The sequence below is a fragment of the Peromyscus leucopus genome, chromosome 14, assembly GCF_004664715.2.
Source record: "Peromyscus leucopus breed LL Stock chromosome 14, UCI_PerLeu_2.1, whole genome shotgun sequence".
Classification (NCBI taxonomy): domain Eukaryota; kingdom Metazoa; phylum Chordata; class Mammalia; order Rodentia; family Cricetidae; genus Peromyscus; species Peromyscus leucopus.
In genome coordinates, this window is record NC_051075.1 from 72,544,993 (window position 1) to 72,616,422 (window position 71,430).

A 71,430-nucleotide genomic window follows, 5' to 3' on the forward strand; every position below is an offset into this window, starting at 1 on the left:
AGTTATCTGCTGTCTCCAAGAAACTCACTTAGCTAGCAAATGCACCCCAAATCTAAGCGGGGCTGGTGGAGTGGCTGAGTGAGTCAAAGGCACTTTCCGACAGGCCTGGTGATTGGAACTTGATCCTGAGACCCACATGGTAGCAGAGGGTGACTCACACAGGTAGCCATCTGGCCTCCACAAATGCACCATGGCCCCATGTAGGTGTGCATGCCCCCCCCCCCACGATGAATTAATATAATGGAAAAGATTTTAAAAACAAAACAAAGCAGAGTCAAAAGGTGGAAATCACTCTAGCAAGCCAACAACAACAAGTTGACACAATGATTCAGTTTTGCTGTTGTTCTGTTTTCTCAGCATTTTCTTTTTTTGAGACAGAGTTTCTCTGTGTAGCCTTGGCTGTCCTGGAACTAGCTCTGTAGACCAGGCTAGCCTTGAACTCAGAGATCCGCCTGGCTCTGCCTCCCCAGTGCTGGGATTAAAGGCATGCACCACCACCCAGCTAACACAGTGATTCTTTTATCTCTCTCTCTCTCTCTTTTTTTTTTTTCGAGACAGGGTTTCTCTGTGTAGTTTTGCACCTTTCCTGGAACTCACTCTGTAGCCCAGGCTGGCCTCGAACTCACAGAGATCCGCCTGGCTCTGCCTCCCGAGTGCTGGGATTAAAGGCATGCGCCACCACCGCCGGGCTCTTATATCTCATAAAGCAGACTTTAGACTAAAACTAGTCAGAGGAGATGAAAGGGAACACTATATATAACAGCAGGAACAATTCATCAAGAAGATGTAACAGTCGTAAATCTTTATAAAAATAAACATGAGCCAGGCGGTGGTGGCGCACCCCTTTAATCTCAGCACCTGGGAGGCAGAGGCAGGTGCATCTTTGTGAGTTCAAGGCCAGCCTGGGCTACCAAGTGAGTTCCAGGAAAGGCGCAAAGCTACACAGAGAAACGCTGTCTCAAAAAAAAAAACACACACACACACAAACAAAAAAAAACAAAAAAAAAAACAACCCAAAAAGTCACACAGGTCCTGACACAATAGTAGTGAGGGACTTCAATACCCCAGTCTCATGTTTAGAGAAGTCTTCCAAACAAAAACTCACCAAGAAAACACTGCTAAACTCTATCTCCGCTCAACCAGATTTAACATGTATTTACATAATATTCCATCCAACAGATAGGGAGTACACATTGTCCTCAGCAGCACATCGAACTTTCTCTAAAATTGCCTGCCACACAGCAGGCCTTAACAAATACAAATTTGTTAAGAATGTTCAAAGAATTCCTTGTATCAGAACCACAATGGAGTTCTGATTAGAAAACATAAGGAAGAGAAACCTCAGAAACCACAGACATATGTGGAGACCGCACAACACAATTCTTAATGAACAGCAGGTCATTGAGGAAATCAGGGAAGGAATTAAGAAATGCCTTGGGTCTAAAGAAAAAGTGCAACCTACTTGACCCTCTGGAAGGTCTGGAGCTAGAGGTGCTCATATAAGACAAAAACAAAAGCCCCCCAAACAGACAAGCAAAATGCCAAAACACTGTATAGCCAGGCATGATGGCACACACCTTTAATCCCAGCACTCAGAAGAGCAGATTTCTATAAATTCAAGGCCATCCTGGTTTACACAGTGAGTTCCAGGACAGCTGGGGTTGCACAGTAAGACCATATGTCAATAAACAAACAGACAAAGGCCACAGGTAAATAGCCTAATGACGGACCTCAGCGCGCTATAGAAACAAGGAGCCAAACCAACGGCTGCAGATGGCAAGAAATAAAGATCGGGGTCGAAATGGATGAAATAGTGAAAGAACAGCATCAACATATGGGACTACAAAGCTGGTCCTTTGGAAAGATCAAGATTGACGAACCCTTCAACAAAGAGAAAGGGATAATGAACCAAATTAATAACATTAGAGATAAAAAAAAAAAAAAAAGGAGCTGTAGCCACAGACTTCAGTACAATCTGGACACATGTGAGGCACTATTTTGAAAATATGTATTCTGAACATCTGGAAACCCTAGAATAAATGGATAAATTTCTAAACTCATATGACTTACCAAAATTGGCCTACCAAAATTAAATCCAGAAGCTATAAATAAACAATCCGACCACTAGTGGTATTGAAGCAGTAACTAAAAATCTCCCACAGAAAGAGGTCAGGACCACATGGATTCACTGCTGAAGCCTACTGAACCTTTGAGCGCAAGAGTGTGTGTGTGTGTGTGTGTGTGTGTGTGTTGTGTGTCTGCATGTGTGTGTGTCTGTGTGTGTATCTGTATGTGTGTGTGTGTGCCACCCCGCCGCTAAAAAAAAAGAATCATCGGGCGTGGTGGCGCACGCCTCCCCCCAGCCCAGTCTCTGTGTCGGGCGTGTCGTGTGCAGTGTGTTCGAGTTTTTTTTTTTTTTTTTTTTTTTTTTTTTTGTGTGTGTGGTGTGTTGTTTTGTGTTGACTGTGTGTGTGTGTCTGGGTCCTCTGGGAAAGTAGTTAGTGCTCTTAAGCACTGAGACATCTCTCCAGCCAGCCCCTATGCCTGACTTTTTATGTCAAATGTGGGTGATTTGAACTGTCTTCTTGCTTGTGCACCAAGCACTCTTACCTACAGAGCCATCTTGCCAGCAACCTACTCTACTCGTCAGGAAGACTCCAATACTGCTCAAATTGATCTCAAACACCGAGTGGGAATTCACTCTGTCAATGGCCTTGGGGTAGCTGGCTTGATAGAGGCATGGTTTCTCTGGGAATGTGACTACTTAAAACTGAGGAGAGAGCTTGTGCTCTCTCTCTCTCTCTCTCTGGTGGTGGTTGGAGGTGGAACTGCTGGTTCCATTCACTCCAGGCAGAGATGGGGGACCATGGTGGCTGTTTACTTTGTGCTGTATCCTTGAGTGCATTTTCTCCCCATTTTATAGCTTAATAAATCCTTGATACCCCTCTTAACAGATTCTCATGGCTTCACTTACAAGAAACAGAAAAATGTTTCTTAGCCACCTTTTGAGATATAACCCAAGAGCTAGTGAAATGTTGACTATGGCTATTGCTACTATGACTCACTGTGTGTGACTCCTCTTTGAGGAACCTGTAGGATACTTGGGTATGCCTTATTCCCCCAGATTCCCTTGAGAATCACACACCCACACTTGGGCTTGCCCTTCTTTCCGAACTCTCTGGTTCTCAGTAACTCTCTTGTTTGACCTCTCTTGTTATCTTTGATAAAACCTCCCCAACAACTGGCTAGGCCTGAAATTCTTTTCTGTGTCAAAGCCACAATTCCTGGTTTGGCCTTACTCAAGGTCCCTAAAAGATTAGGGACTGGGGCGGGAGAGGTGGCTGAGCAGTTACGATCACTTGCTATACGGGGTGGAGAGATGGCTCTGGCTGTTCTTCTAGAGGCCCTGGGTTCATTTCCCAGCACCCACATGGCAGCTCACAACTGTCTGTAACTTCAGTTCCAGGGGATTGGACACCTTTACACCAATGCACATAAAATAAAGATAAAAAAAATTACTTGCTGCTCTTCCAGCAACCTCAGGTTTGGGTCCTAGGATCTAGACAGGAAGCTGGTAACCACCCATAACTCCAGCTCCAGGAGATACAGTGCCCTCTTCTGGTCTCTTTGGGTATGTGCACTCACATGGCATATACTCACACAGACATACACATATACATTACTAAAATAAAAATATAACTCTTCTATTAAGGGAACTCCTCCTGCTCCTGAGGATGGCAGTGTGAAAGCTGTGTCTCTGTCTCCTCACTGCTACTACCCCAGACCCTGTATCAAAACACTGGGCACAGCGGCATGTTTGTGTAATCCCAACATTGGGGAGGCAGAGGCGAGAGGGTCTCTGGGCCTTGGTAGTCAGCCAGTCCATCCTAATCGATGAACCCTAGGTCAATGAGATCCTGTCCCCATTTCAAAGTAGGTAGACAGCATTCCTGATGATGACATCTGAGACTATCCTCTGACCAACACATCCACCCTCCACCTCCCCTCCCCACAATTACATACACACGAACATGTGCACATGAGTGGCAGGGGGATGAGGGAGAAGGGTTGGAGAAGAGGATGAACAAAAACAAATATGTTTCAAAATGTCCCAATAAAGGGTTGGAGAGATGGCTCAGTGGTTAAGAGCACTGACTGCTCTTACAGAAGACTGTGGTTCAATTCCCAGCACCCACATGGTGGCTCACAACTGTCTGTAATTCCAAGATCTGACACCCTCACACAGACACACTTACAGGCAAAACACCAAAGCACATAAAAATTAAATAAATTATTTCGAATGCTCTCATGCTCTTGCTTTTCGGACTCTGCATCTCCCCGTGCCCATGTGCTCTATGTCCCCAGAGTAAACGGCTAGAGGAAGTAAAAAGAGAAGAGAGGGAGCTGCTGGAGGCTCAGTCCATCCCCCTGAGAAACTACCTGATGACCTACGTGATGCCCACGCTGATGCAGGGGCTCAATGAGTGTTGCAAGGTGAGACCTGAAGACCCCGTGGACTTCCTGGTAAGATTTCTTTACAGCATTTTTTTTTTAAAGTTGTATCTGTTTTAGGCATATGGTTGTTTTGTCTGCATGTGTCTGTGTACATGACATGTGTGCAGTGCCAAGGCTAGAAGAGGGCACTGGACTCCCTGGAACTGGAGTTTTAGGAGGGGTTATGAGCACCTTTGTGGGTGCTGGGAATCAAACCCAGGTCCTCTGCAAGAGCAGCAAGTGCTCTTAACTGCTGAGACATCTCTCGAGCCTTGAGATTTAATTTTTTAAAATATCAAATTGAAGTATGGCGGAATTCAACAGAAAACTTGCTGAGTTTGAGAAAATGCACATCTCATTTCTTAGGAAAGAGTTTCTAATGCGTTCATGGATTATAGTTAAGATTTCTTCTTTTTCCTCCTTCGAGTATTCTTTTGTAAAAAAAAAAAATCTATATTTAAATATATTCTCTGAGAACTCTGCATACCTGTACAATGTATTCTGATCCTACTTTCTCCTCTTAGCCTCCAGCTCTTCCCAGATCCCACATTCTCCCACACTCCCTTCCAGCTCCATGTCATGTTTGTTTGTTTCTTTTGATAACCCACTGAGTCCGGTTAGTGCTTCCCTAGGGACATGGGCAAACCACCGCGGACTGTCCCTAAGGAAAACTGACTCCCCTCCTTTAGCAGTGACCAACTGTCAGTAGCGTTTCAATTGGGATCACGTGCCGTTCACGTGCCGTTCTTCTGGCCATGCTCTTTTGCCTAATGTTGTAGGAGTTCTTTAATCGTTTATTTGGAAGGAAAGAATGTATGCACTCTGAAACTCTTAAACACTGCTAGCACAAATTCATGGCAATAAATGCTTTGTAAATTGCTAACCTTTGGCTGGGGAGATGGCTTATTGGGTAGAGTACTTGCTACTCAAAGTGTGAGGACTTGAGTTCAAAAGCCCAGAAACTATACAAAGCTGGGTGCTACGGCCTGTCTTTTTAATCCCAATACTCCTATGGTGAGATGGGAGGCAGGGGCAGGAGAGTCCCCAGAAACTCACAGCCCAGATAAGTCGATGCACACAGTAGCCAACAACAGGGGGTCCGTCTGGGGCGAAGGTGTTGAAGGTGGGAACTGACGCCCGAGGTTGGCTTCCGATCGCTACACGCACACCCGTATTTGGCGTGCACACACACGCCCCCCCCCAAGACTTCAAACATGAAAAATCAATTGTTTTCTCTCTATTGTAGGCAGAGTATCTCTTCAGGAACAATCCTGAAATGCAGTAAAGATTCCTCAATGGTGGGTCGTGGAGCTTCACAGAGAGCGCTCAAGTTAAACTTGCGATTTGAAAAACGGCTTTTGAAAATGCTTTTCTAGGGTTTTTTTGGGGGTGGGTGGGTGGGTGGGTGGGTGAGGGGGAATCTTAATAAAGTAGAATCATTAAAAAGCTATATTGCAATGAGCGATCGCTGCTTTATTGAAACAATATTTGAAAATTAAAGGCCAGGCGGTGGTGGCACACGCCTTTAATCCCATCACTCGGGAAGCAGAGCCAGGCGGATCTCTGTGAATTTGAGGCCAGCCTGGGCTACAGAGTGAGTTCCAGGAAAGGCACCAAAGCTACACAGAGAAATCCTGTCTCAAAAAACAAACAAACAAAAAAAAAAAAAAGAAAGAAAGAAAGAAAGAAAGAAAGAAAGAAAGAAAGAAAGAAAAAGAAAAAAAATTAAACAGGTAAGACATAAATGTATAGTCCAGGGATTAATGGGTTTTTGTTTGTTTTTGTTTTTTCAGATAGGGTTTCTCTGTGTAGTTTTGGAGCCTGTCCTGTAACTTACTCTGTAGCCCAGGCTGGCCTCAAATTCACAGCGACCCGCCTGGCTCTGCCTCCCAAGTGCTGGGATTAAAGGCGGGCACCACCATTGCCCAGCCACAAATTAATTAAGTATAGGCACAAACTATGCTTTTCCTCATAAAAAATAAAACTCCTGTAAAATCTTATCTAGTATTATCCTGAAGAAGAAATTGCTTTCTTTTATTCGTTAAGCAGGTTAGTTTTAATGCATATATGCATGTGTATGAGAGAGATCTTTTTAAATATTTAAATAATTTGCCTGGCAGTAGTAGTGCATACCTTTGATCCCAGGAGGTACAGGCAGGTGGATCTCTGTGAGTGCAACAGTGGAAGAAGATCCCACCCCAGAAAGCAGGACTAAGAACCATTGCTAACATCCTAAGGGTAGCTTCAGATCTTGCTCACATGGTAGAGTGCTTGCCTAACACAAAACCCTGGTATTGCAAGCCTTTAGTCCCAGCACTTGAGAGGCACAGGCAGGCGGATCTCTGTGAGTTCAAGGCTAGCCTACTCTACAGAGCGAGTTCCAGGACAGGCTCCAAAGCTACACAGTGAAACTTCTTTTAGAATATGGATTAGCCTATACAAAAATGTCTGCTGTAAATCCAACAGTGAAGGGAATAGGAATCTCATTTACACAACTTAGGTTTCTTCTGTATCCCAGAATCTAATCAATATTTATAGGTATAATTCAGCTATCATTTGGCTTAAAAGGGCTTATGAGGGGCGGGGGGTTGGGATTTAGCTCAGTAGTAGAGCGCTTGCCTAGCAAGCACAAGGCCCTGGGTTTGGTCCTCAGCTCTGAAAAAAAAAAAGGGGGGGGGCTTATTGGGAAATGTTATCATTTATACTATTTTCTATGGAGAAAATATTTTACTGTTTAAAATAACCCTGGACTTTTAAATTAAAATCTGTTTTTATGTTCAGGCTATCTGTGTATTATTTCTCCTGCAGTTGTACATAAAATTGTCTTTACATAAAAAAAAAAAAAAGATTAAAGGCATTCACCACAAAAACAAAACAAACAAACCCTGAGTAACATCCCTAGTGATGGCACCTAGGATCGGGTTAGTTTTCTTGGGCAATTATTAATGAAAAGGCAGGAAAGAAGTGAGTGAATATCTATGGGGAGCCACCATGGGATATCAGGGACACTAGGGGACCTTCTTGGGGTTCTTTGTCTCATTGATAAGAGAATTTAAGAAAAGGCTCAAATGGAAGCTCAAGGATAGAGTTTAAAAAGAAAATCTCCGGAAGAAGGGGAGGAAAAGCCTTGCCATTTGAGATAAGCCTGCATGAAGGTCAGTCAACTGGAAGCAGACAGATATGGTGGTGGTGGGGGAGCCTTAGGGAACGAGTAAGCAAACTCTAAGAACCAGGGACCTCAAAAGCTTCATCCTTAAGCTCTGGCTGAAAAGAGAGACAAGAAGGAGGAATAGTTGAGTTGGGCGTTTCTAATGACGATTCAAAATGGTGACCATATCCTGTCCAACCTCATGTGGCTCACAAGGCATGTGCCAGGGGTGGAGATTTTAGGAAGGAAAAATATGCTTATTTTAAGATGAACCCATCTTACTAGGGATAGTTCCTCCTTCCTAAGGGTGGTCCTGTAATCAGGATCTTGACCTGCCCAACTGGATTAACTTTTTTGTTTGTTTGTTTATTTTGAGACAGGGTTTCTCTGTGTAAGAACCCAGGTTGGCCTTGAACTCACAGGGATCCACCTGCCTCTGCCTCCTGAGTGCTGGGATTAAAGGCATGAGCCACCACCGCTAGTTCTTCTTAAACTGGGAGACAAGGATCTACCCACACCTAGAAGTATAGAAAACCAGTGGTGTTGCTACACACTTACAATCCCAGCACTCAGGAGGTGGAAGCGGGAGGATCTGAGGGCTAGGCAGCTACATGCGACCCTGTCTTATATAAAAAAACAAACAAACAAAAAACCATTAAAAAACAATACAATGATTTAAAAAAATAAACAGACCACCCAAAATCCTAATGGTTACTGCCCACTTAATCTAATTATTTACGTGGTCTAGAATCTCCAAGCCCTGTATATTTGCTCATTTGGCATCAGAAACACATCTCTGGGCAACACAAACACAGAAAGCCATCGTCAGAGAAGGGACCACAGCCACACTTATGGGTCAGGCTCTGTCCTGGGCACTATTGCATATAAGTCCTCGCAACGCTGTGCACTAAGCAATACTCCCACGAATTGGCAAGGCAGCAGCAAAGAACAGCCCACGGTTCCAGGCATCCTCCGCGCCTGGGAGGCACCGCACGTGGCGCCTGCTTGGGCCGCGCCCCCTTCTCATTGCTGTCCCGGCCGTGCCACTCTCATCCGCCACGACAGCGTCGCGGCGCTAAGGAACTATATTGCCTGTCGCTCGGAGCCTCCCGCACCAATCCCACGCACCAGCGCGACAGCGTGAGATCACCGCGGACAGCGCTGAGCCACCTTAAGAACTACATTTCCCGTGAGGCCTTGCGGCGCCGGGCGGCGAGTACGCAGGCGCGCGCTCCGTGTGCGTGGCGGCGTCAGCCGTTCTAGAACGTTGCTGTGGTAGCGCTCGGGCGCCATGTTAGGACGAAGGGGAAGGAGGAGAAGCGCTTAAAGCGGCGGGGCGCGGGTGTGGGACTGGGTTGGCCCTAGGGCTGAGGCAGGCCCCCGTCCCTCCCGCCTCGGTGGATCATGCCCAGGGCGGCAGCGGCGGCGGCGGTCGCGGGGGGGAAGTGACTGGGCGGTGCCGGCGCCGGAGACGATGCCGTTGTAAGTGATTGGCGTGCTGAGTGAGGCGCACGCCGGCCGGGCCCCGGGGGCGGCGGAGGGGGAGGGGAGGCGCACGGGGCGGCCTGGGCCGCGGCTTCCGGCTCCTCGGACGCCGGTCCCCCCCGAAGGCCCAGGAGCAGAACGGCGCCTGGTGCGGACTGGCGGCCCGATTCTTCCCCGGTCCCTTCCTGTCCCGTTTTCACCATGGCGCCGTCCTGCCCCCCGAGTCCCACACTTCCGCTTCCCTCCTTGAAGCGGGCGAGGAGCCGGGAGCGGGGTGCAGGCCGCGCTGGGGGTCTAGGGACTGCTCCCGAGCGCGGGCTGCGGGCGGCGCCTTCGCTGCTTTGTTGTGACCGGGCAACCCAGCTTGGGCGCACTTCCTGATGCCTCCGGCCCTCGGGTCACTCATGTTGTGATTCCGCGTGTCGGCTTTGAGCTAATTCACTTTGGCCTTCTAATCTCACTAGGTCTACTTCCCACACTTTACCTTGGTGATTTTTTTTTTCCTTAATTTTCTTCCTCTCCCCTTTTCTCCTAAGAAAGATATTGCAAGCCCATTGTTGGAATTCAAAAGTAGATAGCTTGTATTCTGCTTACGTACCTTGGTGTATAAAGGCTTAGCTTGTGCGACTACTCTTCTTTCATAACAAGAGAGGCAGTTAATTTGGGCACAGCCTCAATATGAAATCTCTCGGATTGTACTTAATATTTTAAAAATGGATTTTATGGCCTCTTCGTTCTCATATCCTCGCCTGACTCAACCCTGATGTTTTGTTCAGAGAGCTGTCAGATGTATTCTGTAATGATAATAACATTTGTTAGGCGTAACCAACTACAGTATACAGATGTAAAACCTGCAAAGTTCCCGTTGACTCATTCTTCATGGAACCGAGGGTAAAGAAGCACGAGTCTATAAAGTTTGGTGTTTTTCATTGGGAGTCAAACGTGAATGGTTGGAATGTTGTCACGTGGTTACCTTGTATTAACTCGTGTTGACTGCTTTTTCTGATACATCAGTAGTAAGAAAAAAAAGATGGATGCACATCCTAAAGGGAAGACTTCCGGTTAGAATTAATGTTAAGTAACTTATGTCTGGAAGTACAGGTAGGAAGGAGAGTATGCATTTTCATTTCAGCACACTTCCGGAAGTGAAATGGTACGGAGAAGATGAGCATGGGCACTTCAAGGTTATAGAAACTTCCAGTTAGGACTTTAAGTGCTTCAATCTTTGCGATTTACTTCAGATGTATAAAATAAAGGAGTCAAGACAGATTGATATGCAGATGGCCCCATTTTGGTTAGTTTAATAGGGTTTGAACTCTACAGCCAATTTCTTACGAGCTGTCAGATGTATTCCAATCTTAACCCAGAGAGTACTGGGAATCTTTTAACAATACAGGGGAACGAACCAAAGACTACTTGGCTCAGGAGGCCAGGCCTTGCTTCTTATTAATGTGCTTTGGTTGGCCCCTGTAACTGCTGAGCTCACTTCACCATGGAAGGTTTGTCTTGCTTCTTGTTCTGGTGTCACTTGTCATTGATTTGTTGCCTTTGATGTGTTGAGTTGTGATTTCCTAGATATTTTGTATTTGACATCGAGTGTGATTTTTGGTGTGCCTGTTAAATTTGGGTGTGTAAGTTGGGATTGAAGTGTAGACAGCTCAAGAGAATGGTCAGAAAGGATTGAATCATTGTGCTCACAGGTGTATGTTTTGTCTAAACTTTGAACAAAATTACATGCATAACTTGGAAAATGCTGATATGTTTTCCTGTAGTGGTGAAACTTTGAAAAGTTCTGGAGAAAACAAAGAAGCTTTTAAAAAACCCTTGAAAGTTCTGGAAGTCCATTAAGAGAGCTTCTTACCTAAATGCTGTTGACATCTGAGCCACATAATTCCTTTCAGGGAGGTCTTCCTGTCTCCTCTGGGGTCTTCAATAGTACCTCTGACTTCTGCTTAGTAAGATGCCAGAAGCCTTACCCCAGTAACTTCCTGAAGTGGCAACCACGCAGATGTCCAGACTTTTCCACATGTACTTTGGGGTGCAGAGTTTTTTGGTTCAAGAACCACTGCATTCATTTGCCAGGCGGTGATAGCACACACCTTTAATCCTGTGCAGAGGCCAGCCTGGTCTACAGAGCTCCAGGACAGCCAAAGGTACACAGAGAAACCTTGTCTTGAAAAGCCAAAATAATAATAAAATAAGTAATAAAATAAAAAAACCCTGCTGCATTAATGCAAAGTATATATCATTTTATTCTCATCTTGCCTTATGCTAATGGACAAATCATTATTTGTACCAGTATCAGTGTTATCATCCATGCCATACTCTCAGAATGTTGTTGAAGTTGTTGGGAGAACTATTTAGTGAGACTTAAAGACCTTAGTTCTCTTGAGTGTATAAGGATACGTTTTACCAGGAATAGAATGGGAGGGCTTGCTTGGAGTCTAATGTATAGCTGGGTCCTGCTGACGGACACAACGTGGCTTTGGCTTAGTGTGGTCTGGTGGTGCAGGAGGGAAGGTAGTGGGCCATCACTGAGTTCCTTTTAACAGGCTTGAAAGCTTCTGTCGGTTTTGCTCTTGGCATTTGCACTGATGGTGTAAGGCAGTGTGGAAGAATGCTGCTTGAGCCTTAGAAATCCCGTGGTGCAGGCTCTTCTTGAAGTGTACAGGGTGATGAATACCTGTAATTTCTGCACTCGAAGTGAAGGAGAGAGGTTTGAGTCCAGCTTAAGCTACATAAGACCCTGTCTCAAAGACAGCAGACAACATTTTATTATTGGCATATGTTTTAGGGGTTTTTGTTTTTCACAAAATAATGGGTTTCATTGTGATGTTTTCTACACATGTATGATATACTTCTGTCATGTTCACCCCTTAACTATCTCTTATCCCCTTCCTCCTTTATTCCCCCTCTCCCTCCTGCAAAGAGTCTCCTTTCCTGTTAAGTTTTTGTTTTTTTTTCAGACTTTTTTTCTTTCTTTCTCTTACTTGTAGCCACTCCTCGAATCATAAAGATCTTGTTCTGCTTTCTATGCCGCGCACACGTTTTTTTTTTTTTTTTTTTTTAATTGTTTTTTTAGACTTTCTTATTCGCAATTTTTGTTTTTTTTTTTTTTTTTTGCAGTTTTCTGTAGCTTGCCTTTCTGTACTCTGCTCCTCAGAGTTCCTGTTGTGTTTTAAAGCTGTATCATTTTTTCTGGTTAGTATTTTTGTTTGTTTTTCGAGACAGGGTTTCTCTGTGTTGCCCTGACTGTCCTGGAACTTGCTCTATAGACCAGGCTGTGGTATGAGCTCTAACTGTGGTCTAACTGGTGATTTTTTTTTTTTTTTAAAAAACATTGAACAGGCTGGATATAGTATGCAGAACAGTTTTTTTGGGTACACAATGATTAATTTTTCCTTAAGGCTGAAACTTTGGTGTACTGTATTTGAAGTATCTGAGAAAAACACAATTTAAAAACAAGGTAGTAGTACTAAGGAACAAAAAACAAAAGCAGGCTGATAGAAGAAGAGAGGGGCAGGAGGCAGTTTGTTAAAGAAAAGGTATTATGAGGTAATTTTTGGTAAAATAATTTTTTTTTTTTTTTTTTTTTTTTTTTTTTTTTTGGTTTTTCAAGACAGGGTCTCTGTAGCTTTGGAGCCTGTCCTGGACTAGCTCTGTAGACCAGGCTGGTCTCGAACTCACAGAGATCTGCCTGGCTCTGCCTCCTGAGTGCTGGGATTACAGGCGTGTGCCACCACCGCCCGCCTCTGAAAAATAATTTCTAATTAGAGAAGACATGTGGGTGAGGGTGCACACATCTATGCATATTCTTGTAGAGGTCAGAGATTGCCATCAAATGTCCTCCTCTGTTGCTTTACTTTGGCTTTTTTTGAGATGGATCTCTCTGAACCTGGAGTCCACGGTGTCAGCTACTCTGGCTGGCCAAGGAGCTCCAGGGATCCATCTGTGCCTTCTCTGGTCCCCTCAAGGGCTGGAGTTACAGACACTTGGAGCTAGGAATCTGAACTCAGATCTTCATGTGTGGGTGTGGTTGTGTGTCTGTGTGTCTGTCTGTCTGTCTGTCTGTCGGTAGTACTTGACTGAAACATCTTTAAGATTGGAGGTTAATGTTGTTAGAGTATTGTTTGCTCCTCAGTAAATGCTGATTATGGTTTTTGGAGTGCTGTTTTCTATTAAACATGTTTATGAGCATGTTTGATTCCTAGTCCCTGACCACCTTCATCTTTTTACTCAAGGCAAAAATATCTTCTGGCTTGATAACATAATTTTCTTGATTTTTTTTTTTTTTTTTTTTTTTTTGGTTCAGTAGAACATTTTATACTTGGTAAGTCACCTTTATGTTAGCAGTACACTTAAGTTTACCCTTCATTTGAATGTAGGCAAGTTTTTAAAAAAAATCTACTTTCCATGAAAAAAAGACCATTAGAATGCTTAGCTAGTTCTCAACTCTTTGTGCCTTTAATTCTGTGTGTTTGGTGTCCACAACAGCTTTTTTAAACTAATTGTACGATATCAGCTTATAATATTCAAAACAGTGATGTAGGTAATAATTGGTTTCTGTCCTGGTTTTTTTTTCTTTTTGACACAAGCTGAAGTTATCAGGGAAAACAACTCCAATTGAGAAAATGAGTCAGATTGCCTGTAGGCAACTCTGTGGGACATTTTCTTGATTAATAATTGATATGGGAGGGCCCAGCCCACTGGGGGCGGTACAAAATCTGTGCAGGTGGTCCTGAATTGTATAAGAAAGCAGACTGAGGAAGGTGTGGAGAGAACACTGGTAAGCAGTTTCCCTCCATAGCCTCTGCTTCACTTCCTAACTTCAGGATCCTGCTTGAGTTTCTGCCCTGACTTCTTCATGATGGACCCTAAACTGTAAGCAGAAATAAACCCTTTTTCTTTCGGGTTACTTTTGGTCATGGTGTTTTATAACAGCTAAAAGAACCGAAGACAGTTCCCCTTACAGTTGGTTAAACCAATGTTCATAGTAGCGCTTGATAGTTTTTAAAACGTTGTTTGACTCATGTTTATGTGTGTGGATGGATTGACTGTTGTGTGTGTGTGAGTAGCAAGTGTATGTCACTTGTGTGTCCTGGGGATTGAACTTAGATTATCAGGCCTTGGCGATAGGTGCCTTTACCTATTGAACTATCTTGCCAGCCTGATACTTGATAATTTTAAAGGTACGAATTTGTAGATTGGTATATAAACAAGCTCTGGATTCCATACCGTATTCTCATTCTAGTGTTGTTTTCCATCTTGTGTTGGGAGCTGTGTTTGATTTCCTGCTTTGGAGGTGTGGGGTTTGTTGTGCTACAAGTGCAGGCTGGCTACAAACTGGCATTTCTCATCTGTCTTACCTTTCCCTTCTGAGATAGGTAGACACCATTACTCCAAACTTGTCCATGTATTTTAAAAATTAGCTTTTGGGTGGGTGAGCGAGATGGCTCAGCAGATAAAGTGCATCCAAGTTCAATCCCTAGAACCCAAATAAAGGTGGAAGGGGCTCATCAACTCTGTAGGCCAGTTTTCGGCTTCCACATGTGAGCTATGCTCTCTCATATCACGTACATATAAAATAATAAGAATGAATAAGAAAAAGCAAAGCTACACAGAAACCCCGGCTCGAAAACAAACAAAAAAGGCCGGGCAGCGCACGCCTTTAATCCTAGCACTAGGGAGGCAGAGCCAGTGGATCTCTGTGAGTTCAAGGCCAGCTTGGTCTACAGCTCCTGATCCAGGACAGGCACCAAAACCACACAGAGAAACCCAGTCTCCAACAACAACAACAAAATAAAACAAAAAACAAAGAAAAAGCTTAGAACATTTTTAATTTTTGCCCAGTTTTTTGAGACAGGGTTTCTCTCTGTAACCCTGGCTGTCCTAGACCTTGCTTTGTAGATCAGGCTGGCCTAGAACTCAACAGAGGTCCACGTGCCTCTGCCTGAGATTAAAGGCATGTGTCACCACCACCCAGCTAAAACACCTTTTCAAGGACTAGAGATATGGCTCAGTGGAGGAGTACCCACAGCTCTGCAATGGGAAAAATTCAAGTTTGTTTAGTGTGTAGAATATTGACTGTATGTGGAACATGTATTTACTATAATACTCACTGTAATGGACACAATGTAATATATACACTAGAACCTAGGGGCTGTTATTTTTTGTTTTTGAGAAAGGTCTTGGTAGATCTGGGAGGCATGGGGGGGGGAACAATGGTGGATGATTATGGTCAAACTAATTTGTATGGTTGTATTAAGTTCTCAATGAATTGATAAAAAGATTACTATTTCCGAATGTTTTACCGTATAGCCCTTGCTGTCCAAAACAACACCCTTAGGAAGAGAGGGAAAATGACCTAGCCTTTGAACTACTATGTCCTTTTCCTGCACAATCAACCTAAATTGACAGTTTGGCCTTGGGTTTCATCATGCTTTATTCATTCCCCTTGGGTAAAACCGATTAAATCATTTGTTTGGGCCTCTGCTGCTGCTTACTAAATACTGGATGGTCGGACCACCTTTTCATAAACATGGTGTCCGGTGTTTGCAGTTCCAGCACCCAGCAGGCTGAGTCAGGAGGATCGAGTATTCCAGGCATGACTTTAAAGAGGAAAAGTAGCTGTGTGTGACTAACATAGAACAGGTGGTAACTAGTTATCAGCCATCTTTAGAATCCTAGAAGCACCCCTTGTTGCTAAGTTATTGTTTAATGCTAAACTCCTTGTGAAAATCTGGAACTCCAGGTTGTGGCCTAGATTGGCCTCAAATTCTTGTAAATCTTTCTGCCTCAGCTTGTGAGTGCTCGGATTACAGGAATAAGCCACTATACTTGACTAGGAATTAATGCTTAAAATTTGTTTTATTATTTTTAATTCTGTCTCAGTGTGTGTGGGGGGAGGGTTATGTGCACATAAGTGTGACCAAGGAGGCCAGAAGAGGACATCAGATCCCCCTGAGCTAGAGTTAGATGTGGTTGTGAGCCATCCAGTATTGGTACTGCTAGAAACTGAACTCTGCTGGTCCTCTCTAGGCAGCAAGTGCTCTTTTTTTTTTTTTTTTTTTTTTTTTTGGTGTTTTGAGACAGGGTTTCTCTGTGTGTCTTTGCGCCTTTCCTGGATCTCACTCTGTAGACCAGTCTGGCCTCGAACTCACAAAGATCCGCCTGCCTCTGCCTCGAGTGCTGGGATTAAAGGCGTGTGCCACCACCGCCCGGTGGCAGCAAATGCTCTTAACCACAGAGCTTTCTGTCCAGCCCCCAGAATTAATATAAAATACATTTTGCAGTACCTTTGAGAGTTTCCTTATTCCTTTTCTGCCCAGATTTCTTTTTACTGCTTAAATAATGTTTAAATAGATAGGAATTACTACAGTAAATAAGTTATTGTAGTTTATTTGATTACTTTCAAAGATTAGCCAACAAGTTAAGCTTCATTTTTAACATAGAAATGATGGCATGTTTTTGATTGGGTAGTTGCTATAAAGTTTTAGACAGTGGATCTTTTGATAGGAGGGGACACAACCTATTTCATATTTCCAGCATTAAGAGTGGAGGATTCATTAGTGGTCTGAGCTTTGTATAAATTGTGTGGTAAAGTACTCAAAATAGTAACTATTGGTAAAACAACTCTGGGGCGTGACCTTTGTGTGTTAGTCTTCTGCTGTCCCCCACCCCCACTCCTTTCCCTTCTGTATGGCCGTTCTCTCGAAGTCTCTCTCATAATGTCCCTCTTGTCAGTTCTTCTTTGGGTGTTGAGGACAGGTCTCACTGTAGCCTTGACTGGTCTGGAAGTCACATTTTTAAGTTTATTTTGTGTGTATATATGTGTGTTGGGGGGTAAGTACAAGGACAATTAACTTATGGGAGTTGTTTCTCTCATGCTGTGTGGGTTTTAACTCAGGTAGTTAGGCTTGGCAGCAAGCAAGTGCCTTTACTTACTGAGCCATTTTAGCCCGATTAAAAATTTTTTTTCTAGTTTATTTTTTGTGTGTGAATGCTCTGTCTGCATGCATGTGGAGAGCATACCAGAAGAGTGCATACGATCCCATTATAGATGGTTGAGAGCCACCATGTGGTTGCTGGGAATTGAACTTGGGACCTCTGGAAAAGCAGGCAATGTTCTTAACTGTTGAGCCATTTCACCAGTTCCCCAATTAAAAAGTTTTAAAGTTAGATTTATTTATGTGAATTTGCAGGCACGTGTCCCATACATGGCTTTTGTGGACCACTTGTGGGAGTTGATCTGTGGTCCCAGGGATTGTGGGAGTTGGTTTAGGTCCTCAAGTTGTCAGGTTTGATGGCAAATGGCCTTTAGCTTCTGATCTATCTCTCCAGTCCTTTTATGTTTTGTTTTTAAAATAGTGTCTTACTCTGTAGCCTAGTTGGCCCTCCAGGTCCTCCTGTGTTGGCCTCCTAAGTACCAGAATTAGAGTTTTGTATCACTTGCCTCCCCCTTCTGGTGTTTTAAGTGCTTGCTTCTCATTATCTAAAGTAGCTGTGATTATGGTACATTCCAACATTCTCTGCTTTTTGAAGTACATAAGGATATACATTGTGAAAGATGTAAAGAGGTACCGTAGGTAGAGTACATGGAGACCCAGTGAACTTAGGAAGTTGTTTCTGTCTTCATTTGCTGTAGTAGAGTTAAGATAATTGGTAGTTATGTAAAGTGCTTTGACTCAGTTTGTGGACTGAGATTTCAATAAATGCTGTTACTGGAATTGTACAGCCTTCTCACCTGACATCGTGAGCATTTTTCCTTGCTACCACATGAAATACTATATTATTTTGTATGAATATATGTGTAATATAGATGTATAATATAATTATACACATATAATTATACTAGGTTTGCAAGACAGTTTGTCTGCATAGCCCTGGATAGCCTCAACCTGAGAGATCTGCCTGCCTCTGCCTTCCAAGTGCTGGAATTAAAGGTGTGTGCATGTTATTTCCTAAGCATTTACGGTAACTAGACAGTCTTTCACTAATGATACTTAAATGGTTTCCAGTCTTTTCTGTGATGTTGCATATAGGGCTCCAGTGAACAGTCTTGTCTTGTTTATATATTTCTCCTATGAGAAAGGTCAGATTTTAGAATGTGGAAAATCAAAAGAAATAGTTAAAAGTGAGTGGGGTATATGTCAAGCATGCCTCACTCTGGAATAGCCCTGGAGTACATGATGTTCCTGACAGTTGTATTTCTGTATAGGAATTGGGGGCCATATATATTTTGGACAGTCTGACGGGTTTTTTTTTTTTTTTTTTGCAACTCTCGGCTTAGGTGCTGCATCCTTATCTCTTTAGTACAGCAGAGCTTCAAGCTCATGACCATTCTTCTGCCTCAGTCTCCAGAATGTTAGGATTCTAAGCTTAGACTCACCATGCCCAGCTTGTTATGTGGTGTCTTTGTTTTAAAAAGTGTGTTGAGATTAGTTTAGTGTGGTCTACCTTGTCTTAGAACAATGTTATAGAGGCTGTGTCTTTGAGTGTCAGATCTTTAACTTGATAGATGGCTAGAGCTGAAGTTGTTGGGTATAATTGCCTTCAGAAAGTTGGTATCTGAGCTGGGCAGTGGTGTCACACACCTTTAATTCCAACATTCAGAGCCAGATGCATGTGGATTTAAGTTCCAGGCCAGCCTGGTCTACCGAGCAAGTTCCAGGACAGCCAGAGCTGCACAGAGAAACCCTGTCTTTAAAAACCAAAAACCAAAACAAACAAATAAAAAGCAAAGAGGGGGGGGGAACCCTGAACAGTAACAAAAAGATGTCTTAAACTGCTTTTAGCACTGTTTTGATTTCTCTTTTCTTTCCTCTATCCAGTGTCCCCTGCATACTGTGCAAGTGTTCTGTCTTTTAGCTCATGGAATCTTTAGCCCTGATGCTCTTTATTTAATTTTCAGTGTTAAATGAGAAATTGTGAGTTTTCTATTTAAAATACAGTAACAGTGTTTCTCATTGGGACATTTTGGATGCTCAAGACAGGCAACATAGTACTTAGAACTGATACTTGTTTTTATTTAATTGTGAGAGAATGTACATACCTACTTATATATATACCGTTCTTAATGCATGTGCCTTTCTCCATGGCATACAAGCCATAGCTTTTAGGAGTATTCCCATCTTTGTTCATTCTGAAGTGTCTCTTGTTTCTGCCACTGCCCTGTGCACTGGTCTGTTAATGTCTCGTCAGTTCTCTGGTCTTCTAGTAGGGGTGCTGGGATTAGATGTTACCTGGTGAACCATCTCCCCAGTCCTTATTTTTACCTACTTTTTATGCATGTTTTTACTTGAATTAGATGACATGTGTATGCTTGTGTGTACATGTGTACATGTGTATATGCTTTTGAATTAGATGAGGTGTGTATGCTTGTGTGTACACATGTGTATGCTTAACATACATGTTTTTATGCTTTTGAAGTAGATGAAACAAAGTAGCTAGATGACTACATTTTAAGTTGAGGTAAATTAAAAAAATATGTATGATTTGTTTCCGCATTATTTTAGCATGGAGACTAATGTGGGCATAAGGGTTTTTTTTTTTTTTCCCTCCAAATCATGATGAACAACTATTGTACCCCTTTGATTTTTTTTTTTTTTTTTTTTTTTTTTTTTTTTTTTTTTGAGGCATGGTCTTTTGTAGCCCCAGCTGGCCTTTAACTTGCCATGTAATGGAGGAATAGCCCTGAATTTACCTCTACCTCAATTCTGAGATTACAGTGTGCACCATCAAGCCTGGCTCTAGATTGAACAACTTTGTGTGGATTTTTAAATCTGAACCTGTTTCCTGGTACACTGGTAAAGAGACCTTGACAGGAACATTCCAAGCTTTTGTGTGTTGTGTGTCTGATAATAAGAAACCCGAAGGCTGTGGCGCGTGCCTAGCACTCAGGAGGCAGAAGCAGGTGGATATCTCTTTCTCTCTCTCTCTCTGAGTTTGAGGCCAGCCAGGGCTACACAGAGAAACCCTTCTCGAAAAACAAACAGAAACGAAACGGGGTAGGTGGGTGGTAATGATGAGGACTGGAAAATCCACAGCAAGTGAGTGATCATATTTTGCTAATAAAACAGATTGAACTGATTGGTAAGGAATTTATAATAGCCACGGTGAAGAAAGCAGAGAAACATTGCTTGTACAATACAAGTGGAGATAGACGTGTTTTAAAGTCACTAAAACATGATTCAGCATGCACTTGTGAAAGCTCGCTCCATACTAGCTTTATTTACTTAATGTGATCGAATTTATAATCCTGGTCCAGTCTGGAGGACTGTAGTTGAAGAATCTCAGTGGAGCAGTGAATAGCAAGCTGATGCAGTTGTGTGGGCCATGGGTAAGTGTGTAAGGTTGAGACACTTAGAGTTGGGGGTGTGCTAAGACAACATCTTAGTAGGTTGCTCTCTCAGCTGTCTGCAACTCCTGCCTCTGCTCCTGAGTGCTGAGTTACAGATGTCTCCTACCACTCCTGCTTTAGTGAAATGGGTTTGAGGGCTGCCTTTCTGGGATAAATTTTGAAAGAAATTTGATAACTGTTGACTAATGAAAACATGTAATGCTTAAAACATGAATTCAGGCCGGGTGGTGGTGGCCTGTGTCTTTAATTCCAGCACCTGGGAGGTAGAGCCAGGCAGATCTCTGAGTTGGAGGCCAGCCTAGTCCACAGAGCGAGCTCCAGGACAGGAACCAAAACTACACAGAGAAACCCTGTCTCTAAAAACCAGATCAAACCAAACAAAACAAAAAAGCCCATGAATTCAGTTTATTAGTATATCTTAATCGTAGATTCTATATAATTTTGAAAAGTAAAATCTTCAGTTTTTTTTGGCTTTAAGAAAGTGCTTGGTGGTCTTGGTGGCTTTTAGAAGGAACACCACAGCCCAGCAAGCAGCACATTTGAGAAGAACAGATTGAAGAGACCAGAGGGGAGTTCATTGATGCAGGGGATAAATCAAATTCTTATTTATTTAATAAATATGACTCCAGTCTGAATGAAAACTGACACAGCACATAACTAGATCATGGCACTGAAGCATGATCCTAATTAGTCTCATCAATAAAAACCAGGAGTTAAATACAGGATAATAACCTGCGAGATCAGAGAAGTAGAGCAGCCACCAACAGCTTTTTACCTCTCCGGATCCTCAGACCAAAAGGGGGCTGAGATCCTGTCTCCACCTACCTTAGTCCTTCCTCCACCTCCAGATTGTGCTTGGATTAAAGATGTGAGCCTCCCAAGTGCTGGGATTAAAGGTGTGCACCACCACCACTCAGCCTCTATGGTTAACTAGTGGCTAGCTCTGCCCTTTGATCTCCAGGAAAGCTTTATTTGTCAGAACACAAACAAAATATCATACAACAGGACACAGTAATTAGAAGACACACAGTTGAGTGGTCAGCAACAGGCAGAATGGACTTCCGGGTGCGCTTACATCTGTGTTGGTATCACAAGACAAAAGCAGAGCCCAGTGGATCTACATTAGTATCCTGGCACTCAATGCATAACATTCATCAAGTATAACTTTCTATAAAGGTGTCAGAAACTTAGTTTAAATACAGCTCTTTACTTCAAGTTGGATTTGTATGCTATTTACCCCATTACATATGAGTGTCATCCATTGAGTCACATGGTAAGTGTTTCATTTAGTGTGAGTTTCATTTAGTTAGTGTCTTATGTCAAAAAATGGCATTTACTTTTCCTTTATTGAGACAGGTGTCATTGTGTAGGCCGAGTTTTATATTGGCGATCTTGTTTCTGCCTTCTGAGTGCTGGGATTACAGTACACCAGATGCCCAGTTGAAACACCCCACACCCGTTTTTTTTTTTTTTCCATATATCAATGTCTTTTCTGATAAAAATGATACTTTATTATAATTTTTTAAAATCACAGAACTCCAGTCTAAATCACACACACATACATACATACACACACCCTCTGGTGCTGGCTTCCATACCCCCTCAAATTTGGCTAATGAGTAATGTATGCCTCAGGGAATTTTCCAGTTCAACTCATACTCAACTTGAAGTACCAGGCATCATGGGTCTTCTGGGTTTGCCCATACTTCAGCAATGACAGCTGGTACATTTGCTGAAGAACATTTCTGCTGGCTCAGCACCCTAGAGCTGCAGGCACTGTGTGGTGGTACGCTAAAATCCCACACCCGGTTTTTTATCAGGGTTTTAGAGATAACAGTACAAAAATACTTCTTGTTAAAATTTATAAAACGTTTATTTTCTGTATTGTATTCTTATCTAGCAGGTGTGTTCTGTATTGCTCACTCTCTGGCTGTGAGTCGATCTGGGCTTTTCCATTTATTTTGGTGTTTCAGTGACTGGGGAGGAGAAATAATTTATTGATATATTTTACTTCGAAGTACATAGAGATATATTTTGTTGTGAAGCAAAATATCTTTGAAAATAAAAATTTTGAGCTGAGCATGGTGATACATGCCTGTTACTCTAGCATTCTGGGCCTAAGGTGAGTAGATAGAGTTCATGGCCAGCCTGGATTGCACTGCATTTCCTGTCTGAAAAGAAAGAACATGGCAAGGATCAACTGTTTAGAAGCACATTTTACTAAAGTACCTATTCCAGTCATGTTGATTAATTTCAAATTGTAGAATTTTTTGGCAGTAAAGAAAGTTTATCCAATTCCATTTTTAGTCCAGTTACAACGCAGGGATCACAACAAACGCAGCCCCAACAGAGGCACTATGGCATTACCTCTCCTATCAGCTTAGCGGCCCCCAAGGAGACTGACTGCCTACTCACACAGAAACTCATCGAGACTCTGAAGCCCTTTGGGGTTTTTGAAGAAGAAGAGGAACTGCAGCGCAGGTAAGATGTGTGTGCTGTATGCGTGAACTTTAAGATGTTTCTACTCAGTGAATTTTGAGTCATTCTCCACTCACTCCATGGGTCAGGTTACTCTGAATCTATAGACTTGTTTTACACATTGTGTTGATACTACAGAGAATGTGTTTTCTACAGAGAGTTCTGTTGCCTTAATTATGTTTTTTGGGGGATTGAGGGAGCAGAGCAGTCTTGGTTACGGTTTAAACATTGCACATTGGGCAAGTGCTCTACCACTGAGTTACCCTTAGTCAGTTTACATTTGTTGATGGGGCTGCAGATGGCTTAGGCTAAGAACACTGGCTGCTTTTACAGAGGACCTGGGTTTAAGTTCCAGTTCCACATGGTGGTTCTTAGCCATCTGTAACTCCAGTTTTAGGAGATCCAGTGCCCTCTTCTGGCCTTTGTAGGCACAAGGCACACATATACAAAAAACATAAATAAATAAATAAATTTCTGAAGGCTCTTAGTTACAATGTAGAATTGTCAGGAGAAAAGGAAATGCTTTAACCAGTGTTTCAGTGCCAATGTATAACTACCATTAAGTTTCTGATCTCTTATGTGAATTTTGAGACTGGATGTGATGGCTCACACCTTTAATCCCAGCACTGGGGAGACAAAGGTGGACAGATCTCTGAGTTCAAGGCCAGCCTGGATTATATAGTAAAACCCTATCCATAAACAAATAAATAAAGAAAGAAAGCCTATTATGGAAGCAAATACCTGTAATGCCAGGACCTGGAAGTCAGAGAGGATTGTAAATTCTAGGCTAGCCTGGGCTATGTGGTTAAGACCATGTCTCAAAAATGAGAACAAAAGTAAAACTTAGTGAGCCACTTAATGTGTAATAATGAATAATTTGATAATTGCTTTATCAACAGGATTTTAATTTTGGGAAAATTAAATAACCTGGTGAAAGAATGGATACGAGAAATCAGTGAAAGCAAGGTAAGGTCCTACAATCAGTTGTCCCCTTTTGAGTAGATTCAGTCTTTTGTGGTTTGTTTGTTTTTGAGGTAGGAGTTAGCTGCATGTTGCTCTGGAGCTCACTATATAGACCAGGCTGACCTAAAACTCACAGAGGTCCTCTTGCCTGTGCCTCCTGAGAGCTAGGACTAGGTGTGCCACCACACCAGAATTCTTTTATTCTTAAAACTAGGTTTCTTGTTAATTTTGAAAGAAGCCAGCTGAAGTTAGTGACTTTCTAAAATAATGTTCTCTGGTTATAGCATTTCAAAGTTGGACTCAGTAATTGTGAACTACTGCCCATTCTTCTGAGAATCACTTCAGGGAAGGATTCCCCTGATTAAGGTGGACATGGCACTGGGCAGCAGTCCCACCACTTGGAAGATGGAGGCAGGAGGATTGAGAGTTTGAGATTAGCCTGGACTGTGTTACGAGTCCGTGTCTCTAATCAAACAGTGAAAACAGTTTAAAAGGTTTACGGAGGTGGTGGTACATGCCTTTAATCCCATCGCAGGTGGATCTCTGTGAGTTCGAGGCCAACCTGGTCTACAAAACAAGTTCCAGGACAGTTAGGGCTGTTACACAGAGAAACCCTGTCTCAGAGGAAAAAAAAAGTTTACTGTATTTTTGGAACGTTCCAGGTCTGGATTCAGTTCCTACCATACTTGAATCTTAACTGTCTTTAAAAAGGTCCTGGAATAACTTGATTTTTTTGTTTTCGGTTAATTTTATGTGTGTAGGTGTTTTGCATTCAGTGTGTCTGTGTACCATGTGTCTGGTGTTTGAAGAGACCAGAAGGGGGCATCACATCCCCTGGAACTACCTTTAAGATTTTGTAAGCTGTCAAGAGGGTTCTGGGAACAGAACCTGGGTCTTCTGGAAGAGCAGCTAGTGCTCTTAACCACTAAGCCATCTCTAGCCCCCTTGTAGTTTTCCTTTTCCTTTTTCTTTTTCTTTTTTCGTAAAGTTTTTAGTTTTAGATACTCAAAGAGATCATATCATCATTGTTTAGTTATGACATTTCTCTGAATTCATGACACTTTGACTGTACTAATTCACACAATTAAGGAGTCCATTGGTACACTTAATGATAAAGGAAAAGTTTTTAGAGCTGTGTGGAATGTATTTGACACATTTTTAAAAGTTCGATAAGAAGCAGTAATTTTTCTGCTGTAATAGAAAATGCATGTTTAAGTACACAGCAGAAAAACTGATAGAGAACCAAGGGAAGAAAGATTCATAGGACAGGAGAAGGTATTAACTTACAAGAAAAGTAAAAGTTACTTGGTTTTAGGTAAATTGATTGTGTTCTTAATACATGTTTATGTATTTTAAACAGCTGATTAAAAATTGGTCAACTGGAACATTCTAAATGGCAATCTTTTGTTTTGTTTTGTTTTGTTTCTGGAGCTGAGGACTGAACCCAGGGCCTTGGCACTTGCTAAGCAAGCGCTCTACCACTGAGCTAAATCCCCAACCAACCCTAAATGGCAGTCTTTATGTTCCACATTTTTCTTAACAGTTTTTGATAGAAAATTTGGAAAGGTAAGTTTATGAGCTGAGCAAGTGTCCAAGCTTAAGTCTTTTTAAATTGAAGTTGGCACTAGCCTTGTGTAGAAAGCATGGATTTATTGGAAGAGCTTTTTCCTTAGATGCTTAAAGACACTAGTGAAGTAGACAAAGCCACAACTGGTTGTGCTTTGGTTTGGTTTTAGTAAGTAGCCCTGTTGGGCCTTGAAATCTAGATAGTATGATAACTTTGCCTTCCTCTTGGTAATGCTGGGAGTACAGTTACTTTTTTGCCACCATTCCTGATCAGAACTTAGGATTTCATGTAGTCCAGACTGCTCCGGACCTCCTTCCTCCCCTTCCTAGTGTTGGGTTATAGGCGGTGCTAGGATTGCAGGGATGTGCACTGCACCTGCCATCATGGGCACTTTTATTTACTTTGTGTTTTAGTAAGCAGAGCAGAAGCTTTGTATTTAATGTATTCACCCATGCGCAGCGTTAGACTTCACCATTTCCTTCCCCTGCCTCACGCATCTGTCAGTCATCTTCACCACAGAAAGTCCCCATTTGCTTTTATGTCATGTCTTGTCTGTCTAGATTGCACAAACGAGAGATGGTATGCAATATTGTTTGCCAGAGTTTGACTGATTTTTCTTAAAATGATCTTTGGTTCCATCCATTTTTATCCAAAAGATTAATTACATATTTATTTTTAAATATTTGTTTTTGTGTATGTTTTGCCTGCGTGTTTGTCTGTGTGCCATATGCATGCTCGTGCTTGTAGAGGTCCGAGTGGGGTCAGATCCTCTGGAAACGGAGAGCTGGCAACAGAACCCCTGCCCCTCTGCAAGAACAGCCATTGCTCTAGCTCCCTAATTTCATCTTTATGGCTGAATAAACTCCACTCTGTATACGAAATACTAATCTTCTTGTGGAATGTGTAGTTGGGAAAGATGTTTCTCTGTTCTGTAGACTGACTTTTTCACTCTGGTTTGCCTCGCTGCACAGTTTTTTAATTTCATGAAATCTCATTTGCCAGTTCTTTGTATTATTTCCTGAGATCTTGGAGTCTTTCAGGAAATCCTTGCCTGTGCCTGTATTTTGAGACATTCTGTAATTCTGGGAAGATCATGCTGTGTAGTCTAGACTACCCTGAGAGCTTGGGTTCCCTAGCTTCCTGAGAACTAGGTAGGGTTGTAAGCATTGGGCCATTATGCCTGGCAAATGGGCGAGAATTTTGACACAGTTCTTCTGTGTATCTCCCTGGGAAGAACCCCAGGGTTAAGAAAAATTGTTTGGCTTAACGGACTGAATCTCATTCCTCTGGTTTGGTTTGTGTTCAGTGAATAGCTTGACTCTGGTGAGTGGCAAGTTGATGAAAATGGGGCCTCATAAGGTGAGGCCTGTGCATGGTTTTCCATCTACTGATAAGTCTCCCTGTGCTGACATGGTAGCTTGGGCTGACATGGAACCTGAGGCAGTCTTCCTATGAATATTTTTGGATCTCATTCTTTTTTTTTTAGATCTCATAATTTTCTATTTCAAACTTTTATTACATTTATTTATTATGGGTGTGTGTGTGTGTGTGTATGTGTGTGTAGGTCAGAGGACAGTTTACTGGAGTTGGATCCTTCTGCCATATGGCCCTAGGGTATTAGTTAACCCAGGTTGTCAGGCTTAGTGGCAAGTGCCTTTGTGCACTCAGTGATCTTCTTGATGAACTTATTTTTATCCATTTATTTTTTGAGATGGGGTATCTTATAGGTAGGCTGGCCTCAAGTCACATATCTATATTTATATCTGAGGATGACCTTGAACTTTGACCCTTACGTTGCTGCTGTATTCCCCAGTGCTGAGGATTACAGGCCTGTGCCACTATCCTGGTTTTATGTAGTTAGTGGTGGGGATCAACCCAGGACTTTATGCCTGCACAGCAAAAGTGCTCTGCCATCTGAGCCACACCCCTGCTGCTGATACTTTGTTATAGTATCAATAAGGTTTTCATAGTTCTAGAACTTGGGAGTCTGAGGCAGGTGGATTGTGACTTTGAGGTCAGCCTGGCTACACAGTTAAGAACTTGTCTCACAACAAACAACCAGGAAGAAACCCCCTCACTAAATTAACAAATGACACCCCAGAAATAAGCTGTTCTCTCATTTGAAGTGGTGTCCCCGGTGATGCTTTACTGACAACTGTTGTTTTTGTTCCACAGAATCTCCCACAATCTGTAATTGAAAATGTTGGAGGAAAAATTTTTACATTTGGATCTTACAGACTAGGAGTACATACGAAAGGTAGGTAATACTTTACTTATTTGGAGTTAATAGAACTTGTATTTCTTAAGATTATAACAGTTTTTAGCTGGGAGGTAGTGGCTCATGCCTGAGAGGCAGAGGCAGGTGGATGGATCTCTGTGAGTTTGAGGCCAGCCTGTTCTACAGAGCGAGATCTAGGATAGCCAGGGTTACACAGAGAAACCCTGTCTCAAAAAATAAAAAAGGGGAAAAGAAAAAAAGAAAGAAAAAAAGTTGAGTCATACACAAGCTTTGATTAGCAAGGAAGTAAGAATTCTTGAATCTTAAATTCAGAGGGAGTTTTCTATATCTGATGTCTGTAATGCAGTGAAGTAATAACTCCGTTTACCAGTGGAGTAAACCACATTTTCTGTATTGAACAGCATGGGGTTAGCTGCTGTATTGGAAAGTGTAGGTGCAGAGTAGCTTCCATTGTGGTTTTTGGACAGTTTTCTATAGATTCCTACTTTTTTCTGCAGAGTATCACTGGGTATGCGCAGAGTCAAGGCTCTAAGAAAGTCTTGTCATTCTCTTGTTCTCATTTCTTTATTGCAGATAAGGTTGTAAAATATAGCTATGCAACAACCAAGCCAATGTGTCCGTAGCTACAGGTTAGCAAAAAACAAGCCAATGTGTCCATAGCTACAGGTGATCACATTGAATTTTTTTTTTAAAAGGGTAACTTTTTTTCTCTTTAAAAAATGCTTACTTTTTGTCTATGCATGGCTTTTCTTTTGCATGTGTGTATGAATGTATGTGTATCACATGTGTGACAGGTACCTGCAGAAGCCAGGAAGGGGCATTGAATCCCCTGGATCTGAGTTTAAAGAACTGGTGTGAATAGCCATGTTAGGTGCTGGGAACTAATGTTGGGTTCTCTGCACCACTGAAGCTACCTCACCAGCCCCCAGTAACTAAGTTCTTCATCTTCATTATCTTCTTTATTCCTTAAAAGAGACAGAAGCAGCGTGTACAGCTCAGGTGGAAGAGGTCACACTCTTAAGCCATGTGAATGCCTTGTCGCTCTGTTCTCTCTGTCTCAGTGCTCTGTCCTGCTATAGTATGTTTACTTTTGATATGTCCTGTGCATGTGCCTTGTAGGGTGCACTGTAGGGTGACTTTGAGTATGAGGCCTAGTCTTGAGAATTTACCTGATTCTCTCTAGGAGATCTGTCTATTCAAGTTTTTAGTTTTACTACTTTAGCAGAGGAACTGCGTGAAAAGAACATAAAGGAAAACTGGGGTTTGTTGTTGTTGTTTGTTTTTGTTTGTTTATTTGTTTGTTTTGGTTTTTTTGAGACAGAGTTTCTCTGTGTAGCCCTGGCTGTCCTGGAACTTGCTCTGTAGACCAGGCTGGCCTCAAACTCACAGAGATTTGCCTTCCTCTGCCTCCCAAGTGCTGGGATTATTAAAGGCTTGCACAACTACTGTCAGCTTGTGATTTGTTTATGAATGACATCAAGACCATGGATGAGTGCTCACCAGGAAAGTCCTGGCTCATCCTTGTTTTGACTTGTTTATGGAGTTCAGTTTAATGACAGTGTGTCTGAAGAAAAGCATGCCCATCAGTTAGTATTACCTTTCCCCACTGACTTGGTTGTATTTGTTAGGAGGATAAAGTTCTAGAGCTTGCCCATATCCCATCAATTAATATCAAATACTGTTAATGCTAAGAAACAAGGCAATTTTTTTTGTGCTACTGTGTGATGGTTGAATTTTTTTTTTTAAAGGTGCTGATATTGATGCATTGTGTGTTGCACCAAGACATGTTGATCGGAGTGACTTTTTCACCTCATTCTATGATAAATTGAAATTACAAGAAGAAGTAAAAGACTTAAGAGTATGTAACTATTGGGGCAAGAGAGGAAGTGTTAAAAACATACCACTTAGTCCTTTGAGAGAACTTTTATGTTCCAGGTAGAGGAATCACTGATTGAGCTGTTCCATTTTGCCAGGCCATTTTGAGCATTCATCATGTGTATTTTACAACAAAACTAGAATAAACCTATAAACTCCTTAGAAATTAAGAAATAGAAGCAAACACAATGAGTAGTAAGTAATCTAAGAGCAGCCACATCCTATGACAGAAAAGGATTTTGACTGTTAAGGTCATTGCTAAGAATTTATTTATTTTTGGGCATTATGCTAAATTATGTTGAAACAATTTCAAGTGCCTTATTTAAAAAAGTAACAAAAATAGCCACATGTAGCACACCTGTAATCTGGGCCCTTGGAAAGTACAGGCAGGACGATCAGAAGTTCGGGATATTTTAAGCTGGGTGGCTGGTTTGAGTCTAGGTTGGTCGAAATGAGACCCTGACTCAGACAAACTAAGTGTAGTGAAAGCATGTACATGAACTTACGATGAAGCTTCAGGAACTAAACTTGTTTGCTTTCTCACAGGCTGTTGAAGAGGCATTTGTACCAGTTATCAAACTCTGTTTTGATGGAATAGAGGTAAGGTCTAGTCCTAGGGGGCAGCTTTTGGTATGGACTGTCCTAGATTTTGGTCAGTGTAGATACAAATTTGATTGCCAGAAAGAATTTGAGTTGGTTGATACTAAGAATTTTTGTCATGGAAATGGGTGCCTGTTCTTGTAGAATAGCCCTGTTAGGTTCTTCTGACAGCGAGTGGAAGTATGAGCTGAAGCAGAGGAACTGTGACTGGAGGCTGCTGTAGAACAGTTAAGGGATAGTTCGTTTACGATGATTTGTGTGTACTGGGTCAGGCCCTAAGTCCACAGTCTGTTTTTGAAGTAGTAGCTTTTCTCTTTGTTCATTCGGTGTGAGCTGGCATTGCTTTAAGTACTTCGCTGGAGAGTTAATGCGGTGTTTGCCTTTCCTGCTTCTGTTTCTGGGGAGTACAGAGGGCTGTTGGTGCAGAGCTGCTTCTTAGATACTTATGATTATAAAACTTGACATACTGAAAGAATGATAACTTGGTGTTTTGTTGTTTTTTAATATAGTTGGGGGGGGTTAGTTTTTAGAATTGCTATATAAGGTGCCTAACTTTTATGAAAGGTTAAACTATCAATTTTAACAAGTATCCAAAATGTTAAGTTTAGTTAAGTAAGAATTTTTGTATACTTTTTTATTTATAGCCAGTATTTAAATATAAAACCATAATTAAAATATAAGGTGACATCCCATTTACCTACTGGTTTTGCTTTCTTTTTATGTGAAAATAAATGAATATGTGAGCTTCTTTCTGAGTTCAATGCTACTGTATCTGCGCCACCCCAGACAGCCCTCTACTGCTCCACAGAAGCAGCAGGAGAGGCAAATACCAGGGTGGGGACTAACTCTACTATCAAAGTTCTTATCTCATATTTTGCCCCTTGAAATATGCAGCTAGCATAGCATACAGCTCCTACAGATTCTAAACCAGAAGTTAATTCCAGTGTATGCATTTAGCAAAATGAGTAGATTTCTTGTAGTTAAAATAACATGTGATATATATTAGGTTCTATTTCATATTACCATTCCTGTGCTTTAACCTCTGATTAATAGCCTTTGTCTGCAGTGTGGGCTTCTTGTGAGGCCCTTGTATTCATTGCCACCTTCATGGTCAATGAAAGAGAGAGCTTTAGGATTTTTTTTTTTTAATAGAAATGCCTTAAAATTAGTTTGACATATATGGAATGTTAGATTTTATTTTTGTTTTAGATTGATATTTTGTTTGCAAGATTAGCACTGCAGACTATTCCAGAAGATTTGGATCTACGAGATGACAGTCTGCTTAAAAACCTAGATATAAGATGCATAAGAAGCCTTAATGGTAAGTAAAAGCCTGCTTGCTTTTGTGGAGTTGGAGAGCTTTTTTTTTTTTTTAAATCAAATAGTAAATAACAGTTTTTAAAACGTATTCTTTGTAATAAAGGTGTTTGCAGCCAGTTATTATTGCATTATTAATGCATGATGAATATAATAAAACATTCTTTACCTGGTAGACTATATATCATTGTCTGGTAGTTTATTTGCTCACTGATGACCTTACAGTTTTTCCTGTTATTAATGGTATGTGAGTTCCTAAAAAGACTGACATCTATAATGTTGCTAGTAATTGAAGTTTTCCTGTGTAGTCTTCATTAGTTTGCACTTGATAGTTACTTTATAATGTTATCAGATTAGTGAAAAGGGTTTTCTCTTTAAAAAATGTTAGAATAGCTCATTACCAGTACTTTGGGAAAGTGTTAGAAGCTTAGATGGACTAACTCCTCAGGGCATCTGGACAAGAAAAGGCTCAGTTATGAGTTAAAAGTTTGGGCTTAGACAGCCTACTACAATGTGTTAGTTTTGGTTCAGGATGATGCTTGGGACAGGAAATAACTACCTTATTTATTTCATGCCTTTTAGCTCTGCTGAATCACATGCTCATTCTGCCAAATAAGATTTTAATTTAAGGATAGTCTTAGAAATTGAGTGGCACTATTCTAATACCTTTGATAGCTTAATGTTCTGTTTCTCTCACTCCTGTTAATCAGGTTGCAGGGTAACCGATGAGATTTTACATCTAGTACCAAACATTGACAACTTCAGGTTAACTCTGAGAGCCATCAAACTGTGGGCCAAACGTGAGTTCAGAATTTGTTGGCTAGCTTATTAAGAACATTTAAGCTCTTCATCAACACTAACTTATCTTTTTGCTTTTCCCTTATCAACAGGGCACAACATCTATTCCAATATATTAGGTTTCCTCGGTGGTGTTTCCTGGGCTATGCTAGTAGCAAGAACTTGCCAGCTTTATCCAAATGCAATAGCATCAACTCTTGTACATAAATTTTTCTTGGTATTTTCTAAATGGTATGTTTTTAGATTATATTACAATAAAATTGATTGTAGACACTGAAGTTTAGTCTTATTTCTATGACATTTCTACAGTTGGTTTCAGATTCCAATTTTAGTTTGTGGGCTGAGGGTGTAGCTCAGTGGTAGAGTGCTTGCCTGGCATATTCAAGGCCTTGTATTCAGTCACCACCCCGCCAAAACCAAACCAATTTTAGTTCAAGATACAGCTATCGTTTGGGAAGAGACATTGTTTATGAAAAGGCAAACCTAAACTCCGTTTCTTTTCCCTAGTTCTGCCAGGGTCATAAGGCAGATAATACCCGTGCTACTTGTGTGAGCCTACCCTCCAAATAAACTCTGAACTTTAGCTACTATAATGTGTGCTGGCATCTGATGTGTTAATAGGTGGTTAGAACTTACACACACCACTTTTCATCCTGAATGCTTCTAAACCCATAAGCTGTTGTTTTTGTGATTACATTTTGCTTTTTACGTTCAGCTGTTCTTTATCTTGGCAAAACCTTAAAGGTGTCACTTTTTATAAGAATTAAAAGCAATATGTTAAGTGACTGAAAAAAAAAAATGTAGTCTCTGAACCCTTTGAGACTTGTTTTTAGCCCAGGAGAGATTCATTAAAATTTCCTAATAAAGATATGAATGTTGATGAATTTTGATTTAAGAAAAGTCCAAGATACTGCCAGTTTGTGATGGTTACCTTGACCGAAAAAGTGAGGGTTTTAATCATTATCTTAAAGAGATTTGTCTTCTATATTTTCAATTCCTTCCTTTCTTCCATGTGAAAAAAGAATTGTTCTTTTGTAGTCACTTTGTAACAGCTAAACTGAATGGATATAATTTATAATCACACTGGATACTTTCCAGTTTAGTTCTGGTGCTTTGCCTTTGTCACATAAAGTGTGATAAGGTCAGAGACTTAGAACTTCTAAGGCAATACACAAACATTGTTAATAAGCTGGCTTGATTTACACTGAGGAAAAAAAAACATTTTTCATCTTTGATCTCTATAAGTGACTGAAGTAGCATTCATAGTATATGTATAGCAATACTGTATCATATAGAGTAAAATATGGGAAGCACTGACCTTGTTGACTTTTGACATTATTCCTAGCACTTTGACTGTAGTCAGAAGTAACTTATATGTCCGTGGATGGAACTAGTGTGAAGACAGGATTTTTTTTTCCCCTCTAAATAATATTAACCTTGTTAAAGGTTGAGGTGAACACATTAGATGTCTTGAGATGGCACTTTTATTTGCATAGTGCTTTATCGGTTCTCTGATGGCAGAGCAGGTGTTTACCATGAGTTTGAGAAAACCATTAAATGGTTAATTTTATGGAGGAATATTATGTCAACAGAAAGGAATGAGAGGCTATGGTGTATATGCCAAGTGAGTGAAGTAGGGTCACATTCACAAATGCTGTATGTTTAACAAAATACGTTTAGATGCTAATGTCCAGTAGTCTTATCAAGTGCTACAATCTTTTTGAACAGGGAATGGCCAAATCCAGTGCTATTGAAACAGCCTGAAGAATGCAATCTTAATTTGCCTGTGTGGGACCCAAGGGTTAGTGTATTATTTTTTCCCCTACAAATTCACACTGTTCAATAACAAAAGTCGCCTGCATAAACTTCCAGGAGGCCGCCCAGTTCTTACAAATGAGTGGACACGCTCGCTCATAGTACCCTTGTAGATGACCTGCTCTCTATTGTGCCCTGGTGTGAGAAGTGTAATGATGTACCCTGTAAACCACATCTAATGTACACAGTGACACAGATATCACTAACAACTCATTCCATAGAGAACTATCTTTCTTGTAAGTCAAAGTTGTGTGGGTGTTTGTGCTTAAAAAATAAATAAATAAATAAAAGGATACTAAAAATCCCTGTATATTTTTTATTATATCTAAGTATTTTGTTAAAATTGGCTTGTTGCAGAAAGCTCTTGCATAATGTTTCTGTGTAGCAGATGGCTCCTAAGCACGATTGCAGTGACCGTGCTGTAATTGTAAAAACCTGTTTAGATGCTTTACAGATGCAGAAACGTGTTGGCAAAGGAAGAACATCCATTTTGTTGAAGTTATAGAGAGCATTTACTGTTTATACTTTTTAGGTGGTAGTAACATGAGTTGTATTAATTGATAAAAGGAATTAATTTGAATCAAAACCTTCTAGGTTTTTGAGATAATTTTTAAAAATTAATTTGTTATTACAATATCAAAGCCTTTTAGTTTGTTGGGCTCTGCCCCAAGCTGTGTGCTTTCAAGTTGCTTAAACTTGAAAGTATTTAAGGGAGAGTGAGTTGTAGTTGCCTCTGTGGGGATGAGCTACTTAGTGTACAGATAAACAGTCACTAAATCATCCTATTGCCTCACCAGCCCAGAGCTGTTCTACTCTGTGTTAATAAGCTTAAGCTTCTGATAGCTGAAAGGTTGGAAGGTCAGTCCCATCTTGTTTAAATGGAGTTTTATAAGTAAGAACTCTCAAAAGTGTAATTCTGCAGGCAACCTCAGTTATGCTGCTGAATAAGGAAAAGCAGTAGATTTGCAACTACATCTTTCTGTTTTGCTTTGTTTTTGCCCAGCAGGTGCATGCAGGCAGGTTGCAAGGTAGCCATTGCCTCCAGCATGGGAACACACTGTTCACTAGATCTTTCATTCTGTAAAAAGTTTCTATAAAACAGTCTCCTCACATGGTTTTTATTTCTCAACTCCAGCTATGAATGAAGTAAAATGTAATCATTGGTTCTGTTTAACAAGGGGTAAAAGTCCAAGTGTCTGTTGTATATATACTTGAAGAAACTGATTGGCTGTTGTTGTATGTAGGTAAACCCCAGTGATAGGTACCATCTTATGCCTATAATTACACCAGCATACCCACAGCAGAACTCCACGTACAATGTGTCCGTTTCAACACGGATGGTCATGGTTGAGGAGTTTAAACAAGGTAAGTGTTTCTGCTTCTGCTCTACTTTATACACAAAGGGTCTGCCTACTGTTGCAGACCCAACAGTTAGCTAGTTGTGCAATTTAACTAAATTACCAAACTGGATTTGTGCTTTTATTTTGATCACATATTGCAGAGTAAGTTTAAGCAGTTTACTCTAACAGAATTGTTGGAAGATGAAGGTACACTTAAAGACATTATGGCCTGGTTCAGGGCTGTATCAGAGCCTTGTAACATTAGAGCTGATGCCATTTTGTCTTCATGGGTGACACAAGGGATGGATGGGCCTTTTACACCCCTAGGAAAGAACTTGGAGTGTAGTTAGGGCCCAAAATTTCCTGCCTTTGAGAAGATCCTTGACTTTGGGCCCCAATTTATTATAAATTTAAAGATATTGCTAATTGGTACCTTAATTAGAAGGTAGAAAAGGCAATGTACAGTCTTCAGCCTTAAATTGACTACTCTTCATGCAAGAAAGCTTTTTAATGGGAAAGTCTTTTTGGCGCGTTAGAGATAGCAGTAACGTGTTTTAAAAAGACAGAAACGTGGAAAACTTTCTTTCTCAGGTAACTACTGCTTTGGTTTGAGCAAGCCTTCCTTTGAGCATGACATTTTATTAATAATGGCACTTTACCAGGAATGTGGTTCTCAGAAAATGCTCTAGTGCTTTTGAAATGTGTAAGAATGTGCTCTAAGGGTGTAAAATAAACCTTCCATTTGTTAATGTTTAAGATTATAGTGAATGCATGTGGTATGTTTAAAATTATTTAAAATTCTAGATTGCTAGGTTGAAACATACAAATATTCTAATATGTTTTTAATTTAGGTCTTGCTATCACAGATGAAATTTTGCTGAGTAAGGCAGAGTGGTCCAAGCTTTTTGAAGCTCCAAACTTCTTTCAGAAGTACAAGTATGTATTTTAAGGCATGTCAGCCATGTTGCTCTTAAGTAGTGGTTTAACAGTGGCCTATGTGGTATCTTCTCTTGCCAGATTAGTGAACTTTGGAGTCTCTCCTTCGGTGTCTGTAGAGTTTTCCTTACTGTTGCAAAGGACTTAGGAGTTTTAGTCAACTGTTGTTTTTCTCTTTATCAGTACAATGTGTCAGCCTTAGAGTTTTGTTGCTTGATTGACCTAGCATTCCTACTGTGTGTTAGCAGCTCAGTTCTAGGTGTGTCACTTGTCACCAGGACAGTCTGCACCTTAGCAAGCAGGTGAGCTTTTCACTATCTGATTTCTGTTCTCTCAAGAAACTTTTGACATTTAATTCCGACAACTTACAAGGGTATTTAAAACATGCATAAACCCAATAAAATGTCAGTGTTTGGCTGATTTAATGTTTCTAGTAATTAGTAGCACATCATTGACCTACTATTTCCCCTTTCAAAAAGAATATGTCTGCAGTTTCTAACAATTTAAGTGGGTATAGTTTTTATTCATGTCTTTAATACAATGCTTTAACTACTTAGAGGTTAAAAGCCTCGTGAATTGTGTTGTGTTGAAAAATGTAAGTTACAATAAATTTTAAAGAAATAACAAAAACCAAATATGGACTCGAACTTTTATTTGTCCTGGGCTGAAAAATTAGCAAACTCCCACTTAAATTTTTTTTGCTTTAATGCTTGAGACTTTCCTGACCATTTGATTTTGTGTTGGATTGTGTTTTGTTACAATAATTTAAGCAAAATTACTTTATACTTTTCCCAAATTAAAAGTAAGAATGATGACCCTCATGATGTCTCCGTGTTTTGTTTCTGTATTTGCATGAGAAAGCAGTGATGGAGCCGGTTTAACTGTTGTGTCCGGGAGCACTGTGTTGTCAGGAAAAGTCAGAGAAGTAGCCTAGGACCTGAGTGCTTGTGTTTCATTGCTCGTTCTCTAGATTCTACTGTACATTGGTAGATAATCCTCTTTTTTTAATGTCGAGGAAATGACCAATGAGCATTTAGCAATTATATGACAACACTTGAAAACTTCCATACACGAGACAGTTAGATCAAGAAAAATAAGGCCTCAAAGACAGCTACCATTGTTCCTTAGTTACCAAGTCTCAAACTTGAGCACTTCCTTTCCTGTCTCACATCCCTGATTACAAGAGCTGGAGAAAGGGGAGCTTCTGCTTTAGTAGCTTCTTGCGCTTTAGGAAAGGTGAATGCTAGCGAGGAGTAGACTCTCACTCTGCCTTTTATACACTGCCGCTGCTAGGACGGTGGGAGGGGCACTGGTGGTTTCTCAGCACACCCAAGTCTTTCTCTAGCACCTGTAAGGTTTTAGCTGGCAAAAAGGTTATTAATACTTCTACTGACACCTGAGGCAGTCAAACTTTTTTATTTAAAAAGACTAAAAAGAGGAAGAGGTAGCAACACATTTCTTGAACAGAATTTTAAATCCTGACTGTAAGATTTAACTGCTCTGCACAAACACACTGCTCAGACACACTGGGGACTGACTGTCTTAGGCTCACAGAACTCACAGATTCTAGTAGTTTAAATGTGTCTTCATCTGAAACACCTGTTATGTATGCTATAACCTGAAGTGGAGTTTGTAGTTTGCTGTAATTGGAAGTTGGTTGGGTTTGTGTGAAGCATGCTGTACTACCTTTATTTAGGATTTTAAATTGTGTGAAATACCTGTTATTCTTGGAAAGGGGGGGACCATAGAGATTTCAATGGTCATAAATGTAAACTCATCCACTTTCAAAGTAGGCGGCATCAGCCTGGAGAAAGGAGTGACATTGTTCTGTAAATTTTCAAAGTTTTAAGAAATATTCTTTTTCTCTTAAGATTTTTAACCTGTTCATTAACAACAAATCTTGGACATTAGGAAATATGAATAATGATCATTTGAACAGGGAGAAATATACAGGGAAATAAGTGTAATGATATATGTATAAAAATTTATCCTTACAATTGATTATAAAATCTGTGTTTGGTGGGGCACATGAGTTATCTCAGTACCTGGGAGGCGAAGGCAGGAGGACCAAGATTCAAGGCCAGCCTGAGCTTCGTAGCAAGTTCAAAATCAGCTTGGGATAGATACATGAACTCCCCTGCCCCCCCAACAGAAAACCAGCAACACACCTTAAAATAGTGAACTATAATTCTTGGTTACAGATTTAAAGAGAACTATAAGGGTTTTGACTAAGGGATAGGTTTTTCTTCCAGTGTTTGGTATCTGAATTTTCATCTACCCAGGTAAAGTATTGAGATGAAATGCCCAAGAAACCTACTTACAAAATCCTTTTTTGGTAAATAACTTTTATAATATAACAACTAAAGTATTTCTAGAACTTTTTATATAAGAAACACCTGATTGAAGTACGTCCTTAGTCCCCAGAACACTTTTACATAAATTTTAATTCATTTGGGAAAGCTCATATATGTGGAAACCTAAAATTTTAGGGAAAAGGTAATGACAATTACGTGAACCTTAGATATTCTATAGAAACATTGGAGCTAGCTGATGCCTGGCAGACATGAAGAGTATCATTTGGAGGGACAACAAAATAGTCTAGAAATCCATCTGGTCTGGAGGGACCTTGAGAATTAAAAATACTAGTTCTGGGTTTTAAAATGCAGAATTTGGAACTAGAAGGATACTCATAAGTTAAGAGCACTGACTACTCTTCCTGAAGACCTGAGTTAAATTTACAGGACCCACATGATGGTTTACAGCTGTCTGTAATAACAGTTTCAGGGGATCCGATGCCCTCTTCTGGTCTCTGTGGGCAATGCATGCACACAGTGCACAGACATACGTGCAGGCAAAATACCCATACACATAAAATAAATAAAAACGTAGATTTTTAGAAAATTAGGGATTTTTAGTTTCTTGGAGAAGTCATTGCATTTCTAGTGAAATTTGTAAAATACTTGCAGCTTATTTTAAACATAAAATATAAAATTATTTTATATCATTTGTTGAAATACAGTTGCATATAAATTTATCCCCATGTATCTTGTTATATTTACCTATATAAAAATAAGTACGTGTCTAAATAATATACAGAGAAGAAACTTTATCCCCTCTTCATCAGATATCCTGACATGTCAAATTGAAGTGTAGGCCTCAAAATTTTTAGATTTGAATTGCCAACAAAATTATATTCAAATGGATTATATATTTTATATTTATAAATAGAAAGCATTGTGCTTCATCTTTTAATCTTTTGTTGAAGACTCAGGTGATCAATAATATTAATTTTCAGGGGAGTGAGGGGAAAAACTATTTGTTGCTGGGTAAGTTGATGTGGCACTTGGGAGGTGGAGGTGAGAGGATCAAGTGCCTGTCCAGCCTGGGTAGTAAGAAGTCCAGCCTAACTGTGCTAAGATTGAACTAGAAAAGCTGTGCTGTAAAACCTTAGGCAGCGTGATGCTTGTGAGGTTCTGTGTGTGCCTGGGATTTAGACTTGGTTGTCCACTCTGACAGCTGCTACACTTTGAGAACGCTTGCATCTCCTCTTTTCCCATGATGAGGCCACCCTTTTGAATGGCTCAGTAAACCAGAAATGTGATTAAGCATGTCAGAATTTTGTTGGTTTGTATGATTCCTAGTTAGAGTTTCTCTGCACACAAAATGCATGAACTTTTAATGCTTTTACATGACTCCTGACTCTATGTATTTGGCTTGTTTTGAACTAATGCTGACCAAATGGGAAAGGAAGTACTCATTTCTGTGGGTGTGGACTACATGACTCCATAGCTATGCGTGTTTCATATATTCTGTAGACACTTCATTCTGTGTGTCTTGGGCTTTTGTATGTTTTTACCTACTTGAGTCCATAAATTTCTGTTAATTCAGTTAATTTGACAGTACATTTCCACAAAGAAAATGCCATTCTGTTGTCCAGGTGGCACATAACTCCTAGAGCTGTGTTTAGAGTTGCAAAGTTGTGAAGAATTTGAACTGCCTTGTGCATTGATGGATTCTTCAAAGGCATATGGCTTAAGAAAGGTGCTTTAATTATTCAGACTGTAATATTCATGAGTTTGTTTTTGTTTTTGTGTTTTGGTAACTGTGGTTGGTAGTGCAACTTTACTTGCAAAATGTGAACAAGAACCAGAAAGCTCTCAGACTTTTCAAAGACTAGCCCTTACTGGTACTTCCTGTCTAGTATCCACTAGGTAACAATGGCAGTTTGCTTTTGAGGTAAAATTTTTGTTTGTTTTGGTTTTTCAAGACAGACCCTCTCTGTGTAGCTCTGGCTGTCCTGGATCTCGATCTGTAGACCAGGCTGGCCTTGAACTCACAGAGACTCACCTACCTCTGCCTCCCAGTGATGGGATTAAAGGCATGCACCACCACGCCAGCTGAGGTAAAGTTTCATGTAAAACTCAGCTTGCAGTACTTACAAGAGGAATATGTAATGTGATTTATTCAATTATTAGTGCAAGAAAAAGGAATTTTCTATTGAATTAGTTGTAATAGCTTTTAAAAGTCATAAGAGTAAATATTTACCCATGGTGGTTTTTTTTTTTTTAAAATAAAAACTTGCAATTCCTAGATTTTAAATGAGCCCTGATTTCTGAGTAGAAATCATTTTCTTTTCTCAAAGTAGCTGCATCTCTGTTGCAAGGGTTTAATACTATTGGTTTGGGTAGGTGGAAGGCCCAGATGTAGTTGGATTGATAAATACACTTGATATTATCAGAAGCCTGGTGCGTAATGTTATTTTGAAGTTAGCTTTGGTAGTATGTATACTAGTGAATGTTTTTGTGTCAAAAACCCCTCCTTTGTTTTTCTTTTCTTTTTTTTTTTTTTTTAGTTTCTATGAAAACATTTTCTTTCAGTAGATTGTTTTCCATGAGTGTTTTCGTTGATTTTATAGGTAGAACACTCTGCTGGAGTGTTGAGCAAATTATCACTTAATGCTTTCTCAGCCTTGAAAATTCAGCTACTCTTTTGGTAGTTATTCATAGTTTGTTGTTGTAGAAAATCTAACTTCCCAAAAGTGAAAACATGGAATTTAGTTTATGTGATTTTATGTGCACACTAATTACAAACTCCTTTGCTGAATGAATGTTGGTCTATAAATGTGAGGAAGCTTATTACGTTATGGTTATAAGATCCAGCACAAAGCACATAAATAAAATAAATAGCATGTTGTCTTTATCTTCAAAGGCATTATATTGTACTTCTAGCAAGTGCGCCCACGGAAAAGCAGCGTCTGGAATGGTGAGTAGTATGAGGAGGCTTTCCCCAAACGAATCTGATAGATAGCTCAGGACACAGGCGTGGGGGGCATCTGTTCCTAAAGAAGCCTGCACATTCACCTTGTCAGAAAGGCCACAGCTCATTTCCTGACTGTACTTCAGTGTTGGCTTAGCTTGCTGGTATTACTCCTGGGATGTCTCTCGTAACTTTATAGTTGGATGAAGTTGCCTAGTTCTTTTGTTCATCCAGTGTGGCGTTTTATTGGTAGATCCTAAGTCTCTTTAGTTTTGTCTTTAGAGGAATAGTTTGATCATTTGAACCGCTTTGGTATGTGTATTATATACAATATTTATATTACCTTTTTAAACGGAAACTTGATTTGCACATGAGTTTTTTTTAATAGAATCTGTTGTTAATATTAATGACATTTGTCCAGGGTGGGCTTGGTGGAATCAAAAATCCGCATCCTGGTTGGAAGCTTGGAGAAGAATGAGTTTATTACACTGGCGCATGTGAACCCCCAGTCATTTCCAGCCCCCAAAGAAAACCCTGACAAGTAAGCATGTTTCTAATTGAATCCCATTTCCCTATCCTTTCAACTTAGTTGTAGATACGTTTATAGGCAGTTTGAGTTTGATTTTGATTTTTGAGGCAGGGTCTTGCTTGTAGCCTAGACCAGCCTGGAACTTAGGATCCTCATGTCTCAACCTGGACCTTTGTGTGCTTACAGGTATCTGACACCATTTCCGGCTGTAGGGAGACTGTGGCTGGCTTTGCTATTTGCTGATGATGTATCTGCAGCTTTTTGTTGTTTGTTTGTTTGTTTGTTTGTTTTGGTAAAAATCCAGATATACTCTTGACTGTATATCTGAAGTTTGATTTTTAATTTGCTGACGTTTCTTGGCTTCTGGGTATAACTTTTGTAAAGGAATGTGCCTTAGTTGTCTTCCTCTTTCCTGGTTTATTATTTTTAGGTAGAGCATAAACCTTGCTGATTATTAATTTGGTACTTATATCCATGTTTTTCCTGATCAGAAATATTACAGACTTCTTGAGAAGAATTAGCACTGAAATGAATTTGTTTTCTCCAGTGATAGTTTCTGCTGATGAAGTACCTTATCTAATTAGGTATTGATCCATGTATCTATTACAAATGTATCTATTACAATTTTGAGTATTTTTCAACATTCCTTCAGTTTTAGCCAATAGTTGTAGGCTGTTCTCTCTATCAAACATCTATATTTGCTCTCTCTCTTTTTTTTTAAAAGGGAATAAATTTTGATTTAAACTCGTAAATACCTGATTCATGATGGAATGTGGACCATTGCAAAGATTGGTAAATGTGTGACAGCAGGCTCACCTTTTTGTTTAGGGTCTTAGAAGTCAGGTGGTGCTTTCATTGGTGCTGTTTTACATTTGGAAGTTAGAACAGTTGAGTGATAAACTTTGAAGAAAGGACGATCAGAAAGCACAGGTTAAGGTCACTTGAGTTTGCTCTTAATTTAGAGTATTCTGATGAAATAAATTGATTTTTCTCCTTTGGATTCATATAAAGGAATTATTTGAATTTGGTTTTTGAGATAGGGTCTTGTATATAGCTCAGTCTAGCCTCAATCTGGTGGTCTTCCTGCCTCAACTTCCAAAGTGCTAGCATTACAGGTATGTGTTAACGACACAGTGCTATTTAGAAAGAATGGATTTGAGCGGGAGAGGACAGCTGGTATTTTTGAGACAAGGTCTCACAGTGTAGCCTTGGCTATTCTGGAACTCACTACGTAGACCAGGCTGGCCTCAAACTCCCCAAGATCTGCCTGCCTCTGTCTCCCAAGTGCTGTGATTAAAGGTGTGCACCATCATGCCTGGAAAAAGTACAGGTTTTTATATGTAGAAAATCCTGGGGGGTTGTTGTTGTTTTGTTGTTTGTCCCAGACTTTTCCAAAAAGCGTGCTTCTTCCTGTACTCTTTTAAACACATTTAACAAATATGAATACCTTTAATACTTTAGACTCATTACAAACAACAAAAGTAAAAGTATAGTCTGGGAAGTTTATTTGTGTAGTAATGGCTTAGATGACAGGTGGAGGGATAGGCATGTTTGATCGGATTTTGTCTTAGAATTTCCCATACACCTCGCTTGCCTAGGTTGTCACCCCGTTGACAGCCATGCTCTCCTGAATCCTAATGGCCTGTTGTAATGTTCTTTGCAGGGAAGAATTTCGCACAATGTGGGTGATTGGGTTAGTGTTTAAAAAAACTGAAAACTCTGAAAATCTCAGTGTCGACCTCACCTATGATATTCAGTCTTTCACAGATACAGGTATGTCTGCTTGAATAATGAACATTTAAGTGTTTCTTGTTGTACATAATTAGTAGTGCTCTTTTTAGTGAGTGAGTGTTGAACAATGGTCATTAACGTAATCTTAATGGATTCAGTATGTAGTATAAATAACTTCCGTGTTGAGGTAGGCCATTTTAAATTTTATTTGGCCACAGTTCATTTGAGACAAGAAACAACCAACTTCTGTCATCTTGAAGCTTGGAAATTGATGAAGCTGAAATTTTGGTAACTTTGAAGACATTTAACGTATGCTATATTAGATAAAGTGAGTATTAACTCATGGACAGGGAACTGGGTAATTATGTCTATAAATCAAGTGAACTTGGATCCTTAGAGAAAGATGAGATGCTTTAGTTAAAAGTCTTTAAGTGGTAGATAGTGTTGTCAAAATCTTCGTGATTGTGTGTAGATGTACACAGCATTTCAAGGAATTTGTGAGCCCTACAGGGACACCAGTACATCTTCCTCTTTCAAACATCCCCCAGCATTTTCACTTTCCCTATTCAGTTTTCCTTTATGAGAATTGATTTAACTTTTAAAAAGGGAGAGGGAAAAAATGGAGACAGTTGGTTCAAGAGTCACTTTGATATCAATAAACTATAGTGAGGAGAGAGGTGATACTCTTTTCTGCTGTTTGACTTCCTGGAGTTTGGGTTGCTCGGGGTCACTGCCTATAAACAGTACATAGAGAACGTGGTGAAACTCATGCTCTGCTGTTCTGATCTGGCTGGGAAGTGATGAGCCCTGTTCCCAGCAGAACCACATGCTGCATGCTACTCTCTCTCTAGTAGTTACTTAGCAGTCTGTGTGTGTGAAGCAGTGCTGGGAGAGGGTATGCACGTTTCAAGGCATCAGTAGACAGAACTGATTGATACGCACTCGAAGAAAGCAGAAAGCCAGTTCCCAGAGAGGGGACTATGCTACTGAGGGGCCACAGTCCTTTTTTTACTGTTAAGTTCCTTGGTCTTGTCATGGGAATCCCATTAATGCCCATATCTTGAGAGGTATGCAAACCTCTTCTTTCTAGTAAGGGTTTCTATTATGTAGCTCTGGCTGACCTGGAACTCACTATGTAGACCAGGCTGGCCTTGAACTTACAGAGATCCATCTCCTACCTCTGCCGTGCTAGGATTAAAGGTGTGTCACACATTGCCTGGTTTTAAGTTTTTATTTAAATTATTTGTATCTGTGTAGAAGTGTGTTTGAGAAGCTGTAGGTGTTCATGGAAAGGGTGTTTTGTATCCCCTGAAGTTGGAGTTACAGGTGATTGTGAGCTGCATGACATGGGTTCTGGAATCCAAACTGAGGTCCTCTGCAGGCGCAATACTTACTGGTAACAGCCAAGTATCTCCAGCCCCACATGGCTTGTGAGCTATCTTCAGTGTGGCTCCTTCCTGTTGACCTTTGCTGTGTTGCAGATGGTGTTTATTAGGATTAAAGTCTGGGACTAGGTGGCTAATGGAGATAGGTACAGTTGGGCAGAATACTTTGAATTCTGGTGTTTCCTAAACAGTTATTCTTGATGTTTATTAGCATCAAGTGGTTCTCAACCTTCCTAATGCTTTACCTTTTAACACAGTTCCTCATGTTATGGTAATACTCAAGCATAAAGCTATTTTGTTGCTACTTCATAACTAATTTTGCTACTGTTATGAATCATAATGTAAATATCTGATGCAACCCCCAAAGTGATCACAACCCACAGGTTGAGAACCACTGACCTAGAGAGCTAGTATGCTAAAGAATTGAATGTTGTTACATACATGACTTGCCTACCATTGGATTGCATCATACTAGGGGCAGGTGGTAGGAAAGGCTCCTCACTTACATTACTTTCTTCTGAATGAGTTTAAATCGGCCCTTAGTAAAATGTTTGGGGTTTTTTTGGTAACAATGTCTGGTTGTGTAGTTTATAGACAAGCAATAAACAGCAAGATGTTTGAGCTGGATATGAAGATTGCAGCAATGCATGTGAAAAGAAAGCAACTCCATCAGCTGCTGCCTAGTCACGTGCTTCAGAAAAAGAAAAAGGTGAGTTAGAAAGGAAGTGACAGCACCACCAATACTGTGCTTTGTGCATTTTGCCGGTGGTGTTTTAGAACGCATGTTCATTGTGGTGTAACTAGAAATTTGTATATTATGCTAGATTTGGTGCTTGCCTGTAATTCCAACTACTTGGGAGGAAATTGGGAAGTTGAGACGGGAGGATTGTTTGAGCCTGGGGACTAAGGCAAACATGGGCAATGTGACTTTTTTTCCTTTTTCTTTTTTATTTTTAAACAAGATTTCTCTGTGCAGCCCTCACTATCATGCAGCTTATTCTGTAGACCAGAGTGCCTCCGACTCAGAGATCCTCCTACCTCAGCCCTTTGCCTCTGGAGCCCCGAGATTAAAGGTGTGCTCCACCATGCCCTTTTCTTCACATGACCTTCTCTTTAATAAGAGTACTAGCCGGGCGGTGGTGGCGTACGCCTTTAATCCCAGCACTCGGGAGGCAGAGCCAGGTGGATCTCTGTGAGTTCAAGGCCAGCCTGGGCTACCAAGTGAGTTCCAGGAAAGGCGCAAAGCTACACAGAGATACCCTGTCTCGAAAAACAACAACAACAAAAAAAAAAAAGAGTACTAAAAACAGTAATACCTTGTGGTCCTGTCGAGGCCATCATCAGTGTCCTGCTTACAGAGACTTTGTACTGATTGATGCACCTGTGTTTATAGTCCTGAAGATGGTTTACCTACTTTCCTATTCTAGTTTTAAATTTATACTGTGTGAAAGTATATGCGTAAGTAGAGTACTCACGTCTCCTTTTTCTTTTCCATATCAGATCTGTAGTTAAGAGGTACATGATTTGTTGATGAGTGCTTTTCAGTAGAAATCATGTAAATTTGAGTGCCTAAAGACATTTAAATTAAACTTTTCTTGGCTGCAGCATTCAACAGAAGGAGTCAAGTTAACAGCTCTGAATGACAGCAGCCTTGACTTGTCTATGGACAGTGATAACAGCATGTCTGTGCCTTCACCCACTAGTGCTATGAAGACCAGTCCGTTGAACAGTTCTGGCAGCTCTCAGGGGTAAGGAAAGAGCAGGGAGGGGATGAAGTGCTTGTTTTTACACTAAATACAATGGTGGATTCTCTGCTTACAGTCTTATTTTTATTCTAACTTTTGATTTCTCTAAATTTATTTTTAATAGTATTTTGTTGTAGTTGCTCTGCCTTGTCCATAGCCCCCTCTTTCATCTCCTTTGACCTTTTTTTTAAAAGTAGCAGTATTAAGTTTTAGTCTGAGGGCAGTAATTTTTAGTTTTGTCCTCACTGTCCGTACTTGAGTTTGACTTTGTGCACCAGTGTGCCTTTGTTTATGACTGTTGGTGCCTTCATCCCTCTAGGGTTACCTCTTTAAGAGCCCACAGGGTCAAACAAAGCAGCTTGTGTATCTCTATGATAGTTTTGTCTGAAATCCTGTTGTTGTTAGAGAAGGTTAAATGCTTGCTCTGAGTGTTTTTGGGAGGCAGAAACAAGTAGATCTCTGTGAGTTCGAGGCCAGCCTGGTCTACATAGTGAGTTCCAGGACAACCAAGGCTACATAGAGAAACCGTGTCTCAAAAAAACAAAAACAAACAAAAAATGGTAATGTAATAATTACTTGAGCAGAAAAGTTGAAATGGAAGAGTAGAAAAGTGATTTTTCTGAGATGAAGATGTACCTGGATCTAAGACCTGGGAGGCTTGCCCAGTGATGAAATAGCAGGAGTAGGCAGGGCTTACACTCATCTTCTCAGACTCATTTTTTGATTAGTCCTGACTGGTGACTTTGTTCATGAAGTACTAAGTAAGGTTATTTGCTGAGATGAGAAGACACTGCAGAGAGACCAGGGGCTTAAAAAGGGTTTAAAATAAAATAGTGGAATAGCTTCTTCAGAGTCTTTATTGTGTACCTGAGCCAATAAATGAGCTTTAGGATTTCTTTATATCTCTATAGGTTTCTGTTTGTAGACATTTCTCAGACCTTTCTTTTTCTTACTCCTTTTTATAGCAATCTGTCACACTCAAAGAGAAGATACTTTAGGACCAAGATAGTGATTAATCATGTTAGACAATTTTCAGATTAATATGGAGTCAAGTTAAATATGTGTATTCTCACTGACAGATTAAATATTCCTCTTACTGTCCATATTTAAAGTGCAGAATAGCATCATTTTTGTTTTTAGAAGCTACTCTTTTTATATGAAGTATATGCCATAAGATATTTATGTTTATACTGGTATATGTATTTTATATGCTTTTTAATTGTTACAAAAGCATAGGGATCTAAAATCAAACAAACAGATCTGTAGCATATGTTAACATTTATAATTGTTTAAAAAATATTCTGATTGACCTCTTCTTCCCTCTTTTTCCTCTCCTTCCCTTTCTGTTTCCTGTTTTAGCAGAAACAGTCCTGCTCCAGCTGTGACTGCAGCATCTGTGACCAGCATCCAGGCTTCTGAAGTTTCTGTGCCACAAGCAAATTCCAGTGAAAGCTCAGGGGGTAAGAAAAAGGTTTTGAATTTTATTTATGTTATGTGAGTGTCCCTGTTTGTCTATTGTGGGAGCCTGTTTTCAGGTTCCTCGTGGCTTTCCCCAACAGATCCGCATAGAGGATCATCAGGACCACGGGCCTGAGTGCACGTGTCTGAGATGGTCTGCACTTGGCTGTGCTGGGAGAGGAGGTCTTTTGCTCCACCCCTTGGCGTCTCTATAAAAACCTTGGGGCAGAGACAGTCAGGGCCCGTTGGAAAAGGTTCCAGGCCCTCTTGAGGCTATCCTTTATTTTCTATCTGTTTATCTCTGCAAGATTCTCCACAATAAATCCTTCTATCTAATATTTCCTGCTTGCTCACACTCAAGAAAACTCTGGGGAGCTGTGGGGTTGGTGGGTAAACGCCCCACAGTCTATATGTGCACTACGTGTGTAGTGTTCTCAGAAGTCTGAAGAAGGCGAAGACCTCACTTCCCCTGGAATTGGAGTTAACAGATGGTTGTGAACCTCTTTAATGTAGGTGCTGGGAACCAAACTTTGGTCCTCTGCCACAGCAGTGCATGTTCTTAACCTCTGAGCCATCTCTCTGCCCCACCCCCTTTGTTTGTTTTTGAGGCAAGTTTTAGGTTAGCCCAGGCTAACCTCCAACCTCACGATCCTCTTGATGCCACCCCTTATGTTGTGAGGTTACAGGTGTGTGCTTGGTACTTGGCTTTTAATAGCACATCTAAAGTTATTCATGAAATGAGTTAGGAGGAACAAGCTTTCTTTGTAACTTGATGTTTAATGATTTAAGTTTATATGCTCATATCTTTACTGTTTAGGTCCATCGAGCGAAAGCATTCCTCAAACTGCCACACAGCCAGCCATTTCTCCACCACCAAAGCCTACAGTCTCCAGAGTTGTCTCCTCAACACGTCTAGTAAACCCATCGCCTAGACCTTCAGGAAATGCAGCAACAAAAGTACCTAATCCTATAGCAGGAGTCAAGAGAACGTCCTCACCCCATAAAGAAGAAAGTCCTAAGAAAACCAAAACCGAAGAGGTATATGTGCATACATAATACACAAAAATACAGGCATGGCAGCCTGTTTCACCTGCTGGTGGGGACCGCTTTCAGGGAGACCCTGGGGCATCTGTTGGGCTTTGCTGCAGCTGGGCTTCACTGCAGTAGGGCTCCACACCTACTGCTCCACACCTCTCCCACTCTGGGTAGCTGCCACATCTGGCAGTAGTCTGAAATACACAGTCTATTCTAATTTATTATTCTCTAGTGACTGCTTAATTTGTACTGACTTTTTATGGCTCTTTGGACAATGTTTTGCCTTTATCGCAGATAGAGTTTTATATTGTAATTGGTGGCAGAGGGTGACTGAGCACTAGCTGACTACTAGGGATTCCTCGGAGGGAACGTAAGAGTTCACTCTGTTTCTGAGCTGCAGCCCCTGTCCTGCAGGGTTTACTCTAACTGAACAAGTTGCCAAGGCAGATTAGTTTAGGGCCACCAATCTCCAGGAAGCCTCTCATTAGTGTTTAACAGTCCGGTCCAACCAACATTGAGATGCAAGTAGTGTTAGGAAACTACTGGGCATTGTGTCACCTGCTTGAGTCCTTGAGTGGTTTGCGGTCCTGGAGGTGGGCGTGCCACACAAGCACTTGGGTAGCATCAGTCTTAAAGTAATGGTAGTTTTGTTATGCTCTCCGGAGTTACTCTCACGTTTTTTTTGTTTTTGTTTTTGTTTTTGTTTTTTTCGAGACAGGGTTTCTCTGTGTAGCTTTGCGCCTTTCCTGGAACTCACTTGGTAGCCCAGGCTGGCCTCGAACTCACAGAGATCTGCCTGGCTCTGCCTCCCGAGTGCTGGGATTAAAGGCGTGTGCCACTACCGCCCGGCTTACTCTCAATGTTTTTTACTCTCTAGTAGGACAGTTACTGTTGCCTAGAGTAGCAGTCTCCAGTCACCAGTTTCATGATGAATTCTGCTCTAGAGTTTGTTATTTAGAAACTTCCTTAGAATAGAAGAAAGAACTGAAGTTTCTCTTGGGAGTTCATTGCACTTTGATCAGTACTGGTAAAATGTTCCTAATCACATGCCTTTGTTTTAGATAGAGATATTTACAATTAATGGAATAACTTAAAGTGTTGTTACTCAAGTTGCTGATTAGAAGGAAGAGGTTAGAACATATAAGATAGGTTCTGAGAACTGATGTGTTTGTTCTTGTTTTGTATGTGGTGCTGGGATGTAATCAAAGGCCCTAGGTATACTAGGCGGGGCCCTACTACTCAATTACATCCCTAATTCCTTTGCAGTAGCTTATTCTTTTAGAGTGTTTTTATTTGACTCCTGCCTTAGTCTCCTAAGTGCTGGGTCTTGTTATTTGTTTGTTTTAGGTAGCTGTATTAAAGACCTCTTAATACTCTGCATCAGAGCCCTTCTAGGAGGTGGGTTTAGAAATTGGCTTTTGAGGCAGTCTCCAAAACAGTACTTCCAGGTGGTGGTGGCAGCACATACCTTTAATCCCAGCACTCGAGAGGCAGAGACAGATGGATCTCTCAGTCTGAGGCCAGCCTGCTCTACAGAGCTAGTTCCAGGTCAGCCAGGGCTGCTACACAAAGAAACCCTGTCTTGAAAAAACAAAAACAAAAACAAAAAAAACTGAAAACCAGTGCTTCAAGCTGGCCTCAAATTTAGGGTAATCTTCCTGTTTCTGCTTCCTTAATATGGCAGTTATAGATGTGAGTCATTGTGCCTGACAGAATTTAGATACCTTTTGACCCTCATGAGAGAGTCTGAGTTCTGTGTGATCTCCACTTGGAGCATCCCCCACATGCTTGCCACTCTCTCTGTAGTTGGCTGTGATCTTTGCTCACTGACCTAGAGAGGCCATCGGGGTATAAAAGTGTTACATTTGGTCTGGAAGACACAAAACACTCACAACACACAGTCCTTAGGTGCCTCTATGTTCACAATATAGCTACAGTTCTAATGAGCTCAGCCACTCTCTTTGCCTTCAATTTACTCTCTTTTTAAAGTAAGGCCTCACTCTAGCCCTGGTTGGCCTGGAACTTACTATGTGGTCCAAACCAGCTTCAAACTTGTGATATCCCTCATCCTTCTCAGTGCTCAGATTATAGGCGTGATCTTCCATGCCTGGCCTCCTCTTCTCAGGCATGAGTTGTTTTAGAGCAAAATCCACTGAGTGTTACTGTTACTTGCTGGAATTGTATATTAGAATTTTTAAGATCACATCTGGAGCAGAACAGGGTGGACATACCTTTAATCCTCTGAGTTCGAGGACAGCCAGGGCTGTTACACAGAGAAACGCTGTCTCAAAAAACAAATAAAAACAGAAAACCACATCTGTACAAGAGAGTATGAGCAAAGTCAGATTAGCCTACTTGATACTATGATGTCCCTGATGGTCTCACTGTTTAAAGGTATCCTCTTGTTTAAACGTGGGACCACATAAAGGTAAGATGTTAAAATTACTTGGTGTCTTTTAAATGTCCTTTAAAATAACAGGCTTCCTCCTTTTTTCTTAAATGTTTTTTTACTTTATAAATTTTCTCAGTCAAATTTCATTGGCTCCTTAGAACCTGTTAACATAGTCATAGAACTTTCTAAAAGTATAGGAGGATGTTGCTTACTTTGTTGGCTGGTTGCATTTCCCAGTGAAAGCCCTTGACACTCAATGTCTCTTGCACTTACAAAACTAATTTTAGTTAAAAGTACTTAGCCAGGCTTCTCATCGTACTGAATTAGTAAGTCTATTACAGTATAACCCTCCTTACATGGGTCATTTGTTCTCTGTTGATGTATTGGGCATGATGGCACATGCTGTAGTTTCAGCAGTCAGTGGAGAGAAATAGGAGGCCAGCATGGGCTTAATAGTGAGGCCATCTCACAAAAACTCAAATGGGAATAGTTAGTTGTCTTTGTCCATTCAGGTATATCAGAGGCATTTAGATGCTGTGAGGTTCAGTTCAACTTAGTGTATATATTGTATCCTAATAAAGTAAACATGGTAAGTATGTTCTATTATATTTTATGGCTAAATTAAGACACATACATACTTAAAAAGTTTTAAAAAACTTGTATATGTGGTACTGGGAATTGGACTTGGCCATTTGCATATATGGACTCATCGTATTCCAAGCCCTTAAAACTTTTGTGTATGGAAAATTTTAAATATATAGAGAAGTAATAAGTGTGCCATTACATTATTGTCACCCAGTCTCAGCCATTAACTACTGACCACCCTTGTTTCATTTACAGCCTTTCTTCATTCAGGTATCTGATTTCAGTCATTAAGTATTTGAATGTGTGTTTACACATTAGGACATATAACAGTCATAGCAGTGTATGTATCTAAAGGAGATCAATAATAATTCTAAAGAGTGACATTTAGTATTTGTATAGTTAATAGCAAATGATTGTTTTCAATTTGTGTGTAAGAAACAAGACCATTATTGAAATTAGTTTTTACTATATTCCTTTTTTATTTATAAGTCACCTGTGTTTATATGCTTTTTAAAAAATTTTCTTAAAATATTAGGGACTAAGGAGATAGATAGCCTTGCCTATGAAATGCAAGGACCCAGTACCATGTGAAAAGCCTGGCATGGTGGCGCATGCTTGGCTTCCCAGTACTGGGGGGCAGATGGTCCCACTGAGGAGATTCTGCCTCATTAAACAAGGTAGATGGCTCATGAGGAACCACACCTGAGGTTGCCCTCTGGCCTCCATGTGCACACTTAGGCACATGCACCTGTGCAAATGTATAATAAATCTGTGAAAATTGAGTGTTAGCATAGTTTATAAGACCCAAGGAGGACCTTACTTAGGCCCTGCATTCTTTTCAAATATTGATGCTTTACTGAGAAAGGGTGTGTGTTTCTTTGCACACAGGTGTTTCTGGAGTAGTTAAGCTTGGAAAAGTTAAAGGAAGGTTCTATATAAAATTTCTTGGTCATTTGGTATATTAGTAGGCACAATGATCTTCCTTCACTGGGGATCCTGCTGTTCTCATTCTCAGGGTTGTTTGATCAGGGAACTATATTTTCCTTAGGAAAAGTATTTCATGAGCTTTGTGGTTTGGGGAATGTACTTTATGTGATGGGGATTGACAAAAAACAGTTTTTATCATGTTTAAAAATCTTGGTGCTTATTAAAGCTAAGTTAAATTACTTACTCTCAAAAGCCCTTTAAAAAAGAGACTCTGTGATCTATTTTAAGACTATTTCATCTTTATAGATTTGAAAATTCTTTATAAATTAAAGCGTTAATTGGCATATAATCTAAATTTTTCATTTTGGAGAATAAAGCTTTTTTTTTTAAAAACAGGATGAAACAAGTGAAGATGCTAACTGTCTTGATTTGAGTGGACATGATAAAACAGAAACAAAGGTATACTGACTTAGCCAACTCTTGGGTAGAAGTGCAGACATGGTGAATTCAGGTGCCTGTCGCTGCTGTTGCACTGTTTCTTCTCTGGAGTGTGTGGGGTTCTCTTAGCACTGCCTTTAAAGACCTGTTGGTTCCTTTTTAATGTCAGTGTATGCCTGAAACTGATGGAGTAGAGCAGTCTGTAAGACAGGAACTTAGAGAAGGTAGGGCAGTGGTGTGGATCTGTGTTACTAGTGACAGTACAGTGAGTGTGGGCTGGGGAACGTGGGGCCAGAAGGGCGGGGATGCTTTTCACTCATAGATGCTAAACCTTTGGAAGCACTACTTGCTGGATGGCTTGTCATTTAAGGCAGTCCATGAGACTTTGACGTCCACTCTTGGGTCTGACAGGGTTTGTTGAGAAAAATGGTTTTCAACAGTCATTGGCTTGAATGAGGTAGATGGTGAGGAAGAGATTGGTTGTGTTCAAACTGAAAGACCGAGAAGGATGTATCTTTAGAAGTTGAAATATGTCTGCCAAAGGCTTAACTTTCCCTATTTAGCCAAATTTCCATGAAGAATATGTTCATAAGTATTCTTTTGCTGTCTTTAAGCTTTGTGGGTATGCATGTGTACCAATGCCTTTTATTTTCTATTTATAATGCACTTTGCAAACCAAGAAAGTACGTTTATGTTATATAATCTGCAGAATTTTTTTTAATCACACCTTACCTAATCTGCACTGGAAATTTTTTTTAATCACACCTTACCTAACCAGTTGCTTATCATCAGCAGTTCCCATTAAAAACAAGTTTGCACCTTCCCACTGCAGCATTGCAGTATTGTAAATACCTGCCATTCAGTTGTGCTTTTTAATCCATTTTTAAGAACTTGATACATGTTCCAAACTTCCTCCATTCAGTTTCATAGGGAAAGTAGTGATGTTTCCTGTTTTCATATTTTAGAAATACGTTTTAGTCTGTATTTTCACATGTGTGTATGTGTGTTTTATACACTACTTGTTGAGAGTGAAGCTGCCACAAGGTGACACAGTTCACCAGGTATTGACTGATGGCACTCATGGCAGAACCGAGGAATTGATTGATTGAGGAGGGTAGGAGAGACTGGAAGGAAAGGACAGTTGGCTACTCTAATTACAGATATGGGGCAATTTTTGTGCCTCAGAGTAATATATTTACTAACATGCATTTTCTCCACACATAGTTAAGAACTTTGTTTGGGTTTATGTTCTGTTAATTATTGTCTGGGTAACATTTCTAAATTGCCTGTGCATACCTTTAATTAGTAATTGTTAAAATGTCCAAGTTAGAGCTATTTGGGAACTATGAGCTGTTTGACCACACCTTATAATTTATATCTGAAATGGGGAAATGACGTATAACAGGGCTTGATGACATACTGTGATGTAATGTAAGTACATCTCTCTCTACCTTCCTTTCGCTAATTTGTCTTCTCTATTAGCCCATTTATACTCTTTGCTTTTTATTTACTCATTTTTTTAAACTCTCTCTTCCCCTCTCCCCATCCTTTGTCTCCCAGGAACAAGTTGATATGGAGACAAGTGCGATTCAATCAGAAACTGTTCCGGCCTCGGCTTCTTTGTTGGCCTCTCAGGTACTAAGTGCAAAAGCAAGGAGACTTTTGTTAGTGACTTGGATGTTAGAGTGGTATATTGATTTAAAATGAGTGTTGATGCTTGACTGTTCAAGTTTTGTTTGGGAAGTAATTGCTTGAAGACTGTAATAGGTTTCCTGTAGTTTAAATGCAGGCAGATGCTGGATTTGGAGCTGCCACTCTGAGCTGTTAGGATGTTCTGTCTAGCTCGGAGTTGTGATATACACTGGCATCCCAGCTGCTGGGAGACCCAGGCAAGCTTCAGGGGCTGAGACTATCCTGAGCTCTGTGTAGTAAGACCCCAAAAAAGGAAAAGGAGGCAGCTGTAGTGCCTCCATTACATGGCACATCTTTCAGATCCTCTTTCAGATCCTCGACTGTCGTATTTGTGATGATACGGCTGTCTATTTATAGGTCAAAGACTAACAGTGAAAACAAAGAACAAAAAATGGTTACGGCCTCGTTGGCCAGGCTTCCAGAGGTTTTCATTCTACTTCATTTGTTCATTATGTAAGCATGGCTGGGTTTTGAGTCAAGGTCTCACTATGTAGCCTAGGAGCTCCTCATCTGCCTTTGGATCCCTGATCTTTTAATTTTTAAGGTGTGTTCTATCTCATTTTAGTTTTAGTACTGATTTATTCAGTATGCACAGCACACAACTCTAATTGATTAGTGCTAGTGTTCTGCTGTGATCCTTCTTATGCACATCGGTGATCTTATCTTCACTGATTTGCAAACCTTCATTTTGTTTCTGAAACAGTTGTTTTTTTCTTGAATCCCATTAAACTGAAACAAAACAACACCAGAATCTAGGTCAAACTTGGGCACAAAAATCAGTGTTTTCTTGAAGTACTACTAAGTGGATTAACTGAGCAGTGTTCCTGAGCCAGATGCCGCCCATGATGCTCTGCTGTGGCTCAGAGTTTGTGTGGTCATGGAAAACATACTCTTCATGAGTGTTAACGTCCACAGTCTACTGCTGTCACAGTGTTCTGCTCGGTTTCTGAGATCATTTTTATTTCTAGACCCTTTCATCAACTAAAATATATGAGAGGTAACTAAAATAACATGAGAAGTGTGCCTTGTATTGATACTTGGACACATTTACCTTTCAGCTCCCTGTTTTTGCAGTTTGTCATACTGAGAACATCCTCACAGCATGGCAATCCGTTGGTGTTGCCTTTTATTTATTTATTTATTTATTTATTTATTTATTTATTTATTTATTTATTTATTATGCATAATAATAAATAAATCTGCCTGCACCAGATCTCATTACAGATGGTTGTGAGCCACCATGTGGTTGCTGGGAATTGAACTCAGGACCTCTGGAAGAACAGCCAGTGCTCTTAACCTCTGAGCCATCTCTCCAGCCCAATGTAGGGAAAGAGACCCTTTTCTTTCTCTCTCTCTCTCTCTCTCTCTTTTTTTTTTTTTTTCCCCGGAGCTGAGGACCGAACCCAGGGCCTTGCGCTTGCTAGGCAAGCGCTCTACCACTGAGCTAAATCCCCAACCTGGTGTTGCCTTTTAAAGTATTTTTTTATCAGTAGAGTTTTCATTCAAATGAACGGATTTATAAATCAGTCAAAGAAAAAACCACTTCAGTTATGCTGCTTTTAAAGAATGCATCTTATATCCTGTGATGATATGGAAAGGACTTGTATCTGAGGAAGTGGTAGTGTCTAAACACAACATTGCTACATCTTGAGGTAATTACAGATGAATTGGTAGCGTCTTCATTGCTTCAGAAAAATCCAGGGTTGAAGGTCAGAGGAAGGTAGATTGACTTTGACTTAACTGTTGCTGACACTGTTTGAGGAGGAGCACATGAGACTCATTGTCTAATGCTCTCAACTTCTGTATCTCTTTGGAAACTTCAATAAAACATTTTATGATTTATCTCTGTATTTTTGAATGTTAGAGGTGCCTTGTGATATAATCTGTGTAATGCAGTTTTTTAAATTCACTAAAAGTTGCCATAATTAAAATATTCAGTTGTATACAGTTAATTTTATAATTTATAGTGTCAGAAAAGAACTGCAAACTGCTGCTGCTTCTGTGTATCAGGTAAATTTAAGCGGTCCTCCACATGAGGGCGCTCTAGCACCTCTTCTTGTTAGAGCTGTTAGTATCAGTTAACATTAATTATTTTATAGGTGATTATTAGTGAAGCATTCTGAGATTTGCATTTGAAATTATTAGAAGAGCTTTTGCTATATTGTGAAAATACTGTTAGTATTTATGCTATTTTGAAAATCTCTGCAAATGTAGAATATATGTGATTGTACTAGTTATGTTTATTTGTATTACATGTTATACCATTTAGAATCTTTTTTTTTATTTGAATAATTGCCTCATAATAAAGCTCCATCTTTTCCTAGAAAATAAAGCAGTGGGAAATACATCCCATTGTAAATTTCAATGTTTTAAATCATGATGTGTTCTTTGCTTTCATTCTCAGAAAACATCCAGTACAGACCTTTCTGATATCCCTGCTCTCCCTGCAAATCCTATTCCTGTTATCAAGAATTCAATAAAACTGAGACTGAATCGGTAAAACCACCTCAGGGTCCATAAACAGTATCTGCCAACTCAACTTGTTGTCTTCAGATGCTAAAAAAAAAAAAGAAAAGAAAAGAAAAAAAACAAACAAGGAGAATGGAAGGTACAAGACTAGACATGACTGACAGTGGATTTAGGTTTTTGGTGACCTCCCTTACTTGGGCTCATCAGCACTTGATCAGAAGTCCAGGTTAGTATGCGAAGCCAGGAGTACTATTATTATTGTGTTAGCAACAGTTGCATTAACTATTTCAGAAAAATTACTGCCTTTAAGAAGGAAAAAAACAAAACAAAACAAAACCCTCAAGCTATGTTTGTATCCATAATTGACATCCGAATTGGGTTTATGTGTGATGCATTGTTTGGAAAAATTGCAATACAAACTGGCATAAGAATTCCGTATTCTGATGATGCACTTTTATGTATTTTTTATTAGAACGTAGAACTAATTTTAGATTTTTCAGCTTAATGGATTTTCAATTTTTTTTTTCCCAAAGAATTTTCTTTACAATTAGTCTTTAAATTGGATACCTTGTGCTGCGGTGTACTGCTCTGCCTCAGAGGACAAGAGGACACCTAGTTCTGTCCTTAAGAGGCAGCTGTGACCCTTAGGGTAAATTGTCAATGCTAGGGTATACTTTGGACACGGAAAGAAGAATTAGGAGATACTTGGTTTTGATGGGGTTATAATTAAGAAATATATATTCCTTTTATTTATAGAGTTGTTTTATAGTGCATACAAATCAGCAGTCAGCCAACAGTGTGGTCCTTGAGCTTTCTGAAGCTCTCTGTTCTTTTGCCTTCAGTCTATTATCTTCAGAACAACAGAAGCTCTCCCTCTTCCCCCTTTTTGCCATTCTTTTTTCCCTTTTGCTTGTATGCACAAGGTAAGGCTTATTACACAGAAACCAGAATGCCAGTATTTTCCTAAGCCATGACGTGAAACCAGTGACCCTGTGGCTCCATGGCACAGAACACTAACTTTGGTCCCATGGCTGGAACTTGAGAATGACTGAAAGCCATACCTGTGAAGCATCTCCCAAGGATTGCCATTTGATCTTTAAGAGGATTTTTGTACACTCCACAGAACTCTGTCTTAGACAAATTGGTTTTCAATTTTAAAAAGTGGGCAAAAAGGCATTTTCTTCCAGATTTTTAAACTAATTTTTATTTTTAACCAGTTTATCAAAATTTGTCAGTGAATTTTACATACAGAAATATTTTAAAAATCATTTCTAGCAAGCACCTGACATTTAGTCGACTCTCCACTTTTGAATTTTTTTTTGTTCTATCAAAAAATTAGAAACCTCCTTTAAAGACAATAATTTCTCATAATTAAGTAGCAGAATTCTCGTCCATCTTTGTGACGTCTGAGGGATGCCAGATTTTGATAAACTTACTCTTTCTTAATCTGGATAAAGCAAACCTGTAGCAGCAGATCTTTGTGTGAGCATGGTTTTTGATCCTCTATTTCGCTGCATTCTATCACACATTCGTGCATTTTCATGTTCAACTGCAGTTACTTAAAACTCTTCCCTGTCCTTCTGAATGAATTTCTGAAGTGGAGTATAGGCTTCCCTAAGCTATGCATTAATGAAGGCTTTCTTTGTAGCACTTACATTGTTTATAGACAGTCTTTCTACTCTCCACCCTTGCTCTGCGCCTCCTTCCCTTCCTCCTCCCACCACTGAGTAAAGACGACGGTCCGCTAACAGGTGACATGTAACGGTGTCCGTGTGTGTAGCTTCAGAGTTAGAGTGACATCACCAGGCACAGATTTAGTCTTGTCATTTTGTTTACACATTGGGGAAAAATTCAGTTTATTTAATAAACGTTCCATGTAACTGCATCCAAGTTTCGCCAGGCTGGAGATGTGGATCTTTTCTGTGTAGTGACTTTTTAATTCTAGTTTTCATAACCTGGAGATCAGACTGTTGCTTTCGCATGATGTAAGTAGTGTCTCATGACTGGAGTTTGCTTTGTTTTATAGTATCTGTACTCCTTGTATTTTTCAAGAGCTATTTTGTAAACAGATGATGTATTTCTCCATTGAAAACACAATAAAAAAAAAAAACAGCACAATCCCACAGTTGGCTGATTTCTTTTGACTGTGTCCCCCGTCCTCCGTCCTCCCCCCCCCCCCCCCCCTCCCCCCGTGATATAATTGGTTTACTTATAACTATGCAGTTGGGCTCTAAGTGAAGATTTGGAATTTAGTGTGCTTATGTTTGGCAGATTGGTTTTAGGTTTGCAGACCTCTACTAACTCATCTCCCATGGTGGCAGGTGTTTGCCTTTCATATGATTGATCGTTGGGGAGGGAGGCGTGAGTAAAGCTACCACCAATTCACTTTGAGCAATCCACGCTCTGTGGTAGTGCTCTGCCTGGACTGCATACTGTAGATATCCAGTGTATTGGTGCCTATGGCCTGTGCACTCCAGGCTCTTTCACAGGGCTAGCTTTCAAAGCAGTTTGCATTTCCCTCTGCGTCAGCAGATGGCACTGTTGTTTTTCAGTACATTTCTAATTGTAGTCTACAGTCAGCTTGAATCTTGTTTATTTTAACTGAATCAAATTCTGGCGTTTCCTTAAACCCTCACATTGTGTGGAATAGAAGTGGACTATCCTTTGGGTTTGTGATAACTAACTTTTAGAGATAGGATTATCTTAGTGTCTTAGTAGAGAGACTATATAAAAGCCATTTTCCAAACAGTTAGCAGCTGTGTACATTCATCCCATCTCTAAAACTCCAAATTCTTAGAAGCTTCCTTAACTATATGATTTCAGGGGGTGCTTCTTATGACACAATGTAAGTTTGGGATTTATTCAGCAAAAGTGAAAATATGGTAAAAATTTTTGGGACTCCATCGCCACAGAATTGAGCTTGCCTTGCTCCTACCCTGGTAGACAACTAGCCACGGACTGGACCCGACTCTCTGAGCTTTGTCACCTGTGAGGTCCATGGGCATTTCCTGCATCTTGTTAAATTAATCAAATGATAATTGAAAATGTTTTGTGGCTCGGGTAAATTCTGGAATAAAAACTTTTATATTTTCTAATTAGTCCCTCTGTTTTTTTCTCTACACAGAAAATATTTTAAACTCTGCATAATGTTAATTCTGGCTGCATCCAAGGTGGCAGCAAATGATGAGCACCTCCAAGTAGTAACTGACATATGAAAGGACCAATCACTATTGCACACACTGTAGGCTGAACCGTGTGACCCTAGTGTGCTTGCGTGCACTTGAACAGAACGGTGAATTGTTTTCTAAAGGCGTTGCACACACATTTGGATCTCTTGCCTATTTTAATTCTAATAAAAATGAATAGTACAACGAAAATAAGTTGCCTTTTGGCTTGAATTGTTATGTTTTATTTTTTAGTTCACACTTCCGTTAGCTTTCTTCAACCAAAACCACAAATAGATGCTGTCTTGACTCATGTCTGAGCTCGGTAAATGAGATACTGTCTTGTTCCATGTTAAACCTGGCCTTCAGGTGTGTAGAAACAAGTGGTCTAATTCTGTGTGATATTCCTGTGTTTGTAGAACCAGTTCCCCCCTCCCCTTTACCAATCTAAAAATTGTTGCCAAATTTTCCTCCCTAAGTTTAATGGTAGGAAAGAGAAAGGTAAAGGATTCTTAAGTTGTTGGGCACATTGTATATATTAATTTGATTTGCTCTTTTATTTGGTGGGCTGGGGGCAGAACCTGGGTGTTCATGTGGCAGGCGAGCACTTCCGAGCTGTACCACAACACTGTGATCTTGAAAGAAGGTGCAGACAGCACCATTGTACATGGCTAACAGCCATGGAGACTAACAACAGGATGTGTGCGCAATCCTAAACCTTCGTGCTTTATTTAAAAAACACCTTGTTAGAGTTCATAGAACTTGACTGGCTCCAGTGAGTGATGGTGTGTCTTTTTTTTTTTTTTTTTTTCTTCTAGAAGTGACTCGCTTGGGGAGTCACTTTGGTCTTACTGTGTTTTTCTTCCTTGGAGATACACTTAAGTCTCCTGTTCTGCTAATACCCTAGTTGCTGATCAGATGTCACTGTTTGCTGAAAGGAATTAAAGCACACTTTCTTTGTCCTTGTCTCAGTCCTAGGTGCTTTTTATTTATTTGTTTTCTTGTTTGGGTTATGTCAGCATTTATTGAACTTCCGTGAAGCCACCAGGACACCTCCTAATCTTCTCTTCAGCTCCTCTGCTGAAGAATTTGGCCTTCATGATGACAGGCTGCTTAGGGAGCTTTCCCCTCCCCAGAACTTTGTAGCAGCTCAGTCTTGATTTCAGTGTTGATCTGTGTCTGCTCACTGACCAGTGTGCAATGTATCCAGGTTGGCAGTTGGGCAGGAGCTCTGGTTCCTTGTTAAGTGGTAATGCCTCAAACCGGCTCTCCCAGAGTCACCTGGATGGTGTTGTCTAATTTGGTCCTGTGGGGATGCTTGCCTCCAGCATCCCCCGGCTTCCTGGGTTCCTGCAGTACTTAGCCGATGTGTAGCCCCACACTTCTGGGCCGCCTTCAGTCTGTATGGCATGGTATGGTAGCAGCTGGAAAGAACGATGGAGGCACCCTTGAGGTTTGCAACATAGCAGGTGTAGGGTGAGGCCTGGCCTTTTCGGAAAGGGTTGCAGCTGTGTTTAAGTTCGGACTCCAGAAACTGGTCTGTATGTCAGGATTGCAGCTCTCCTCTCCTTGTATTACCCTGTTTTCATTTTCATGCCTGCAGTGGCTGTAGTAGCCAGCAATGATTCTCCTGCCTTAGCCTCCTGAGTGTTGGGGCCATGGCGCACCACCACAGCTGGCTCGCATAGTCATTTGCCTGATGTAGTTAGGGTGGTGCACTCACTTGGTTTATGACTTGGGGTATTTGTCCTCTCTGTAGACATGGTTGGCCTCAAGTTGCCTCAGTTCTCTCGCCTAGCCTCCTGAGTGCTAGGGTTGCTGGCATGTGTCACCATACCCAACTGACTTGTCAGTCTTCACTGTGGCTTTATTGGTTAATACGCGTCATCTTATGTGTGTATGATACATATTTGTGAGTGCAGATGGATGGGACCCAGCACCTGTAGAGGTCAGAAGAGTGTTGAGGAGGCACTTCTGCTGCTGCTGCTGCTATTGTCTCTTTCCACAGGAGCTCCAGGGAGTAAACAAGTAATCTGGCTTGCATGGCAGTTACCATTACTTCCTAAGCCATGTTGTCCACTCCTGACTTAGTAGGGTGGGAAATGGAGTTAGATATGTCCAAAGCAGCAATGTGTCTGAAAGTATATTTTTAACTTGGCTGTTTTGCTCTGCCACCTACTTTAGAGTCTCTGTGTTTTTATTTTTAAGTGGTGAGAATGACTTTGTGAAATTGCTTATTAGGTCCCAGAATGAATGAGGCAAAGCTCAAAAGATGTGCTAGTTTGTATTTTACTTTGCTGTCTGAAAGGAAGAAAACGGTTTTGCCTGGGCTCAGGCTCTCCAGTATCACTTTAGTCTTCTAGTCTCCACTGGTCACAGGCAGGCAACATTAAAACACACAAACAAATGGCATGATCTCAGAATAAGGTGGATCCAGTAGTAAAATAGCAACAGAATCATAAAAACATCTTGTGAGGATATCTGGAGTCACTGAGAGAAAGTATTACCAATAAACCTAACCTTTATGGTAGATAGGTAGATAGGTCTTAGTTTGGAACTGGTTGTAGTTGGCATGCACCTGCTAGGCCAAGGGGCAGCTCTTGATATTTGGCACTTTTCAGAGTGTGTGCTCCATTTTAAGACACAGCAGGGATAGATTTGTCAATTAAATACTTGTGGATGTGACCTGATTTTTATATATTTATTTATATATGTGTATCTCTTAAAATACTTTACAAGCCTCTTAGAAGCATTTCTCTTAATTAATTTATAAGATAAGTTACTTTTGATCTAACAGATTTCATACTGAAACTAAGTAGCTTGAATAATTCAGACATTCTCACATGGTGGGGGCTCTTAGGATTCTTGCAGACATCCATCTCAGTCTTGTGTGTTCCATAGTGGTGTCACATAGTCCTAAGACACTTTAGATTGGGGGGGTCTTGGGAGGGGAACTTAGTTTTGCTTCAAGGACATTTGGAAATGAAATGGTAAAGGTGTGTCTGGGCTTCTGGGTGGTTCTTGGCTACTGTGGCCTCTCTGTCTCCATACATGATACGGATATTTGGGGTTCATTTAGGATTTTAGACATAAGCAAGCTAGTCTGTATATCTTGACGTTATGAGGTAGATGTCCTGACTTTGTGTTTGTCTTGTAGATACTGTCTCTCTTGGCACAACACCCTCTTCACAAACTTTCACACTGTGTAGTTCCTGGTGCTGTGTGATTTCCAGAAATCTGGCATGAGAATGGGTCCTTGTTTGCGTTTTCTGACTGCAGTGGAGCTGTTAATAAAGAGATTGATGATAAAGTTGTCGAAAAGAGACAGTTGGGCAGAACTGCTCCCCATGAGTGACAGAGGGCATGATCTGCCTTCACAGCCAAGAATGCCGCCCCCAGCAGAGAACCGACCGTGCCTGGACACGGTGCCAAGACTGTTGGAGCTTTTACTGCACTATTAGGCTCCTGCGTTTGTTTCCTTTGGATTTTTCCTGCCTTCTCATTTTTTAGTCTCAGGTTCATGAGCTGTTCAGAACGACCGACCGATAAGCATTGTGACCCCTTCCACTGCAAAATAATTGTCGTTTCTTATGAGTACTCGTAATTCACCTTGACTTGACTTAGTAAAGACTGTGTTTTATTCTGAAAACTGTAGTTTTTATTATAGAAAGCCTGCTTTTTTTTTCTAGACTGCGTCCTTTAAGTCCTGATGAGGACTCACTGGCTGAGCACGGGTGTTGAATGTCATAGCAGTACCAGTGTGACTCAATTCCCATGCTGCTGGGGAGTTTAGGCTGCCGGCGTTCAGTCCGTCTGCCGAAAGGTTTTAGCAACTAGAATTTTGGCTCGTGTGGGCTTTTCTTTTTCTTTTGTTTGCCTTGAGTCCAGTATCCAGTAGCCCATTGCCTCAAACTTGGTATTCTGCATCAGAATACATACTACATATACTACTGTGCATAATTTTTGGCTCTTTTAATATTTAAGACTTTAGTGGTACAGTTAGTTCCTGCAGCCCTTTTTTTTTTTTTTTTTTTTTTTTTTCCTTGAGTCAGGATCTTAATTGTAGCTAGCCTGGAACTCCTGGTCTAGACCAAGCTGGCCTTAACTCATAGGTGCTCCTCCTGCCTCTGTCCTCCACGCGCTGGAGTAAATGTGTGGGACACCATGCCTGGGCTACAGTTTTGTTGTTGTTGTTGTTGTTGTTGTTTGTTCTTTTGAGACAGGGTTTCTCTGTGTAGCTTTGCGCCTTTCCTGGATCTCACTCTGTAGACCAGGCTGGCCTCAAACTCACAGAGATTCGCCTGGCTCTGCCTCCAGAGTGCTGGGATTAAAGGCGTGCGCCACCACCGCCCAGCAGGCTACAGTTTTTAAAATGGTCCTGTGTACATGCTTTTGGCTTAGGTTTTGTTGCATGTAACATTTTACTGGATTTTTCCTTAAGGCGACTTTTAAAAATCATTGTGGCTTTTGTATTGTTATGTGACCCACATGTGAACATTTTAGTTTCTGAGTAAAAATTCCTTTTTCAGTTGGGCGGTGGTGGCCGAGGTAGGTGGATCTCAAGGCCAGCCTGGTCTGTAAAGCCAGGAGAGGATCCAAAGCTACACAGAGAAACCCTATCTCAAAAATAAATAAATAATTTTTAAAAATCTTTTTCTTTTTGAGATGTCACTAACCAAAACTCTCCTGAAACTCATGGTCTGCAAAATTAATTTTTAAGCACAGTAACAAAGCCTTTTCAGTACTTGAATAGCATATATGAAGCTCTCCTTTTGATCCCTGGTCACCTCCCCAATGTGTAACTCTGCGTAATTTGCTTTTGTGAAACTCCGTGATTCTTCTCAAGTTTGAGTGGTAAGGTTGTACTTAACTGCCCATGGCAGCTTTGGCTCAAATGTTGACTCTGAGAGGCATCCATATTTTGTAATTGCCATCTCTGGGCAATATTTGACGTTTCAGGTTGAGCCAAAATTTCTATGTTCTAGCAGTCACCTTCAAAAGGAAGTTCTGACCCATCTCTAATGGGAGACATTTCTCTTCAGGTCTGTCATTGGTTGGCTCTGTTTTTTGCTTGTTTGTTTGGTTTTTTTCCAGACAGGATTTCTGTATGCAGCCTTGGCTGACCTGGAACTCCTGTTTTTTTTGTTTTTGGTTTTGTCTTTCTTGTTGAAGACAGTCTTGATATATAACCCTGACTGGCTTATCATTCTTCATGATCCTAACTCAGCCTTTGGAATGCTGTGCTTGTAGGCATACGGCACTGTGCAGTCCTTGTGTTTGTCCAGGAGTCTGGAAGGAGCGAGCACAAACCTCCATCTTAGTGCCAGCCCTGGAGTGGCTAGTGCTTGTGATGGAAGTGGAGAGTTTGTAGGTGAGGGTGGGGTGAGCTCGTGCCGGCCTTTGTTTGGATTTTTGTGTTTTGAGATGGTTGCTCCATGTAGCCCTAGCTGTCCTGGAACTCTATGTGCACTAGGCTGGCCTCAAACTCATGGAGATCCTCTTCCCTCTGCTTGCTGAGTTCTGGGATTAAAGGTGTGCACCACTATGGCTGACTTTCAGGCATTTTCAGGCTTGAGGATACTGAGGGAGTCCACTGTGGGAGGGTGATAGGAAAGGAGCCTGGTGTACAGCAGTCATTTATATCTGGTGTTAATTAGCTGTCTGACTGACTGAAGTAGAGCCTTCCTGCTGCTGTTTGCTGTCTTGACTCACTCCTGCTAGGAAAGGTAAAATGGAAGGTCTGGAGGCTTGGCCTATGAGGCTTTGGCAACCATAGCATATAGAGGGTAAGTTCTGAGGCCTAGTTGGTTCCGTGGCAGCAGAGCCTTTCTTCAGTCAGGCTTTTCAGAGTTGGCTTTTGAAGCAGTTTTGTAACCCCAGAAAGCCACTCTATGTGGCAGAGCTGACTAACTGGGCACATGGTGGTGCATGCATGTTTAGTGTTGCTAGAGTGAGCCCAGGGCCTCAGGTGTGAATGGTACACTGTCTTCCAACCCGCTGCATAGCTAGCTACTCCAGGGGGACAGTCCAGGAGGAGCCCCCCCACTGTGGTGTGTAGGGCATAGGTCACGAAGGCCTGTGGAAAGGTGGGCACTCATAAAGGAGAAGATGTGTAGGCTTTGTTGCATGCAAGGCCTGAAATGCCAGTGGTGCTGTGGCCAGGGTGCCTGGTTTCATGTATGAGAACTGACTTGTATAGGAGACTCCTTTATCTGTGACAGGTTTGGGACATGAGAGAAAAGTGCCAACAGAGCCACTCTTGAATCGAGCTTAACAGATTACCCATATTAAAGCCATTGTCAGAAAGAATGTCCGTTTCCAAGCCCCAGAGTGTTGGTGTCTTCAGGGTTAGTTAGCACTTGCTTGCTGTGTGGCCTGAGTCTGATTACTCCCCGTGCTCATTGGCCTCAACAGCTGGAAGTTTTGTTACTTTCTCCGTTGAGGTAAATAAATGATCTGTGGTGATCTCAACCTGGGTTCAAGGTAAGATTTAGAAATGTTACCCTTGCAGAGGTGGAAGGCTTGAGATTCTGTTGAAGATAAACATGTCAGGATTCATCCAAATACTGTAACCAGCTGTCATAGACATTTCAGGTTTATATGTAGTGGTATGAGTTGCCCCACTGAAGGCTTCCCAGATAATAATACTGGGAGGAGGAAAGAAAGGAAAGCACCATGGGTGAATCAAGTGTGGAGTAGTGTGGTTAAGCTTCTTCCTGCAGGCTGCTAGAAATTGGGAAAGGTGGGGAGAAAATACTGGGGGGTGGCTGCCTGGGGATGTGGCGCAAAGAGTTGGCAAACACATCATGCCAGACTAACAGCTGTTGTAGGACCCAGGTATTGTTCAGGGATGTGTTGGCCAACTACCTCTTCAGTGAATTCCATCCCAGCTCTACGGTGCACTGCATGCTGGGAAAGATTCCACCAGTTTGAAGAAAAGCCCCAGCCTTCCAGGAAAAGAACATACTGTCCTGTCCTCCCAGGCCTGGTGACCACAGCAACATGTTTAACATGTTTAATACCTTCTTAGTTTGTGAATAACGTAGATGTTCTTTCTAGATTTGTTTTTCGAACTTTACATGGAACAGCATGTGGACAGGTTGTGTTTAAAGGATCATGGTGGGTTTTTTTCTTTTTTTCTTTTTGAGGGGGTGAATTCTGGTATAAACCTAATTTGGACTTATTAGAGGGCAGGCGCAAAGGCAAGCTGTAGACAGCAGAGCTACGCCAGCCTTTTCTCACCCTGTTTCCAAAGCTGCCTTCCTGCTGTGAGATTTGGACAGGACCAGAGTAAGGAAAACATCTGGGGGCAGGCAAAGCCCTCTTTAATTATGGTGGGCTGGGAGCATGGAAGTCTCCATCACGAGGCTTTCTCTTTTTAATGCCAAGACAAATGCTGTGTGCCACTTGTGAAGAGAGAACGGCCTGCCCGCCTGCCTGCCTCTGCTGAGGGCTGGCACTAGAACAGTCCTCCAAAATTACCAGTGGTAGCTGCATTTTGTGGACTGTGTCTATTGGGTATCAAGAAATAGGTCTGATGATGGGAAAACAGTGACATTAAGGGTGTAATCACTTACAAATGAGAAAGCATACTTAGTTTGTTAAAGCATCTTGCTTGGAATCTCACAGTAAGTTGGATTTACCTTGGGTGTGTCTGACTCTGATAGACTTGGTCTTGAATGGTGACTTTTCCTTGGAAGGCTGGACTAGCTCTTGCATCTAGCCTTCCAGGATCTAAATGTGTGGATTCCCTTAAAACTGTTGTATTGTGGGTGATGGGGTGTAGGTGAGGAATTGTGAGAGCAGATTTAGAACGTCTGTGGAGTGACCTCGGTAGTACTGTATTGAGGAAATGAGTCCTAGACAGATCTGGAGTAAGCCAGATTGAAGAAGTTCACTTGGAGGAGATTTGCATCTTGGAATGTTGTGGGGAGGTGGGTAAAGTGCTCACCAATATCTGAAAGTGAAATTTTGGGGGTGGTTTCGGTATGCTGCATATAAACTACCATCCAAGTGGTCATTATGGATTGTTATCTGGCAAACTGGTATTAGGTCAATTACTTTTAAACAAGTTTGGTGCTCTTGAGTTTGTTAATTTTTGTCCTGGCTATGGAGGTAATATGCACTTATCATTTTAATACTTAAAAAGCTAAGAACTTGCCTGTGTGATGGTGCACACCCATGATCCCAGAGCACTTGGGGGTCAGAGACTGGTAGGTGTCAATTTTGAGGCCAGCCTGGGTTACATAGTAAAACTCTCAAAAATTCCAGGAAAACAGAACAAGAAACCCAGGCCAGTGAGGTTGTGCGGAGGCAAAGGCCCTTGTCTTCCAGCCTGACAGCCAGAGATCAGGACCCACATAGAAGACAGGAGAAAGGTTGTCCTGATTTCCATGTCTGTGGGGCACACATGCCTACATACACAAAACACATAGGTGCCCACACATTTGTTTTGTTTTGTTTTAAACCAGAGAAATAAATAGAAACCACCCACAAATCCTACTTGGATGGTTCTTATTGCTCTCCATCCATGTTTTCTTTTGTGCTTTTCCCCCAGACATAATCAAGGTCATTCTTTGTATGTTTTATGTTTCTTTTTCCTGATGCCAGATGTTGACTAGAGGATACCCTGGGTGTGCCTCCTTAGTTTAGGACAGCCATCTGGAGACTGGCCTTCAGCCTTGGAGAAAGATCATGGGGGCCTTGCTGGACTGCCCAGGATGCTGAACAGACTGGGGCATGGTGAGAGTCCAGTACTGTGGAAGACACTGAACTCTGAAGCGAACAGCAGTGACTGACTAGGCTGACGCCTGTAATTCCAGTGGGCACAGTTGTGTTTCCTGTGAGGAGTTCTATGTCCCTCACAGTAGTTCCCTCCCACACCCTGGCATTTCTGCAGAAAGAAGGAATTGCTGGTGCTGGGCACTGGGGCCATCACAAACGACACCTGAGCTGCCATGAAATCTCTGGGCAAAAGTAGTGCATCTAAAACTAGGTTGAATTGCTGTTCCAAAGGGCAGGTTTCTCACATGGGAGAGGCTACTTCATATGTGGACACCAGTTGTGGAGAAGTACTGCTTCTCCATGCTTGAGTTCTTAGAGGATGGCCAACATGAACTAACCACACCAGAAGGCGCTGATGGGAAGGGGAAGACATTAGCAAGTCTTTTGAGTGGGGTAACATTTTCTGGAAGCAGGAGGGAGCTTGGTGATTGCAGAAGGTACAGTTTCTGGAAGCTGGGCTTGTGTCAGGTGTCTGTGCTCAGTGTGACAATGTGCTACTAGCAGTCCAGAGCAGCTTGAACTCGCCATGCTTGCAGCTTTCTGGCAGCTTTGGGAAGCTGCAGGAAGTAGGGCCACTTTGCTGATGTGGTTTTGAGCTGCAAACAGCAGGCCCATCTAGGGCCATGAAGGAATTTTGCAAACAGGCATAGGTGCCCGCTGCAGGCTGTAGTACAGAGGGACGAGGAGCTGGAGTACGGTGGGGTGGGGATGTTGCAGTGTGTGGTGAAAGATCTGCTTAAGGTCATAGTGCTCTTAGAAGCCGAGAAGGGAAGGGAGCACACACAGCAGTACCCAAGGTCCCGACGGGAAGGTGAGCTGGAGCACCAGCCTGACTGGAGACTGGACACTGCTCCTCTCTCCCACTCCCTTCCTGGACCACTTGGTCATGCCCTACTCTGAAAATGTGCTGCCAGCACCTATGTCCTGACATATCTAGGCGTTTGGCTTTTAGGGTACATGAGGGAACAATACGTTGTACCTGTGGAGACTGAGGGCATGGCCTGTCCAAGTTGGACCCACATCTTAAGAGTTCCCTCTGGGGAAAATGGTTTTTGTTTTTTTTTTAATGTTTTTGTGTGTGAGAGATAGCACACAATGTGGAGGTCAGAGAGTATCTCTTGGGAGTTGGTTCTCTCCACTATGTGGGTCCTGAGGATTGAACTCAAGCCATTAGGTTTGATGGCAAATGCCTTCAAGCTGAGCCATCTCACTGGCCCCTGGGAAAACCTTTTAGTCCTTGGCATCCATCACTGAATCTAGTTAAGGCTAGAAACAGCTGTTACTATTTCATGATAAATGCTGGGACCTCTGCCCCCGCCCCAGCCCACTCCCACATGGTCTTTTCCATTCCTGCCCTCTTCTCACTCAGGCGCTACTTCTTGCTCATTTTTCCTGACCTGTGGTTGGGAGATTTCCATTTTGCAGG

The 71,430-nt window shown here is 41.0% G+C and overlaps 2 protein-coding genes across 7 annotated transcripts in view; both read left to right on the forward strand.

The window, feature by feature from the left end:
* The window catches only part of Ak7 (adenylate kinase 7), an 82,758-nt gene extending 76,880 nt beyond the window's left edge, over positions 1-5,878 (forward strand). The window contains exons 17-18 of the mRNA XM_028882080.2: positions 4,366-4,524; positions 5,741-5,878. Coding sequence (XP_028737913.1) covers positions 4,366-4,524; positions 5,741-5,779 — 198 coding nt within the window. The 3' untranslated portion in view covers positions 5,780-5,878. The remainder of the gene's footprint in view (positions 1-4,365; positions 4,525-5,740) is intronic.
* Positions 5,879-8,893: 3,015 nt separating this feature from the next.
* Papola (poly(A) polymerase alpha) lies at positions 8,894-60,179 on the forward strand. Of its 6 annotated transcripts, none has more exons than XM_028882082.2 (22): positions 8,974-9,124; positions 22,794-22,967; positions 23,864-23,930; positions 27,670-27,751; positions 29,482-29,591; positions 30,155-30,208; positions 31,418-31,529; positions 32,236-32,325; positions 32,416-32,554; positions 34,052-34,124; positions 35,383-35,503; positions 36,330-36,414; positions 41,623-41,676; positions 42,092-42,211; positions 43,863-43,972; positions 45,903-46,024; positions 46,921-47,063; positions 48,420-48,520; positions 49,336-49,556; positions 53,854-53,916; positions 55,456-55,530; positions 57,992-60,179. In XM_028882082.2, exons 1-22 carry the CDS (start codon positions 9,117-9,119, stop codon positions 58,085-58,087), a joined length of 2,220 nt encoding a protein of 739 aa, XP_028737915.1. In that variant the 5' UTR covers positions 8,974-9,116; the 3' UTR covers positions 58,088-60,179. The 6 variants fall into 6 exon arrangements, with proteins under 6 accessions (XP_028737916.1, XP_028737915.1, XP_037066714.1 ...); XM_037210819.1 differs by lacking the exon at positions 8,974-9,124 and adding an exon at positions 13,782-14,008 and having other exon boundaries at positions 48,423-48,520; XM_037210818.1 differs by lacking the exon at positions 8,974-9,124 and adding an exon at positions 13,783-14,008.
* Positions 60,180-71,430: the final 11,251 nt, after the last annotated feature.

What these genes read in the sequence shown, in the direction of transcription:
- Papola (XM_037210818.1), top strand. An exon ending in GGTTGAGGAGTTTAAACAAG is followed by an intron (nt 35,504 to 36,329) that starts GTAAGTGTTTCT and finishes TTTTTAATTTAG; the next exon opens with GTCTTGCTATCACAGATGAA. An exon ending in AACTTCTTTCAGAAGTACAA is followed by an intron (nt 36,415 to 41,622) that starts GTATGTATTTTA and finishes TTATCTTCAAAG; the next exon opens with GCATTATATTGTACTTCTAG.